This window comes from Notolepis coatsorum, assembly GCF_963971535.1.
Source record: "Notolepis coatsorum genome assembly, chromosome: 12".
NCBI classification, from domain to species: Eukaryota; Metazoa; Chordata; class Actinopteri; order Aulopiformes; family Paralepididae; genus Notolepis; species Notolepis coatsorum.
Window position 1 is genome coordinate 40,380,917 of NC_140176.1, and position 72,089 is coordinate 40,453,005.

At 45.2% G+C, this 72,089-nt stretch overlaps 2 protein-coding genes across 2 annotated transcripts; both read left to right on the forward strand.

Moving 5' to 3' along the window:
* Nucleotides 1–34,654: 34,654 nt before the first annotated feature.
* Nucleotides 34,655–36,309, forward strand: LOC311237688 (pleiotropic regulator 1-like; the record flags this gene model as incomplete). The annotated part of the gene is made up of 1 exon (XM_084325658.1): nucleotides 34,655–36,309. Exon 1 carries the CDS (start codon nucleotides 34,756–34,758, stop codon nucleotides 36,307–36,309), a length of 1,554 nt encoding a protein of 517 aa, XP_084181784.1. The 5' UTR covers nucleotides 34,655–34,755.
* Nucleotides 36,310–40,220: 3,911 nt separating this feature from the next.
* LOC311238208 (pleiotropic regulator 1-like) lies at nucleotides 40,221–41,824 on the forward strand (the record flags this gene model as incomplete). The annotated part of the gene is made up of 1 exon (XM_084326233.1): nucleotides 40,221–41,824. Exon 1 carries the CDS (start codon nucleotides 40,271–40,273, stop codon nucleotides 41,822–41,824), a length of 1,554 nt encoding a protein of 517 aa, XP_084182359.1. The 5' UTR covers nucleotides 40,221–40,270.
* Nucleotides 41,825–72,089: the final 30,265 nt, after the last annotated feature.

Below are 72,089 nucleotides of genomic sequence, written 5' to 3' on the forward strand. Positions count from 1 at the left end.
GACATCAGGCGAGTGCAGAACCTATTAGCTAGGTGTGTGTATTCATTCAAGCTGTATGGGACCTACACATGGGTGTTCCCTCTCTTACGTTACAGGGGAGTGCCATCGGAGGAGCATTGGATTGGCTGACTAGCGCTAGGGGCGGTGCCTTGGAACCCCGCAAACTCAAATAAAAAGGTGAGGACTGTTGACAGGTGACAGCGAGAGTCGGAAGACGAAAACAAGGACGCCGACCTGTGGGATTGATGGTACATGCGACTCTCTTTCTGCTTGCTTTCTGTGGAATTATCTGTTTACAGACTGTTGTGATCACCGAGTTGTGGAACGAGCAGAACCTCAAGCCATTGGGATACATTGGGGAATCATTTTTGGTAGTTCAACCAGTGGCGGCTGGCCGATAGTGGGCGCTAGAGCGCCGCCCTCCCTGGTTAAAAGAGAGAAGAAGAAGATTTTACTTTTTTTTTTTTTTTTTAGCCCCCGAAATAAAATAAACATGTTTAAAATGAATAATATTTACTCATTTTAAGTATGTTTGTGTTTCCAATGCACAATATACCGTTAATATATCAAATATAAATAATTGTTTTCATTAACAGGAAGTGACTCTCTGATAGAGAATAATACCGCCTTTATACTTTCCGTAGCCGCATTTCTCTTGGGCTAGATGCAATAGCGCTTACAGTGGGCGTGCACTGGTTTCATCGCTGTATCCTCGCAGCCAATCAAATAGGTCAACGCACGTAACGCACTGTGCGTTGAAATATGATGTAATATGATGGAAGCCGGACGCGTTTTCAAGCGATCTATATCATCTAAACAAGCAGCGTCTATACTTTCCGTAGCCGCATTTCTCGAAGAAGCTCTAGCCGCATTTCTCGGAGACGCTCTCTGATTGGCCGACGCCAGTTTCTACACTGGTTAGGTAGTTACTCTTCAAAGTTGGTTAAGGTTAGAGTTTGTCTTAGAGCGTGACGGCAAGTTCTTTCGACGGTTAAGCTTAGGCACTCTTTCAAAGTTGGTTAAGGTTAGAGTTTGTCTTAGAGCAGGGCGATAGAACACCAGGTAGTTTGCACTGCAGGCTGTTCGATGCTGTTGTGTTGTGGTGCCTAACAAGAAGCTGTTTGGATGCAGTCTACTCTGGACAGTGGATATTTCAGACAGTGTTGGATCTAACTAAATAGATTTATATGGACACTTTTATGGAAAGTTCAAGCCTGGAGTCTGGACAACAAAGCTTCTCGAACTAGGGTAGGCTATACTCTGTCTTAGCTGGTTCGACAACAAACAACAACACGCTATAATGGCTAGCTGGATGCTGTCTGGACAGTGGATATATACATCAACAGTCTGGACAGTGGACATATACATCAACAGTCTGGACAGTGGACATATACATCAACAGCCTGGACAGTGGACATATACATCAACAGCCTGGACATATCAAGCCCTCCTGGACTAAACTAAACTAAACAAAGTGAGTTGCGGTCTCTCTCGCTCTCTCTCTCTCTCTCGCTCTCTCTCTCGCTTTCTCTCTCTCTCTCTCTCTCTCTCTCTCTCTCTCTCTCGCTCGCTCGCTCTCTCTCTCTCTCTCTCTCTCTCTCTCTCTCTCTCTCGCTCTCTCTCGCTCTCTCTATGCTGTGTTATTGTTGAACTAACTCATTAATTTCGTCGCGGGTGGATCATAATCAACCAGACAATGAATGGTAACTTGTTTAAAATGACAAGATATACATATGTGTTCATTAATTGTATTGATCAGAGAGAGAGTGGAGTTTCTTTTGGATTTAAAATAAGTGGATTATGGCTTGTTCAATATCGTCTATGTTTGAATGAATGAATGAATGAATGAATGAATGAATGAATGAATGAATGAATGAATGAATGAATGAATGAATGAAAGCTTTATTTAACAGATTGCAGAATGGGTACAATTAGGCCTGCCGCGATAAGCAATAAATCGATTAATTGCCGCGATAATTAAAATTAATGCAATGATTTTGACGGGCGCGATTAATTGCTATTTGCGCGTTTGTTTTAATGAGGCGGAACCAGTGCCCCTTGTCAGTCACTGTCCGTGTTGGGAGGCGGGCCGCTGGCTTTACTACAGAGCACAGCACAGGAGCTCCGTGGGGCAACGCCACATAGCTTAACTACATTTCTCAATAGTGTTGCTCCTTTTAACCAAGTAGCGTTATTTATAGTGTAACGTTAGCTATTTTTAGACCCAAGTAGTTACTCGCTACTGCCCGGAGAAACTGGACTGCTAAATAAAGATGAAAGATCGAGTGTTGATTCTCATTCAATGCTAACAACATTAGCTAAATAGCTAACAAACGAAATACAATGTATAGCATAGCTACAACACAGAATAACATTAATACAATTACATGCATCATTGTTTACAATGAACGGGTGGGGTCAAAGGACTGGACATGGGGACAAGTTAAACATGAATTCATTTATTATAACGTAGTAGGTAGTTTCGAGTCGTGCTGCAGTGCCTACGCACCACAGCTATTCTATTATATACTGCTTTGACGCTTCCTCCTCATCGTTGATTGCCTGTAGTAGCTGCATCTAACGTTAGTAGCTAACGTTAAAACTAACCTAAAGTTAGTTGTTCACCAACAATCTCAATATTTGTTTTATCATTAGCTCAAAAACACAGAACCGGACGAGACAAGTTGTCGGCTCATAGGTTCTGCTAGGATAATCACAACAATACTTCCGGTCCGGTCGGTGGGCTTCAAAATAAAAGTCTAAAACACCGGAAAAGACGGAGCGGTGGGCTTCAAAATAAAAGTTTTGGGAAATACATTTCTCAAAAAAAAATTCTCTAACCGGTCGCAATAATATCGCTTATCGCGATATTTTCAGGGGCAATTAATCGCCCAGCAAAATGTGTTATCGTGGCAGGCCTCGTACAATACAGTACGGCTCAATACATACAATTGTTAAGGGGATGCAGACCAGAGAAAGACGTTTGTCTTGTTTACATCAGGGTCCCCCATTTTCGATTCATATCGATAGTTTAATAGCTAGCCTTGGCTCGTTTAACAATATGCAAAATCTGTGTACAGCCCTGTACTCATACTGAAGTTATTCTTGGTATATACTACACATACTAGGTCTGATTGTGTAACGAATCGATTCCACGTCGCGCTGTGTGTGAGTGAGAGAGAGAGAGAGAAAGAGAGAGAAGGAGAGATGGAGGGGGATACTAATTAATTCCGCCCCCCCCCCTGAAGAATTCACCAGCCGCCACTGAGTTCAACTGAACATTTGGAAAGTAGACCTGCGTGTTTGCACCTCCTAGCTGTAGACTGGGGTACTTTCCATTGGGGTCTAGTGCAGGGGTTCCCAAACTTTTTCAGCTTGAGACCCAAAAGAGAAATTTGGTGTTTCCCCGGGACCCAAACTTACATCATGAATTGCCATAACATACATTTATAAACTACTGAACACAACAAACCATGAATTTCAAATGTATATGAAATGTATTTATTTAATTATAAAAGTACATCACAGCAATAATCAGAGTGTAATGTTAAGTTGCTCACCACTTCATAACATATGTACATACAATTTTGTAACACTTTTAAATTAACACACATGTTCTACTCTCCTTTCTATTTCTCACCACTTTTTCCACTCTCCATTTCTTACCCCCTCCCTCCGTCCCTCAACCTTAAACCCAAACATTGAGCAACATTCTGATTAATTTGTACTGACTTATTTTAAAATTCTACTGACCTGACATCATGCTAGATATTTCATCTATGGCACAATGAAATCTAATGAGAGGTATGTGGCTGGTTGACGTTTTCAACCAGCAGATCTATTCTGGGCTTGGTTTTTGAAAGTGCTATTTTGAGTGTATGGCGACTATCCAAACATTTATGGAGTCACCGAGAGACTAAACCGGGTAAATAATTCTACCTGCCAGACGCGCCGATTGTCATGAAATCACTGCTCCAGGATACTGCGTTTAGTTACTTTATTGCGATTAAAAGCAGTTGATATAGTAACGTCATTAATAGCAAATCACAGCTTGATTTAATATTGTGTAACGTGCGGTCAACAAAGTATGACTTCCCTGTTTCCCCTGACTTTTACTCATACTACAACACCACGTGACCCCTTAGTGAATGACGTGACCATAACAACCCGTCTTGTCTATACCTGTCACCAACACTGAGGTCATGCTGAGCATTTAGTCTGTTTCTGTATTTGTTTTTCAGGTATGCTAGAGTAGAAAACCCAGATTCAACACATCTACAGCCTTTTTATTTATTTAAAACATTTATTTGATTGGCGACCCAATACAAACGGTTCCACGACCAATTTTGGGTCGCGACCCTAAGTTTGGGAAATGCTGGTCGAGTGACATCTTTTGGCATAGTCGGTAGGATTCCCCATAGTCCACAGAAAATATGGTGGATGAAAATCCTAGAGAGACTGGTTTGCTAGCAGTAAATACAGTAATGATGCCCTGGCACTTGGGGTCACATTGGGTTCCTAAGTTTAGTGGGGCAAAAAGGGACCACTAAATGGCTAGCCCAGGTTGAGGCCTTTTTATGAGCACAAGCTTTACCACCCCAACAGGGAATAGACTTTCTGTTCAGCTCCCTTGATGGCCACGCACATAGAGAGGCCATGCTCCTCCCAGCGGCTACTAAGGCTTCCCCCCAAGAAGTAAGTAAGGCATTAATCCTGAAGTATGGGGACAATCGGTCTTCCGTGACTCTTCAAGAGGAGTTTTTCAACTGTAGGCAAGCTGAGAAGGAAGGGATGGAGGAATTCACCCTGCGGCTTCGAGAGTGCCGTCACATGTGGCGAGTCAGTGACACAGATAACGCAGGAGAGCAAAACAAGAGACTGCGGGCACAGTTTGCTAAGGGCCTGCGGGAAGGCCCCATTAAATGTGAGCTCCTGCACCACCTAAGACGAACCCAGAGGCAACCTTAGAGGAAGTTTGTCAGGAGGCAAGCTCCATAGAGCAAGAGGAACAAGCTTCTACAGAAGAGGACACCCAGGGCAAGACGCAAGTCCACTGTCCCTCCAGTGGCCCGGAGTGTTTAGGAGAAGGCATTTCCTCTTTGCCAACAGGCACCCCCCCCCCAGCAGACATGCCCAGCGGCATGGCTAGGCTGCGGCGACAGGCCCCTGTCCTGGTGCCCCCAGAATCAGAGATTGTGGTCTGGGCAGATGTTACTCCAAGGTTGGGTCCCCTGGGCTGCCTGTGCTGGTGGAAGACCACACCGATGGTGGCGGGAGAGCACGGCTGGGGAGTAGCTCGGTCCCTCAGCTGAGTATGAGGAGGTACGGTGCCACTGCATATTTGTAACCCCCACCTCTCCCCTGTGCTAATCCCTCAGCGGTGCTCCCTGGCCACGGTGTCCCTGGTCCCCCTGCAGGCTGTGCATGGGGCCAACCATCTGATTCTGGGGTGGTAGAAGTGGATGTGCGCCCGGTAACTGAACCCACACCGGCTGACCATCCAGCCCTGGATCTGAAGGGGGATGGACTGACAATAGACCAAGAAGCACAACTCGCTGCCATGCTGCACCGGTGGACCCATGTATTCGCCCGCACATGAGGAGTACTTTGGGCGTACCAAGGTGGTTTAACATAATATTCCCACTGATCCGGGATAGGTACCATCCGATTCCACCCAATCTATATGCCGAGCTGAGAACACTGCTGCAGGGGATGGTTGACAGCAAGGTGGTGAGTGAAAGCTCCAGTCCATGGGCGGCCCCAGTGGTGTTAATACGCAAGAAGGATGGATCCTGGCGCTTCTGTGTAGATTACCGCTGACTCGGATAGAGGAGTCGTTGATCAGCTTGACCCAGGCTACCTGGTACAGTACCCTGGACATGGCCAGCGGGTACTGGCAAGTGGAAGTGGTACTGGAGGACCAAGAGAAGACAGCCTTTGCCACGCCACTGGGGTTGTACCAGTTTGAACGGATGCCCTTCGGCCTGTGTAACGGCCACATTCCAGTGACTAATGCAGCGCTGCCTGGGTAGTCAGGTGCATGACCACCTCCTTATTTACCTGGATGATGTGATAGTCTATTCCCCAGACTTTCAGAGCCACTTAAACCATCTTGAGAGGGTGTTCCATCTGCTCCAGGAGGACGGAATCAAACTCCAGCCGGGGAAGTGCAGGTTGTTACACCTGGAAGTGAAGTACCTGGGACATGTAGTCAGGCCAGGGGGTGGCAACTGACTCTGAGAAGACTCAGGCCGTCGGCATCTGGCCTGTGCCCACCACGGCCGAGCAGGTTAAGTAGTTCTTAGGATTTGTGGGATACTATCAGCGGTTCGTCCCTGGCTTTGACCGGATCGCAGCCCCCCTGCCCCGACTGCTCCAGGGTACTGCTGGACAACCCTCTGCACCGGTGACCTGGGTGCCATCCTGTCAGCAAGCATTTGATGAGCTGAAACAGAACCTCTTGGAGGCCCCCATCTTGGCCTTCGCTGACTACGGCCAGCCATTCAGACTCTACACGGATACCAGCTTGGAGGGGCTGAGCCAGGAGGGCCGAGAGCGGGTCATTGCATACGCCAGTCGCGGCCTTTCTCAGATGGAGCGCAGCAACCAGAATTACAGCTCCTTCAAGTTGGAGCTGCTGGCTTTGAAGTGGGCGGTGACTGAAAGATTCAAAGATTACTCTGGGGGGCCCAGTTGACTATCTTCACGGACAACAATCCGCTTGTGCACCTGGAAACAGCCAGACTGGGAGCACACAAGCAGCAACTCAACTCGCGAAATACTCCTATGTGATCAAATACCGGCCAGGGGCTGTCAATCAGAATGCAGATCTATTGTCCCGGTTGCCAGGGACTGGGAGCACGACGGTCCATGCAGTTGAAGGGCAGAGCCAGCCAGGCAGTGCAGCTGAGGAAACTGCGGCCACCGATGTGGCAGCCCCAGGGGAACTTGACTGGGTACGGAGCCAGCAGGAGGACCCAGACCTGCGCCAAGTCCATCTATGGCTGACCGAGGGGACACCACCACCCTCGGACCGCCGCGGTCAACTACCCCCAGGCATACAGGGCTTGCTTGCAGAATGGGAGTGCCTGAACCTCATTGTGGGGGGCTCATTGTGCAGAGAGTGACGGAACTCGATACACACCTGTCAGCTGACCAACTTGTTGTACCCATCAGTCGGGCCAAGGTTCTCGGGCAGCTGGCCATTCTAGTGCCGAGAAGGTGCCTTCCCTGCTGCGGTGGCATTTCTTCTGGGAGGGCATGAGCAAGGCAATACAGATCTGGACCAAGGGGTGCCCCACATGTGCAGTAAGCAAGGCAGGACTAGAGCAACAGGCGCCCCTGAGACCCATCGTGAGTAGCTACCCATTTCAGGTGGTGGGCCTGGACTACTTATCATTAGGTTGTGTAGGTCATCCTGGTGATGACCGACCTGTTCTCTCGCTACGCCCTTTCCGTACCCACCAAGGATCAGACGGCGCCCAGTACAGTCAAGGCACTGTGGACTGCACTGATCCAGCCCTTTGGGTGCCCAGAACGTTTTTTGACAGATCAAGGAGCCGCTTTTGAGTCCCGACTGATACAGCAGTTGTGCGATGTGTACGGGTGTGTGAAGAGCCGGACGACTCCATACCACCCACAGGGCAATGGGACCTGTGAGTGCTTGAATCAGACACTGCTCTCTCTGTTGAGCTCCCTCGACCCAGACACCCAACCACACTGGCACCATCAGCTTCCGTACCTGGTACAAGCCTACAATAACGCCATCCATGCTAGTTCCGGTATGACTCCTCATTTTGTTTTGTTTGGCCGCCATGCCAGGCTACCAGTGGACTTGATACATGGCGTCTCACCCCCGCAACCGAAGGCCACACTGGAGGGGTGGATTCACAGCCACCACCAGACACTGACTGAGGCCTATGAGTGTGTACAAGCAAATGGTACCAAGAGACAGATGTGGGACCGTACTCGCTATGACAAAGGAGCCTGGTCAGTGCCATTGTGTGCATGGGTGTGTGTGTGTGTGTGTGTGTGTGTGTGTGTGTGTGTGTGTGTGTGTGTGTGTGTGTGTGTGTGCTGAATGTGCCTGCTGCACCCTGAGAGGCGAGCCTACCAGGGGAGGACACGCCCAGCCTGGAGTGATGGTCCTGTGAGGATCTATAGGCTTACCTGGCAGGCAAGTGCACATCCACCATCTTTATCATTGTAATTTCCTGTAGAAGTACTATGCTACAGATGCAGCTCTCAGGTCTCTGAGCTCTGCTCTGCTAACCCTGACTAACCTTACTGTCATGCACTTGTCCTAATAAACTAACCTACACTGTAACACGCAACACTTGATGAACATTGTTACTCAGCTGATAGAGTTGTACCCTTCTTGCTGTCTTGTCGTACAGAACTTGTAAGTCGCTTTGGATAAAAGCGTCAGCTAAATGACTAAATGTAAATGTAAATGTAATCATGCACCATTAACCTGGCAGTGCTGTTAACGAGGCATGAACGATACTGCACCCTTGCAGTAGAGGTTATATTTTTAAGAGCTGGATCTGTATGCTGTCCATTCTCCCCTTGCTAGATGAGGTCCATGGATTCCCAATGAAGAAGTGGGGAGCCATCCTGCTGATATTGTGATATGCGCTGGAGCCAATGACATCAGGCGGGTGAATGACAGATTAGCTAGGTGTGTATATTCATTCAAGCTGTATGGGACCTACACATGGGAGTTCCCTCTCTTACGTTACAGGGGAGTGCCCACATGTTTGGAGGAGCATTGGATTGGCTGACTGGCGCATAGGGCCATGGAACCATGGAACCCCCGCAAACTCAAACAAAAAGGTGAAGAGTGTTGACAGGTGACAGCGAGAGTCGGAAGACGAAAACGAGGACGCCGACCTGTGGGATTACTGGTACACACGACTCTCTTGCTGCTTGCTTTCTGTGGAATTATTTGTTTACAGACTGTTGTGATCACCGAGCTGCGGAATGAGCAGAACCTCAAGCCATTGGGATACATTGTTGCAGCGCTGTTCGCCAATCATGGCTGAGTGGATACAACATATCGGAATACCACAGTCAGTGAGTGGATTGTACGAACTGTGGTATTGAAACTGTGGAGGATTGGAGCGTGGTGCATTTCACTTGTCAAACTGTCGAGATCAGTAAAAGTGTGCATTGACTAACCGTACCGCATGAACGTGGGAGCTTGGCTTGTTTTAGCCATGTTATTCCTTGCAGCCAGCAGGACACTACATTATAGTCCTCCCTTGTGGTGGTAGGTATCTTGGCCTTCGCTTGGAGTGCACTGCTTCCCTGTTTCAGACGGACCGCTTTTCAGCCTGAAGCCATGAGGTGTTGCAATAGAGGGAGCGGGGAGAAATCCTCCGGGCCCCCACCTTCGGCCTGCGTTTATATCCTTTTTCTGTATTGTCTGGGATTCAGCGCTTCCACTGCCCCAAACCTAGGTTAGGATGTGGGAGGAGCATTCTGGCCCTAGGCATAACCTCTAGTAGTAAACAGCCCCCGATACCCTACAACCCTCTTATTTTGCCGTGTGACACCCAGTGTATATTATCCATAATTATGTGCCGAGACTCGCTGAGACCAGTAATGTCGTATCACGTTCCATTTGTGTTTACATAAATGGCGAATAAAGTAATCTGAATCTGAAACACATACATGCACGGACACAGAGAAAACCCGACCCTTCCAAATAAACGCATTATGGAAAACTTCACCATTAAAAACATTCGTAATTGTGCAAAAACTGCACTGCTTGCACGGCCGTCCTCCCACGACAGAAACCTGTTATCCCGCCGCCCCTTGTATTAAAATGTATTTAAATTGGTAATGTTTAGATCCACTCTCTCCGTGCAAAAACCAAACCGGGGGAGAAAACAGAGGAGCGCTGCAAGGTTGTGGCGACACGCGTCCAGAACCCGTATCCGTACCAGCACTTTTTTCATTAAGTACATAACCCCACTCTCACCCCCACAGTTGCAGCAACTTTCAAAACCTGCAGTTAAAGCGCTGACTCTACATTACCATAACACCCCCCCCCCCCCCCCCCCCCCCACACGCTTGATCCGACTTCGCGCTGTGAATTTTTTAGCAGCGCCAAAATGCTCTCATTTTTACTGATCGCTCCAATCATATGCAAATGGAGCGGGCAGGTGGGGGAATATCTTTCAACAGTAATTGGTAGTTTTCTAATGGAGACTGCGGGTGTCACTAGGAAATATGCTTTAAGCCCTAATGAGTTTTGACGGGTCAGATCAGAAAGTGCCTGGGCACGCAGCGTGCGTTTGTGCACGTGTGTGTGTGTGTACACACGTGTATATGTCCTCCCAAGTGTGTGTGCGCGTGTGCACATACGTATTATATGTATACGCCTGTGCTATCGTGCGTCACATGTGCCGCATTTTTAAACAGCGTCAATTACCCCACATAGTGAGTTTGACTGAAACATTTTCATTGTGTAATACCCATCACGCATATAGACATCAGCATTCGTTAGGCTCACAGGCGGCGCTAGGTGATAGCCAAGGTAATCAGGAACAAAAAGGGAGGGCGACTCAAAATGAACGCTAAATGCAACTGACTCAGGCGGGTCAAATAGCGCCTCTCGTATGCTAATCACAAACACTAACGCCAACCGCCACGCACAGAGACCCATTTCAGATGGAGTTGTGGAAAATGTGAATGTTTGATAAAGAGGATTTTCCTTTTTTTCCTTTATTTAATATTTCTTTTCCTAGGAGGAGGATATTTCCTAAAACCAAAGATATGAAATATGATAGCGTGCGGTTAGTATGGTCGTATGGATACATCACAAATGGCAAACTAACACTGTGATAGGGTTATATAGACCATTCCACGCTGCACATATCTCCCAATAAATCCGGCATAGGTTTCGGCAAATCAATATTCATGACATGCGTCTGTGCAAGTCTTCATGTGTCCTTAAAGCGGAGAGGTTGAATATCCAGCGGCTGACCACGGTATAAGTTTGTTGCCGTTAAAAACTAAAACTAAAATTTATTTAGCATTGGTCATAGCGCATAGACATCCCCCAAAAAAACGCCGGCCATTAATATGCATGTGTTGCTATCCAGGCAATTCATAAGCCGACTTATCATCATGCCTGGCAATGAAACCACGGCAACAGATCGCTTTGACACCCCAAGTGGTTTTAGATTTATTGTGCATAATAAACACATGAGCGGGTTTTGAATGAAATCATCCAATGCATCTACATCTAGTTTTACTTTATCAGTAGTGTGTGCATGTATAAACGAGTGGCTGACTCAACGGCGGTACTCCGGTGGTCCCGATACATCATAAATCATATGAATTATGAATCACAGTTTGTTTGGACATACAGGGGGAGGGGAGGGGGAGGAGTGGATGGGGGGTTGGAGGAGTGAAACTGCTGTCCAGTTTATAAAAGTGTGCATGAATAAAAAATGCCCCCCCCTGGGTGGTCGTAAATACGGAGACGTGCGATGGGAACTGATTATTTTGGTCGGCAGGTTCAACCCGACGAGTGGATCCTACAGGGGGGTCTGTATCGCTGAAGTTTCCCCACTATAAGGGAATATCTTCCCCGGTACATAATTCCCATGTTATTCCTACACTTGGACAGGTAAATTCTCCCAAAGCTGTAGGAATCAGAAGGTTTTCTAATCTGTGGTTGTAGAACTGAGAGGTGGGGAACCGTGTCTCTTTCATCTACCGGGCCGATCGCGAGGGGCCTCTGAGTCCAGCTGGAAAACCCAGAAAACAAAGACGTCTATCCTTTTGTCAGTCTTCCAATCACACGCAGGCTTGTTCGTTTAAACTTGAATATCAGCGAATCCCTGTGCTCCTTTGTGGCTCTTTGGGCTGCCCTCTTTTTCCGCGGCTTCTCACTGGGTCCCCTGTTTCTGGTACCCTATAGGCTCTGTTACCCAAAGTTCTGTATGAACTTTGAACTCTCTTGCCTATACTCAACTTATACCTACCGCTTTCACTGCCCTACACTGTAATCATAGTAATCTTAACTACCTACCTCATACTAGTCTACCCATATAACTGTATGATAACATGTACAATAGTGCTGGATATACCATATACATTTGTTTATATTTACTGCATATATACCCGCATATAATCCTTCTATATACCCACTGTACACCTGCATATAACCCATATAACCATATGTATGATAGCATGTACATTAATGCTGTATAAACCGTATACATATATTTATTCGTACCGCATACAGTATATATCTGTCCGTACATACCAGCATATAATCCTTTTTGTCTGTACACAACTCGACGTATTGAACCCAATATGCAGATAATGAGAGATGGCAGACAGGTCTTGTTAAAACCCAGCACAGGTATATTTATATACATTCGTAAATTATTATTAAATCATTTATAACTATATTTGTATAACATTTACAAATTAGTTCTACATTATTTTAACTCATTATCAACATTGTTTGTACTTGATTTGTTCATCATTAAATAATGTTGTTTAAAAAATTACTATACACTCTACATTTCAAATCAATATAAATGTAGTTTACGGGATATATATACCTAATACTTGCAATCCAATACAATACATACATATGCTCTTGCTCGCTCTCCCCCCCCCCAGACCCCCACTTGGATAATCCATCCATTTTCATTCGTTTCTAACCAGGAACTACAATTCATATGCTAGCTTTTATTCTCTCCACCACTTCTAACCAAATTGCAATGTTAGTTTCACTGATACCTACAATTCTTGCTGTAGATATCTCTAGATAAATCACATCGAGATAGGTAAGAATCCATACCTTCCGGCAAATATTTTCCGGTTGAATCCATCGTGAAGCTATCAGCTTTTTAGCAGCTGTAAGACCGGATAAAATATGAATTATACTTTTTTTTCTACTTTTTTCCCCCCATAGTCGACTAATAGACTAATAGACTAATAGTCGACTATCGGCTAATTTCGGCCAATCAAAGTCGACTATCCAAATCCTTAGTCGGGGACAGCCCTAATATATATATATATATATATATATATATATATATATATATATATATATATATATATATGTCTGAATATACCCGCATATAATCCTTCTATATACCCACTGTACACCTGCATATAACCCATATAACCGTATGATAGCATGTACATTAATGCTGTATAAACCGTATACATATATTTATTCGTACCGCATACAGTATATATCTGTCCGTACATACCAGCATATAATCCTTTTTGTCTGTACACAACTCGACGTATTGAACCCAATATGCAGATAATGAGAGATGGCAGACAGGTCTTGTTAAAACCCAGCACAGGTATATTTATATACATTCGTAAATTATTATTAAATCATTTATAACTATATTTGTATAACATTTACAAATTAGTTCTACATTATTTTAACTCATTATCAACATTGTTTGTACTTGATTTGTTCATCATTAAATAATGTTGTTTAAAAAATTACTATACACTCCATTTATTTGTTCATGTTCAACAAATGATTTGTAAAACATTCTTAAAAGATCTATAAATCATTTGCAGATGTTATTGTGTGCCCTAATCTAAAGTGAAAACTATTCATCATTAACAAATGTCTAATACAGTTAATTATTTGTTGACTTTTTCATCACCTGTTACAAATGTTGTAGACAGCTTTTGGATACACCCTTGTAAATCTATTCCATAATTTCCGACCTACAACTCTTATATTTTGTGTAGACGTACTTGATGTGGTTGGATCTTTCCTATGTGAACGCAGTTGCTGGCTGGCTAATGTGCGCTCGGGCCGACGTGTATGCTACATGAGGGTAATAATTATTTGTATTTTCAGGATGTATCCGCGCCTATACAGCCTGAAAATACAAATAATTATTACCCTCATGTAGCATACACGTCGGCCCGAGCGCACATTAGCCCGCCAGCAAGTGTGTTATGGAATAGATTTACCAACAAAAAAGGTGTTTAGCCTGCTCATACCTTAAAAGCGTGGGGCAGCACGAATAACTTGGCTCTGCTAATGTATAACGTGTAGCTTCCATTCAAACAGACGGCAACAAACGTGAAGTCAAGTAACTTCCTCTACATACTCCATATGTTATGTGTGCACATTATATTTTATATTAATTGCATTTATCTAGTCCTAATTCTGTCACTGTTTGATGACACAAAGAAGGGTTTATCCGAAAGCTGTCTACAACATTTGTAACAGGTTTTGATTGATTGATTGAAAAGTTTATTAACAGATTGCAGAATGGGTACAGTACAGTACAGCTCAATACATACAATTGTTAAGGGGATGCAGACCAGAGAAAGACTTTCGACTTGTTTACATCAGGGTCCCCCATTTTCAATTCATCATAACATATATGACATACATGACATACAGATAGACAGTACTGCTACATCTATACATTTATGACATATCAGATTTGCAAATACAGTACTGTTTGTGATACAAAAGTGTCCAGAAAAGGAGTGTATATACATTTGGCATAGAAACTGTACATTGGAGGAGGTTGGTTGGGTGGGGTGGGGTTGGGTGGGTTGGGTGAGGGCTGTACATTGGAGGTGGGGGGGGGGGGGGGGGGGGGGGGGTTGGGAAGGGGACACACACACATTTTACACTGTACATTGGAATATTGACAAAGCCTTACTTGGTCATTTACTGTACAACTAGGTTAGGACATTTGTAGGGGCCAGTTTCGAATTGCAGTCTCACGTAGGTGTTTTTTGAGAGTGTTTTTGAAGGTGGGTAGTGATTCACATTCCTTTACAGCTTTAGGCAGGGCGTTCCACATTGATGTGGCATAATTGCGAAACGTGTTTAGTCCCTTGTTTGATCCGAATCTGGGTTTTACATGATTTGTGGAGCTCCCTCTGGTGTTGTGATCGTGGTATTCACTGACCTTTGGGAAGTATTTTGACATGTACATGGGTACCTTGGTCGCGTAGTGTATCTTGTAGACCAGGCCCATTGCAAGTTGCTGTACTCTGTCGTCTACTCTAAGCCATCCTAGGTTGTCAAAGTGGGCAGGGGTGAGGTGGGTTCTAGGAGTCAGGTCAAGTAGTAGTCTGACTAGCTTGTTTTGAGATGTTTGTAATTTGTTTTTTAGTGCCTTTGAGGTGCTTTGGTACCATGAGGTGCAAGCATAGTCGTAGTACCCTTGAATGAGTGCTCCTGCTAGAGTCTTCAGGGTATTCTTGTTTACCAGAGCGGAGATCCGGTACAAGAATCGCGTTCGTTGGTTGACTTTTTTTATTACATTGGATGCCATTTTGTCACAGGAAAGATTAGCCTCTAGGATGGAACCCAGGTAGGTAATTTCATCTTTCCTTGTGATAATATTGTCACCCACTGTAACCGAGAAGCCGTCGGTCTTGCTGAGTTTGTTATTTGAACCGAAGAGAATGGACTCTGTTTTGCCCATGTGTAATGATAGTTTGTTGTCGGCGAGCCATATGCAGATTTTGCCTAGTTCCGAGCTGAGGGCTTTTTCAACCTGTAACTTGTTCTTGTCAGAGACCAGCAGGGCTGAGTCGTCCGCAAACAGGAACAAGTTGCAGTCACAAGCTGACGACATGTCATTTGCATAAATTAGGAATAGTAGCGGTCCTAGTATGCTTCCTTGTGGAACACCACAGCTCACTGTGAGGGGGGGGGATAGTGTACCGTTTACTTCCACCATCTGTTCCCTCCCCTCCAGATGTGTTAGATCCTGATCAAACTGGCCAGTATCACGTCTTCGTCTGTTTTGGCTCTCCATCCAATTCCTCTGCGTTGTGTCATTTTAATGGTCCTGACGTCCCACGACACTGGCTGATAAGATCCTTATCTCTCCCCGTTAGTACAATCCGCAAACCATAATAATTCTCCACCTCCGTAAGAATCCGACACTTCGACAACGTGAAATACCTTACAAGGAAAAGCGTGGTTTTATTTGATAAACAGAAACCTCAGCTCAGATGTTAACAGATGTTATTGTCCTTGAAAAGTCTATTCTAATGATCTTTCGGTGTGTTCGTCTATCGTCCTTTTGTTATTCAGTCCAATAGTGTTCAGGCCTGGTCTTTACCCTAACACTCCTCGCGTTAGCCGAAGCTAATGATGATGTGGCATTCTCCCCCCCCCCCCCCCCCCCCCCCCCCCCTCTCTGTGATGAGAGGAGAGAGTGTCTTCTGTGTGATCTCAGTCCTACTCGCTTTTGGTCAGATTCTAGTCTGCCCTACACCCGGAAACACTGTTCGACTTATAGATCTTCGCCGTAGCAACGACGGCCCGCCTTCTGGTTGTCATGCGACGTGCTGTCATGACAACTGCATAACCTTTACACACATTTCACGTTTCATTAAGATGAACCCCTCTCCCTCGCTCTCGCTATCAGTTTGTTCTTACAAGGAATTCAAAACATTCTCTCGCTGGCAGTGTGCCTCACAACAATCACCCTGCTCTACTGAACCACGTCTCCTGCTTCCATGCACATTTCGATCTCACCGTTTTAGCTGTGGTCACCTCCCCCCAATCTATACATCACATACATTGAAAAAGCACCCCAAATCCTTCATTCCCCCCTTTGATTCTTAATCAACCTTCAGAATCAACAGACTACTTGGTTTTTCAATTAATTATACACAAAAATACTCATAACAATTAGGACCCCGCCGCCTGCTGTTCCATTACCCGCATCACACCCAAACCAGAAAGGATAAACAACGGTCAGGGAGGAGAGAGAGAGAGAGACAGAGAAAAACACAGATTGCAACTTTTCAGACGACACACCTAAACCCTTCGGCCCCCCTATTAGGTACACCCCACGTCCAAATCAGAGCGCTCCCTTCCCTCTTACAGTACACCTCCCATCTTGGGCCGGTCCCGTCTCCTAGGGCAAGGGCCCCTTTCAGTGACGGCTCCTTTCCTGAGCTGGTCCCCCTCCCAGGGCGGTCCCCTAGGCAAAAATGTCTCCCCTGGTCTGCTACTGCTCAGTGTCTCTGGCTGTCCTCTCCACATCTGCTCCTCCACCGCCGTCATCTCCTCTCTCTCGTCGTGGATGATCTGTGTACCAGGCTGCAGTGCCTGGCCCCTGCGGCTTCCTCCTCCTCCAGTCTGTCTCCTGGTCGTCTCCACCGCTGTCGGTGTCTCCCCCCGCTGAAAGCAGAAACACAACACCGGCAGTCGTCTGTACATTCGACTTCCCTTGTTTTGCTATTAGTCTACCACCTTCTCCACACCTATTATCTATCTTACAGGGCGGTTCCCTGTTTGTTGTCTTCCGGCGTGACACTTGCAGCTTCCGATACCCACTCCGCGCAACTCTTCATCCCAGTTTGACCCCCAGCGCGCGCCAGTTCTTCTGGTGACGTGTCTTCTGAAGACCCTGCCTATCCATTAGGTGTGAGAAGGCCCCACTGGAATTCAAACTCTCTCTTTATTCCATAATTAACCCATTCAAATAACTGCACCATCTTTCTGTGCAATTCTTATTTAATCCATTGTATAATTAAACTCTATATCTAATATTATTATTATAATAGATCCACTCTCTGTGCTGCAGTAGATTCTCTAACTTGACTCACTCCCCCACTCCGCCACTAGATGGTAGTACAGACTTATATCTAAATATTCCCCTATGGGTAATGAAACCTCCCCAGCACTACCCCCCCCCCCCTCCGCCACTAGGTGGCGACCTACTCCTCCTCTATGGTGTTTTAGTTGACGTGTCACTTCCTGGTTCTTGTCTGTTATCTCCTCGTGGCTCACGGCCATCTTGTATCATCCTCCTCGTGGCCCCTTTTGCGGCCATCTTGTCTCGCTCATAATGGCTACTCTCTCAAACAAACGGCCGCTGCCCTCCTTTTTCAAGGCCTAACAACAAAACAACTGATTCTTAGAGTCTCGTCGGCCAAACAGGTCATAATGATGTCTGCAGGTCACATGACAATAGATGATCTACTAAACATGCAAGTACTGAACAGGTCAAAAATAGACTGAATGCCAAATGGCGGTAGGTCTGAAAAATTTTGGTAGATTCTCCCAACTCACAGTCCCACGTTCCCGCCTCCTTGCGAGGAAAACAACCCTTATATTACAGACCAACAAAAATGGAATTAACCCCTTAGAACACTGCCTTCCTTCACCGGCCCGTTTGTTTTTCATTCCCCGTAGATAAAACCCATCTTGGTTTTTCAAAACACCATGGCTCTCTGCTCATATTATTGCAGCTGGCTTCTCTGTCGCTACTTATTTACGGATGCACTATCTGTTAGTTTTTATTTGGCTTAAAAGATCAAAACAACCGTGTGTGCACAGTGAACTCACATCTTTCTCCTAAGCGCTGTTTCTCCTACAGCGCTGGTCCGCCTCATGACCGCTCGACTCAACGCTCTCTCCCAGGGCTGACCGGCCTTGCTTCGATCATGATTCTCCCACACACGATGACTGTTGTCCACTGTCGCCCCATTATTGAAAAAGTCTTTATCCATTCTTATCTCTTGCAAATCCGGCTGTCATCAACAACCAACTGTTCCCGTTGTTTTTATCTCTTGCAAATCCGGCTGTCATCGGCAACAACTGTTAGATCCTGATCAAACTGGCCAGTATCACGTCTTCGTCTGTTGTGGCTCTCCATCCAATTCCTCTGCGTTGTGTCATTTTAATGGTCCTGACGTCCCACGACACTGGCTGATAAGATCCTTATCTCTCCCCGTTAGTACAATCCGCAAACTATAATAATTCTCCACCTCCGTAAGAATCCGACACTTCGACAACGTGAAATACCTTACAAGGAAAAGCGTGGTTTTATTTGATAAACAGAAACCTCAGCTCAGATGTTAACAGATGTTATTGTCCTTGAAAAGTCTATTCTAATGATCTTTCGGTGTGTTCGTCTATCGTCCTTTTGTTATTCAGTCCAATAGTGTTCAGGCCTGGTCTTTAGCCTAACCCTCCTCGCGTTAGCCGAAGCTAATGATGATGTGGCATTCATTACTTCCTGCTTCAGCAAAGCAAGCTGCTTTTACTGTCGCTCCGCTCCGCTGCTTTTCGCTATTATAATGATTTATTACAGCCCTTTCAACTTTTATTACTCTGTACGTTAACCCTCAGTTCCTATGGTACTTCTCCAGAACTGTGAATCTTCTTATCTATTCAGATTTTTTACCACAGTCGAAAGGACGAGTAGCAAGATTCTCCGTGGGAGGAATAGCGAGCCGTCTTATCAGCTACACACAAAGGACTATGTCGGAAGGCAAGGATATTTATGAAAGACGAGGAAGGTTTTCCTTGTTATTTTGAGTTTTAACGAGACGGAATACGACAGTGTGAGTAATAGCACAGCTCCAGGGCAACGGAACTGCCCCGTGTAGGGGAGAGAAACGGACATCTCCGGGGCGACGGAAGCTGCCCCGTTTAGGAGAGAGCGACGGACAGCTCTATTGTATGATATTTCATAAAGACCCCGGTTGTGAAGTGAGTGACCCACCATCACCACCACCACCACCACCACCATCACCATCACCATCACCACCACCACCATCACCACCACCATCATCACCACCATCATCATCATCATCACCACCACCACCACCAGCTAAGTACCTAGCTTAGCTTCAGCTTAGCCTAACCTGAAAAGACAGGAAATAAGGGAAGATGCCGGGACTCGGCTCTCCCACAGAATGTACTAACTGCTTGAAGATGAGTATGAGGATTGTAGAGCTGGAGGCTCGGGTTTCTACCCTGTACCAAATACAGCAGGATGAGCAACTCCTTGACTCTATTTTTGAAGCTACTACAAATATAGCCAACAATACCATGATTGAGACCTGGCCTATGCTAGTAGCTACAGAACAGCACCACCCAAAAGACGGTCCTTGGCACAACCAAGGAGCTAAACCAAAGCAGTGGACCACCGTCAAGGATAAAAGGAGAAATAAACGAACCAGGACCTCACCCCCGGTACCGCCAGGAAATAGTTTCAACCTACTCTCGGAAACACGCATATCAACACCCAAAGCAAAGAGACATAGAAGCGTGGCTAAGAACGTTAACGAAGCAAACAGCGAGCGTAACAGAGCTCACGCTAACGACGCTAATAGCAAGAATACCGGAGCTCACGCTAACACTAGCGAAGCAAACAGCTGGCATGCCGGAGCTCACGCTAATGCTAGCGAAGCTAACAGCCGGCACATCGGAACACACGCTAACGACGAGACGACGAGGAAAACAGAGCCACGAGCGACACAGCTAGCAAACACGACCCAGACCGAGCTAACGGCTAACAGCGAAGAGACTATCATGCGCCGAGGAGAACGTTGCGGTAGCCAACGCCGAAGGTACGGGACCAGCGTTAACATGCCGGCTATTGAGAAGGCTAACGAGGCTTCACCAAGGCCACAGGACTGTGGAAAGAACCGGCAGACTAGGCCTAGCCCAAAAACAAACGGCCCCAAAACTGTTGGAAAGAAAAATGCTAACCTCACACAGAAAATAGACTGCATACTGATTGGAGATTCCAGAACAAGGTATGTGGAGATGGCAAACACAGAAAATATCTGTCTAGACAATACATCTGTGAAAGAGCTGGCCGAAATACTTCCAACACTAATCAGACCGGGAATAACAAAAATTGTCATTCACTCTGGATCGTTTGACATCCTGCGAAAGAAGACTGGCACAGAGACTTTGAAAGACGATTTCACACGTTTAATGAACACACTAGACAAACATCAGTCTGTGTACATAGACACTGATGTGTCCATCAGTGGACCAATTGCATGCTTTCGCAGAGGACAAGAAGCATTCAGTCGACTCCTAAATTTTAATTCATGGTTAGGGGCTGCATGTCTTGTACACGGCCTGAAATTCATTGACAACTTCAATGTTTTCTGGAATAACCCAGAACGTTTTCAAAGAAATGGCTTCTTCCCAAATCACTTAGGTTCAAAGCTCCTAGCAGCAAACATGCGTCATGCCTTGATGGCCTCCAAGAATATTAAGCTCATACCAGCACGAGAGATAGTCATGAAGGACACAATCTCACCACGAAGTGCAGCAGCACAAGGCGTTCCCCCCCCCCCATATCACACAAGGTCATCTCGTCTGATCAAATGTCCCCGAAAGCACAGTACAGTCAGTGCAGTGCAGTATAGCACAATTGCCATGCCATCTCTCAAAACATACCAGTAATCATAACCAGCCAATGGCATGGTGAAAAATATACGCCATCAATGCGTTTACCTGCTATTAACCTCAGGGCCATCACGGTCAAGCCAAAGCAGACCTCCTCTAAAGAAGTCCAACAAATAAAATTAGCTTTCCTAAATGTCAGATCACTGAATAATAAAACATTCTTAGTAAATGATCTGATTAAAGAAAATAACTTAGATTGCATCTGCCTAGTAGAGACATGGCTAAATAATGACACAGCTACATCAATAATGATAGAAGCTTGTCCACCAGACTATAACTTTTTTCAAATACCCAGAAAAAATAAAAGGGGCGGAGGAGTTGCAGCAATCTTCTCCTCAAAACTCTTGTTTAGAATCACAGAACTAGGCGAGTTCATGTCAATGGAATATCTTGCCATTGAACTAAAAACAGAATCAACTATTATTGTCACAATATACCGCCCGCCTAGACACTCACCAATATTTATACAGGAGCTCTCTGAACTGATCTCACTATGTGTTACCGGATATGATAAGGTGATCCTAAATGGAGACTTGAACATCCATTTTAATAAGAAAACAGACTCCAAAACTATAGAACTAAAAAATCTACTGGATAGCTTTGACCTAATACAGCATATAACAAATGCAACTCACAGGCTTGGGAATACACTAGACTTAGTTATAACAACAACTGGGCTAAGCATAACAAATATCTCAATAACTGAATTACCTCTCTCCGACCATCACTGTATATTTTTTGATACTCAAATAACCCTTACTAAAACAAAAAAATAAATCATAGTTAAAAAGAGGCTCCTAAACGACAAAGCTGAATCAAAGTTCATTGATCTTATCAGACTACATGAACCACACAATCATGACTGCTCTCTAAATGAAATGGTAGAAAATCTCAATGATGCAATGTCATCTATATTAAATTCTGTCACCCCATTAAAAACGAAAAAGAAGAAAACTAGAGCCTCGCCCTGGTTAAACTATAATACGGTCAACGAAGAAAAAAGGAAATGTCGTGCAGCGGAGCGAAAATGGAGAAAAACAAAAACCACCATATGCTGTGATATATACAAAGATGCTTTAACTGCTTATAATAAAACCATCCGCTTAGCAAGGAAAGATTACTTATCTAAAATCATTACAGAAAATGCTGGAAACTCCAGAATCCTCTTTTCCACTATTAATGTACTACTCAACACTGCCCCTACACCTCCTCAGTCATCAACGGTTAAGTGTGAAGAACTTGCACTATTCTTTAACAACTAAATAACCTTGATCAGGGCCAGCATTACTCATGATGGAAATACAGCTGATTGTGGCAAACCGTGCAATGTAACCATGAGAAGTTTCACATGCATCACATTAGATGTACTCTGCAAAACTGTCTCAGAATGTAACTCCTCCACCTCAGACATTGACCCTATACCTACAGCTTTCTTCAAACGGGTATTTAATAGTGTTTCAAGCCCTGTGCTAGATATCATAAACACTTCCCTTAGGACTGGTATTTTCCCGGATGCCTTTAAAACAGCAGTTGTAAAGCCATTACTAAAAAAACCTAACTTGGATAGTAATGAAATGGCAAATTATCGTCCAATATCCAACCTACCATTCATTAGTAAAGTACTTGAAAAGATAGTTTCAGTTCAAATAAATTCCTTTCTTGAAGAAAACAACATCTTAGAAGAATTTCAGTCAGGATTCAGAAAATATCATAGCACTGAAACTGCCCTCACCAAAATAATCAGTGACCTCAGACTAAACTCTGACGAGAATAAGATCTCCATCCTTATCCTGTTAGATCTCAGTGCAGCATTTGATACAATCGATCACGATATTCTAATCGATCGTCTTGAAAACCATGTCGGTTTCTCAGAACATGTGCTGGGCTGGTTTAAAACATACATCAGAGGGAGGAAATTCTATGTTAAACTAGGAAATCACATGTCTGATATATACGACAACAACTATGGAGTTGCACAAAGGAGTTGCTTAGGTCCTTTACTCTTCTCCCTTTACATGTTACCGCTGGGTGATATCATCAGAGAACATAATGTAGATTTCCATAGCTATGCGGATGATACACAACTGTACATATCTGCTGAACCAAATGATACAGCGATTAGCTCCATTACAGACTGCTTACTGGCAATAAATAAATGGATGAGTAAGAACTTCCTGAAACTAAACGAGAACAAAACTGAAATTCTAATTATCGGCTCCAAAACTAAAAAAGAAACATTAATAAAGAACCTGGGGTGTTATGGTTTGTAACCGACCCCAAACGCAACGGCACAGAGAGAGTTGTTTCAGAGTTAGCCAAAAACAAGGGCGTGTTTATTCACAGAGTCACAAGATTGAATTAGGTGGAAAACAGAACAAACAGGGAATCTGGCATGTGAAGAATGTTTGCGGCTCTGCAGATTCTCCCAGACGGTGATGGTGAGGAATTTGCTTGTGACGTCTGAGCCGCTCTGCAGATCCCCCCAGCATACACTCCAGGTGGAAACGGAGGGGGAGAGAGAAATCCCAGTTAGCTCAGCGCACAACAGAAACAACGCAACGCGTAAAGCGGGCAGATAAACGAGGCGTAGCTTCGTACGGGGAATCAGGTTCTCAAACAGGGATACTTCACGAGAGTCCTGGGGAGCAACAGACAGCGACGGGAAAGAAAGGCAGATGCAGGGAATATTCAAAACGATCCAACATCGATATTAGGGGGAACAGAGTATATAAAGCCCTCTGGGGCGCTGATTAGAACACACATCAGGTGCGTGATGGTAATTGATACTTGACTTAGAAGTGTGCGTTCGGCCACGGACCAATCATCACAGAATCCTCACAGAACCTTAAAGGAACGGAGCGTGGCGGGGAATGCAATTACTCAACAAAGTACCTTAAAGGAACGGAGCGTGTGGCCGGGAACGGACCAATCATCACAGTACTTTAAGAAGCCTGTGGTGGGGAAAGAACCAATCCTCACAGTACTCCCCCCTCCACGGGAGCCACCCGGCGACCAGTGATGCCGGTAACGCGTTACTAAGTAACGCGTTATTGTAATCTGATTACTTTCCCCCGAAAATAGTAATCTAACGCGTTAATCTTTAAAAGCCAGTAATCTGATTGCAGTTACTTGTCCAAGTGGCTGTGCATTACTATTTCGTTACTATCTCATCATAAATTCATAATGCATGCGGAATGCAGTATTTTATTTCGTTTTCGACAGTCAAAAATACATTTTTGAGCTGTTTTTCTTATTTGGGAGTGACGTGGTGTGGCAGTGAAAGGGTTACACAAGAATGTGTCCTCGCGGCGTGACTGGACTCTCTGTCTGTGAGTGACTCTGCTTTGGCCCAATCACATTCCCCATCCACAGTCTGCGAATCAGAGGCAGAGTAGGGCGGGTCTTCACAGCACGTCATGTGACATATGCGCCAATCGTCTGACAGCAGGGCTCCGTTGCATTCGTCTGAGAATTCCACCCGGCCAAAACGCTTGTCTAAACGAAGTGAAACCGCAAGAAGACTAGAGAGACATTTATAAAAACAATTTAATAGTTACAGTTGATATAATTGAATAGTTCAGCCTGCATTTGTTAGATGTGAATGGATACACTGGTTTTGTAAAACCACTGGCTGGCTGCTCTAATGCTCTCCCACAGTTCTTCAGGTGGGAGAACACGAGTGACAGAGAGAGGGGAGAGAGACACACACACACACACACACACACACAAGCACAAGCACACGCACACACGCGCACACACGTACACACAGAGAGGGAGAGAAGGGATTATATTATAATAATAATAATAATAATAATAATAATAATTATTATTATTATTATTATTATTATTATTATTATTATTATTATTATTATTATTATTATTATTATTATTATATTAGAGATGTAGGCTGTCTGGGTGGGGTTGGAGAGAAAGAGGCATGGGGTGAGAGAGAGAGAGAGAGAGGGGTGAGAGAGAGAGAGAGAGAGAGAGAGAGAAAAGCTCTTATTTGCCAGATTTACAGTTAATTTACATGTTAAAGAGAGACTGCTTGTATGTTTATAGAGAGACATTTATAAAAACAATTTAATAGTTACAGTTGATATAATTGAATAGTTCAGCCTGCATTTGTTAGATGTGAATGGATACACTGGTTTTGTAAAACCACTGGCTGGCTGCTCTAATGCTGTGAGCATCATAGACTGTTGCTTTACCATACTTGATGGTACAGAAGCTGAAGCACTAGTTTAACAATTTACGTTATGTGCAGAGAAACAAGTTAAAAACAATTTATGCACTTTCAATAAAGCGTTTAAAAAAAACTGTTGGGGGAACGACGACTTCGTAACCTAGTTACTTTCAAAGTAACTAAGTTACTCTGATAATCAAGTAATCAGTAAAGTAACTTGGATTACTTTTTAAAGGAGTAATCAGTAATCAGTAATCGGATTACTTTTACAAGTAATCTGTGGCATCACTGCCGGCGACCCACTCGGCCCCGGCCTGCCCGGACGGGACCGAAGGAAGCCGGCGATCAGGGGCACTGGAGAGGGGGACAAAGACAGAGGACCGGCGAGGGAGGCCGGAGACAGGGACTGGGGCCCGACAGCGGAGGCCGGGCACGGGGACAGAGGACCGGCGAGGGAGGCCGGAGACGGGGACTGGGACCCGACAGCGGAGGCCGGGCACGAGAACAGAGGACCGGCGAGGGAGGCCGGAGACGGGGACTGGGGCCCGACAGTGGAGGCCGGGCACGGGGACAGAGGACCGGCGAGGGAGGCCGGAGACGGGGACTGGGACCCGGTGAGGGGGCTGGACGGCACCTGAAGACACTGGGCACGACAGGAGGAGCTCCACCCCTTGATGGTACCGGAGGACCAGGCGATGTGGGGCTCGTGCAGCGTGAGCCAGGGCCTGCCCAGGACCACAGGGACAAGAGGAGAGCTGGTGACGAAAAACTGGAGTCTCTCAACGTGGTTACCAGCAACGGTGAGAAGGACTGGACAGGTGCGTTGAGTGACATCAGCCAGGCGGCGATGATCCAGCGCGAAGACCTCCAAGGGCCTCTCGAGGTCCTCAAGTGGAATGTTGGCCCGGGTGGCAAACCCAACGTCCATGAAACTCCCATCAGCACCAGAGTCCATGAGTGCACCCACCGTCGCCCGCTGGTCCGCCCAGGCTAGGGTGACGTCCGCCAGACGGTTAGGTGGTGCATGGGTGGGGGAACAGGAAAAACGTCTCACCAGGATCTCCCGGGGTCCTGGCGAGCCTGGTCTTCTTGGCCGGGTAGGGCAATTGGAGACACGGTGTCCATCCCGGCCACAGTAGAGGCAACGGCCGGACCTGAGCCTGGACTCCCGTTCGGCCGGGCTAAGGCGGTTGCGTCCCAGCTGCATGGGTTCCTCCTCAGTCACGGCTCGGGAGGGAACAAACCCACCAGTCACGGAGGGGGCAGGACGGTCAGCACTGTAGAGGCGGCCGCCAGGAAAGGGAGCCCCTGAGCGGAGGTCGATGGCACAGTCGTAAGGCCGGTGAGGCGGAAAGACCTGAGCCCTGGACTCACTGAAAACCTCCTCGAGGTCGTGGTACTCGGGGGGTACGTCTGGGGTACTGAAAACCTCCTCGAGGTCGTGGTCCTCGGGGGGTACGTCTGGAGTACTAAAAACCTCCTCGAGGTCGTGGTCCTCGGGGGGTACGTCTGGGGTACTGAAGACCTCCTCGAGGTCGTGGTACTCGGGGGGTACGTCTGGGGGTCCCAGTCGTGCTCGCTCACGCCTTCTCTCCCGGAGGCGTCCGTCGATGCGGATAGCGAGGCTGATCAGGCCCTCGAGAGAATCGGGCTCCTCTTGGGTCGCGAGCTGGTCCCTTACTGCGTCGTTGAGCCCCCTCAGGAAGGTGAGACGAAGCGCTTGTTCGTTCCAACCGCTCTCCGTTGCGGCCAGTCTGAACTCCAGCGCGTAGTCTCTGACACTGCCACTGTCCTGCCGGAAGGTGCCCAACCGAGCTCCTGGGTCCTGGCCACGGGCTGGGTGGTGAAAAACCCTGCGGAGCTCAGCCACGAAGTCTGGGTAGTAGAAACAGAAGTCTGCCCCCATTGCCCAGGAGGCAGTGACCCACTGGGATGCCCGGCCAGAGAGCAAGTTAGTCATGTAAGCCACTCGGGCTCCCCTTGAAGTGAAACGACTGGGTTGATGACGAAAAAACCAACTCACACTGTATGATGAATGTGGCACAATCCTCGAAATTACCGTCGAACAACCGTGGTTCGGAGAGACGGGGCTCCCGAGGTGCGGGATCGGGAGGCGCGGGACCTGCCAGGGCTGCGGGTGATGCTCCGGCCGAGGCTCCTGAAGGAAGTGGGGTTACAAGCAAGGTGTTAACGGTTTCACTCAGTGCTTGTAAGTGGAGGAGAATACTAGACTGCTGGCTAGCCAGAGCCCCCAGGGACCCCTGAATAAGCAGGACCTGCTCTCGGAGTTCCTGTACAGCAGCCGCAGCCGCATCTAGCTGTAGGCTGTGTTCCTTGGTTGACTCTATCTGGACTGCCAATGCTGTGCTGACTCTCTCTGTGTCGGCTGGGGTCGTCATGGTTGGATCGTAATGTTATGGTTTGTAACCGACCCCAAACGCAACGGCACAGAGAGAGTTGTTTCAGAGTTAGCCAAAAACAAGGGCGTGTTTATTCACAGAGTCACAAGATTGAATTAGGTGGAAAACAGAACAAACGGGGAATCTGGCATGTGAAGAATGTTTGCGGCTCTGCAGATTCTCCCAGACGGTGATGGTGAGGAATTTGCTTGTGACGTCTGAGCCGCTCTGCAGATCCCCCCAGCATACACTCCAGGTGGAAACGGAGGGGGAGAGAGAAATCCCAGTTAGCTCAGCGCACAACAGAAACAGAGAGGTGACTGATCCAAACAATTATCCAAGTGACTTGATCTTCGGTGTGATACACACAGTTAGCAGAGTCCAGAGAAAAAACAATACGGTAATCCAAGGTGTAAATCCAACAACAAAAAATAGGTGAGAACAGTATAACAAAAACGGGATCTCTTCGGTGTTTCACAAACACACAAAAAACGAGTGATCCAAAAAGAACTGTTTCCAAAAACTCACCAGAGCGCAACGCGTAAAGCGAGCAGATAAACGAGGCGTAGCTTCGTACAGGGAATCAGGTTCTCCAACAGGGATACTTCACGAGAGTCCTGGGGAGCAACAGACAGCGACGGGAAAGAAAGGCAGATGCAGGGAATATTCAAAACGATCCAACATCGATATTAGGGGGAACAGAGTATATAAAGCCCTCTGGGGCGCTGATTAGAACACACATCAGGTGCGTGATGGTAATTGATACTTGACTTAGAAGTGTGCGTTCGGCCACGGACCAATCATCACAGAATCCTCACAGAACCTTAAAGGAACGGAGCGTGGCGGGGAATGCAATTACTCAACAAAGTACCTTAAAGGAACGGAGCGTGTGGCCGGGAACGGACCAATCATCACAGTACTTTAAGAAGCCTGTGGTGGGGAAAGAACCAATCCTCACATGGGGGGACTAACCCCTTGGATCAAATCTGAGGTCACTAGTCTTGGGGTTATCATAGATTCAGAACTGAACTTCAATTCTCATATTAGCAAAGTGACGAAAACATCGTTCTTCCATCTCAGAAATATAGCAAAAGTACGACCATTTATTAATCAGAACGATGCTGAGAAGCTAATTCATGCATTCATATCTAGCCGGTTAGACTACTGTAATGCACTTTTCACAGGTCTCCCTAAGAAAACCACAGAGAGGCTTCAGCTAATCCAAAACTCTGCAGCCCGACTACTAACTAGAACCAAAAGGAGAGAGCACATTAGTCCAGTCTTAGCTGCTTTACACTGGCTTCCTGTAACATTTAGAATTGACTTTAAGGTCCTTCTCCTTACATACAAAGCTCTAAATGGACAGGGACCTAGCTACATCGCCAACACTCTAATAAATTACACACCAGCAAGAACACTGCGATCATCAGCTGCTGGACTACTAGAGGCTCCCAGAAGCAGTCAAAAGAGGATCGGTAATGCAGCCTTTATCAACTATGCCCCAAAACTATGGAACAAACTACCCCAAAACATCAGGGAAGCCAACTCGCTAGACATCTTTAAAAGACAGCTTAAAACCTATCTCTTTGCTCAGGCATTTCACTGATAGATATCTGCTACCACCTAGTGGCAAGAGGAAACATCAGGGATATCCTGACACAACTTGTATTTACCTGCACTATTCTTACCCTGCCTACTCTTATACACTGCCTATCAAATTCATGTGTCGGTTATTGCACTTTTTACTTCTTACTGATGACTATTTTTAAACTGAATCATTTTAAACAATTTTTATTATTTGCTAGATCCAAATGTGAAACACTGTGATTATTTGTATTACTGAATAGAGAGCCTATTAGGATGCTAGATCCTAATGTGAAACACTGTGATTTGCCATATCTTGCTATGCTCGCTCATGCCTGTATTTTTTATGTCCGTTCTATTTTATAATTTTTTGACTATTTTTAAACTGAATCATTTTAAACTATTTTTACTATTTGTGTTACTGAAAACTGTACGCGGAGAGCCTATTGGGATGCTAGATCCTAATGTGAAACACTGTGATTCTACCTGTCTATCTTTTTATGCTCGCTTATGCCTGTATTTTTTACTGTTGTGAAGCACTTTGAACTGCAACCTCTGTATGAAAAGTGCTATACAAATAAAGTTATTATTATTCCCCCCCCCCCCCCTCCTCTCTGTGATGAGAGGAGAGAGTGTCTTCTGAGTGATCTCAGTCCTACTCGCTCTTGGTCAGATTCTAGTCTGCCCTACACCCGGAAACACCGTTCGACTTATAGATCTTCGCCGTAGCAACGGCGGCCCGCCTTCTGGTTGTCATGCGACGTGCTGTCATGACAACTGCATAACCTTTACACACATTTCACGTTTCATTAAGATGAACCCCTCTCCCTCTCCCTCGCTATCAGTTTGTTCTTACAAGGAATTCAAAACATTCTCTCGCTGGCAGTGTGCCTCACAACAATCACCCTGCTCTACTGAACCACCGTCTCCTGCTTCCATGCACATTTCGATCTCACCGTTTTAGCTGTGGTCACCTCCCCCCAATCTATACATCACATACATTGAAAAAGCACCCCAAATCCTTCACAGGTGATGAGAAATTCAACAAATAATTAACTGTATTAGACATTTGTTAATGGTGAATAGTTTTCACTTTAGATTAGGGGACACAATAGCATCTTAACAAATAATTTGTTAAACATGAAAAGACAAGTCTGGTAATTGCTTTGTGTGTATTCATAAAAGTCCACAAAATAAACAAACTATTTAAAATATCCGGCACTGGACCGCAAATGACATCCCATCATAAATCAGTTTGAAAAAGCGACAGACTGTTGCTGAATGTAGTCATTTTGAGGCATTTTGAGAAGAGGACATCCAGAGCTCTCAATGAGAGAGAAATCATCTATGAGAGAGAGAGAGAGAGAGAGAAAGAGAGGGAGAGAGAGAGAGAGATAGAGAGAGAGAGAGAGAGAGAGAGAGAGAGAGAGAGAGAGAGAGAGAGAGAGAGAGAGAGAGAGAGAGAGAGAGAGAGAGAGAGAGAGAGAGAGAGAGAGAGAGAGAGTACTTGTGCTGTATGATGACAATACTTTTTCTTGTATCTAGTTTAATCTAATCTGGGTCCCCTGTTTCGCATTTGCATGTTTGACATTGTGTCATCAATAGCCCCGGGACACTATGCAGGTATCAGCCAGGTGTGTATCCTCTTACAAGCACAAACTACCAGACTGTGAAACCATAATTAACGAGGGGTAGTCTATAGGACGAGACGCCAAGAGACCACCTACCACATACACAGAATGGGAAAATTATATAATATTCAATAAAGAATTAAAAAGTCTTAATTTACATTTACATTTAGTCATTTAGCTGACGCTTTTATCCAAAAGCGACTTACAAGTTCTGTACGACAAGTCATCAGGAAGGGCACAACTCTATCAGCTGAGTAACAATGTACATCAAAGTGTTGAGTGCTACAGTGTAGATTAGTATATTAGAACAAGTGCATGGTGTGTAGTTAGAGACCATTGACCGGAGGTAGGCGGGAGCGGTCTTAATTGAACACAGAGGTGACAGACGTTCTATTCACACCCAGGAGAGGAGGCTGTGTGGAGCGCTTTTGGAAGAGAGAAAAGGTTGGCAATCCGTCCCGTATAATAAGCAAAATGATGTTTCCTTTGTGAGTCACCACCGAGCGCCATTGGTTCTGTATTACTTGAGTGAGAATACAGACAGAAGTCATGATAACATGGAACACATCGATACAAGCGCAGGCACTCTCAGACAAATCCTTTCATTCCTCCCTGTCTCTTAAAAACTGTTGCTGCCTTATGCAGGAATCGTAACTGGCATAATCAGAAATTGTTACTGGAGAGCAAAGGGTTGCAAAAAAAGAGAAAGCCATCTCTTCATTTCTGGCATCTCTGATGTGTGTGTGTGTGTGTGTGTGTGTGTGTGTGTGTGTGGGCGCCCACGTCTGTTGTAGACTGTTTTGCACAATTGCGCGCGGGGGCATTTAAAATGGTCTCGTCAAGTCAGGAGGAATATCTGTGGCTTGACAGCACGACAGATCATTTGTAGACATAAAAGTTGAATTGCAAAGTCTGTCACATGTTTTTTTATGTCTCATGGAGGAGTGTGTGACGTGAAAGAAAACACAACACTAGTAGCACTCGTCCTCCATATCAGACATCAGCTGGATCTGACGTGTCAGGAGACTTGTCTGTTAACCTCTTAACACTTTGAATGCCCATCATGACATACCTCGTGTTATCAGCCCATTAACTAATTAATTAATTGAGTGCCCACAACGAGAAATATTTTTTAATTTTTGTATTAGCAATCTGAATTCATATTTCATCAACCGAGTCTACCGTTGGTAAACCAGCCCCACCAGGCGCTCAGATGTGAAAAAAGCGCCCCCTATCGTCTCCCAGATGGTAATGCACCCTTTTGGAATGGACTCAATGAAAATGGATGAGACAAAAAAACTCCTTGTGGACCCTCAGAACAGCGTGTAATATGTCTTTACAGTACGTAGCATTGGATCAATAAAAGGATAGATTTTTGGAATGGCGATCAGGAATTGGAATAATCTTTTTGGATACCATCTGTTCTCAGGTAAGGAATCTATTTGACCAGTCTTAGGATAATCAGACCTGTTTTCACGGAGATATAAGCTTTTCCCCTATGTGTGATATGGCTGTTTGACTGTGCGAGCGATCAGGAACTAAGAGAATCGATTTCAGCTTGCGGCACCAGCGTGCATACGTACACATAATACTATCGATAATCTAGCGTTTATTTGAAAACGATTCATAAATAGGCCGAAAAATTACAACATTCTAGAATATTCCAGTTCCAGGGCGTTTATCACAGAATCTTTTTTTTCCCATTGAAAACGAGGGCTTTTCAAAATGCTATAAAACGGAAATGAACCGATAAAAAAACAATCCGCTTCGACAATGTTGACTGGAAAATGAGTCATTGATAAGCGACGGGCAGATTAGACACATAGCCATAATTTAAAACATAGATTAGGCGATATTAACGTTAACATTGAAGTGGATGGTGGGCATTCAAGCACTAAATGTGCGCCCCCTGCTGGGTACTGAAAGTTAAGGTCCATGCCGGTTTTTCAGGTTTCCTGCTCAACATGACATGCCCACAATACATTATGTAATAACTCATCAACCACAAGGGCCATATACTACATACTCTTGGTATAAAAAGAAAGGTAACACATGTGGGGTGACTACAGAACAGTATTTGTTTTGAATATTATATATATATATATATATATATATATATATATATATATATATATATATATATATATATATATATATATATATATATATATATATATACATACTGTATAATATACAGTATATATTATATTCACCTATTCAAATTTATATTCAATATTCACTCACCAAATGATACCACTCCAAGAAAGCCATACAACAAAAAATGTATTTGACTGTGTTGTATTCTGTTTGGAAGGTGTGCTCTTTGGCTGTGCTATCATTTTAATGTTATTACGCAGACACCCTGTGAGGATTCCCCTGTCCCTGGACCCCTTTTCCCTGTCTCCTCTCCTCATCAGCCCCCACCCTTGCGAGAACTTTTCCCTGTCTCCTACTCTTCACCAGCCCCCACCCTTGTGTAACCCCGGGTTCAGATTCATAATTATCAATTACATAAATAGTTCCTGTTTATCTCTGAGCTACCACTTCCTGTTTTACCATGAGGTCCCACTTCCTGTATATAGCATATGATGTCATGATAGAAGGTTCTGGAACCTTTGTGATGTCATCCTATGATGTCATATAGAACGTTCCGGAACATCTTGGTTTCCAATATATACAGCGAGCTCTCAAGGAGCCAGCTCTCTTTCTCCTCGACCACCGGACCAGCAACATCACCCAGACGGACCGGACTAACCAACCGACTGGAAGCCGCAAGTCTCCACCAGCATCCCGGAGCAGTCCAGACCACCCATCACCAAGCGGGCTCAGCTGGATAGATACCCGATGGCGAGCCAACCCCGGAGCATTTGATAAGACTAATGCCAGCCTGATGTGAATACCCATGATGCTCAACAAGTGCTCAACTATTGCTACACCACTAGTCCGGTAGGATTGAACTGAACGAGACTACAAGGACTTCCAAGGGAGGCAATCCCGTTCATCTTATGTTATTTTGATATTGTATGTTGTATTTGAATTGATTTAACTGGATATATGGATACAGATATTCCCCTATAAGAGTTAGAGGGTAAATGCTACCATTGTATGATGTTATAATAGAACATTCTAGAACATAGAACCTTCTACACCGTTTGTGGTGATGTCATAATAGACCATTCTAGATGACACATCGATTATCGCCGAATCACTTCCTGGTTTAAAGAGTTTAAAGGGCCAATTCACCTAATAAGGTATTTGCATTCCCTGATAAACTAATATAGAGTTACCGATGATAACCTCAGAGACGTCTGAACGAACCCCAATGTGTTGATCCAATCGACCTAGGCCTTGATATCGACCTAACCCTCCCGCAAGGAGAGGTTACTGACCTAATCTAAAAGGGATACTTCAAAGCATAAGTTGTACTTTACATACGTATGTATTATTACTGTTTAGCTAGCGCGCTTTTAATTAAAACACCGGTTATTGTTATAACTCTGCCTCTGGTCTACAATTCTTTTAATTGTGTATATTACTCCTTGTCGCATTCGAACCTAGAACTGTGCCCGTGGCAAACAGCTGTTACTGGTATTAACACAAGTGCTACATAAATTAGTTCGCGTTGTCAGAGTGATTTCATTCAAGCGGAAGCAAAATCACCCAAATTAATTGCAAACATTTCTGCTTTAATAGTATTATTTACAACGTTAGCTGGTCTTCGCCCAGATATTTACTATCACAATGAGTGAGGATGTGCAGAAGCACTCTGTCCACACGCTGGTGTTCAGGTCTCTCAAGAGGACCCACGACATGTTCGTATCCGACCAGGCCAAGCCCATCGCTCTGGATGATCACAGTCACAAGGTGAAGATGTCCGTGAAGCTGAAATCAGACTTTGCTGCTGTGATGCACATGCCTGTCCTAAAGGAAGGAGCGAAGGACCGACCCCCACAGATCATGCCTGCTGGTGGTGTGCTCGGTCCGCATAACTACACGGAGCCAGGAGGAGACGACCCAGAGTACCTGATCACCGGGACCCACGCTTACCCCGCTGGACCTGGGATCGCCTTGACGGCTGACTCCAAGCTACACAGGTTGCCTAGTGAGGGAGGAGTCAACGCCCTGGCCCTCACTCTGCCGCCCTCTCAAGCCAGGCTGGATGCCAGTCGCACAGCAGCCAGTGTTGGTGATATCCACAGACATGCTGTGGGAGCGGAAAGATCCCTGCCTCACTCAAACACGGTGTCACTCATGGAAGGAGGTGGTACCAAAAACACCGCCCTCGCCAGGAAAGCACCGACTATGCCCAAACCCCAGTGGCATCCCCCATGGAAGCTGTTTCGGGTCATCAGTGGTCATCTGGGCTGGGTGAGGTCCATAGCCGTGGAACCAGGAAATCAATGGTTTGTCACTGGATCTGCCGACAGAACCATCAAGATCTGGGACCTGGCCAGTGGGAAGCTGAAGCTCTCTCTGACTGGACACATCAGCACAGTGCGGGGTGTGGCTGTCAGCACCCGCAGCCCGTACCTGTTCTCCTGTGGAGAAGACAAGCAAGTCAAATGCTGGGACCTGGAGTACAACAAGGTCATCAGGCACTACCATGGACACCTCAGTGCTGTGTATGGTTTAGACCTGCATCCCACCATCGACGTGCTGGTGACCTGCAGCCGAGACGCCACAGCCAGGGTGTGGGATATCAGGACCAAAGCCAACGTACACACCCTGTCGGGCCACACCAACACCGTGGCCACAGTGAAGTGCCAGGCGGCCGAGCCACAGATCATCACAGGCAGCCACGACTCAACCATTAGGCTGTGGGATCTGATTGCTGGGAAGACCAGAGCCACTCTGACCAACCACAAGAAGTCTGTCCGCTCTGTGGTGTTGCACCCTCGACAATACACCTTTGCTTCTGGCTCTGCCGACAACATCAAACAGTGGATGTTCCCAGATGGGAACTTCATCCAAAATCTGTCTGGACACAACGCCATCATCAACACACTGGCCGTCAACTCCGACGGCGTCTTGGTGTCTGGAGCCGACAACGGAACCATCCACATGTGGGACTGGAGAACGGGTTACAACTTCCAGCGCATCCACGCCGCCGTGCAGCCCGGGTCCCTGGACAGCGAGTCCGGGATCTTCGCCTGCATGTTCGACAACTCGGAGAGCAGACTGATCACCGCAGAGGCCGACAAGACCATTAAAGTGTACAAGGAGGACGACACAGCGACGGAGGAAAGCCATCCAGTCAACTGGAAACCAGAGATCCTCAAGAGGAAAAGATTTTAGAAATGTTCTGTTTATTTTTTTTTATTTTTTATTGTTAATTATTCATATTGTCATAGAACCCATCTTACAAAAACATTTCTACCAGCCTGATGTGAATACCCATGATGCTCAACTAGTGCTCAACTATTGCTACACCACTAGTCCGGTAGGATTGAACTGAACGAGACTACAAGGACTTCCAAGGGAGGCAATCCCGTTCATCTTATGTTATTTTGATATTGTATGTTGTATTTGAATTGATTTAACTGGATATATGGATACAGATATTCCCCTATAAGAGTTAGAGGGTAAATGCTACCATTGTATGATGTTATAATAGAACCTTCTAGAACATAGAACCTTCTACACCGTTTGTGGTGATGTCATAATAGACCATTCTAGATGCCACATCGATTATCGCCGAATCACTTCCTGGTTTAAAGAGTTTAAAGGGCCAATTCACCTAATAAGGTATTTGCATTCCCTGATAAACTAATATAGAGTTACCGATGATAACCTCAGAGACGTCTGAACGAACCCCAATGTGTTGATCCAATCGACCTAGGCCTTGATATCGACCTAACCCTCCCGCAAGGAGAGGTTACTGACCTAATCTAAAAGGGATCCTTCAAAGCATAAGTTATACTTTACGTACGTATGTATTACTACTGTTTATCTAGCGCGCTTTTAATTAAAACACCGGTTATTGTTATAACTCTGCCTCTGGTCTACTATTCTTTTAATTGTGTATATTACTCCTTGTCGCATTCGGACCTAGAACTGTGCCCGTGGCAAACAGCTGTTACTGGTATTAACACAAGTGCTCTGTGGAGCGTTCGTAGTGGGCCATCTCTGGTTTCAGGTCGCACTACATAGACTGGGACATGTCCAGTGTGTTTCACTACAATATAGATATCTGCTTCCCACCGGTCTGCTAGCTTGTGCTTTCCTCTGAGGCGGACGTTCTTGACGAGAACCCTGTCCCCTTCCTGCAGGGTAGACTCAACAACTCGTTTGTCGAATCTGGCTTTGTTGCGGTCCGCCGTCTTCTGTGCATTTTCTGTAGCTACTCTGTAACTTGCTTCAAGGTGCGATCTCAAACTGCGGACGTACTGCGAGTGTGAGCCTGGCTTGTAGTTGACAGGTAAGTTGAAGGCTATGTCCACAGGCAATCTTGGCTGTCGCCCGAACATCAGTTCATACGGGGTGAATCCAGTAGTGTCGTTCTTAGTACAGTTGTAGGCGTGTACTAGGGGTTTGACGTAGTCTCGCCAATGGCTCTTCTGATTCTCCAGGGAGACTTGTCTGTTAACCTCTTAACACTTTGAATGCCCATCATGACATATCTCGTGTTATCAGCCCATTAACTAATTAATTAATTGAGTGCCCACAACGAGAAATATTTTTAAATTTTTTTATTAGCAATCTGAATTCATATTTCATCAACCGAGTCTACCGTTGGTAAACCAGCCCCACCAGGCGCTCAGATGTGAAAAAAGCGCCCCCTATCGTCTCCCAGATGGTAATGCACCCTTTTGGAATGGACTCAATGAAAATGGATGAGAAAAAAAAACTCCTTGTGGACCCTCAGAACAGCGTGTAATATGTCTTTACAGTACATAGCATTGGATCAATAAAAGGATAGATTTTTGGAATGGCGATCAGGAATTGGAATAATCTTTTTGGATACCATCTGTTCTCAGGTAAGGAATCTATTTTACCAGTCTTAGGATAATCAGACCTGTTTTCACGGAGATATAAGCTTTTCCCCTATGTGTGATATGGCTGTTTGACTGTGCGAGCGATCAGGAACTAAGAGAATCGATTTCAGCTTGCGGCACCAGCGTGCATACGTACACATAATACTATCGATAATCTAGCGTTTATTTGAAAACGATTCATAAATAGGCCGAAAAATTACAACGTTCTAGAATATTCCAGTTCCAGGGCGTTTATCACAGAATCTTTTTTTTCCCATTGAAAACGAGGGCTTTTCAAAATGCTATAAAACGGAAATGAACCGATAAAAAAACAATCCGCTTCGACAATGTTGACTGGAAAATGAGTCATTGATAAGCGACGGGCAGATTAGACACATAGCCATAATTTAAAACATAGATTAGGCGATATTAACGTTAACATTGAAGTGGATGGTGGGCATTCAAGCACTAAATGTGCGCCCCCTGCTGGGTACTGAAAGTTAAGGTCCATGCCGGTTTTTCAGGTTTCCTGCTCAACATGACATGCCCACAATACATTATGTAATAACTCATCAACCACAAGGGCCATATACTACATACTCTTGGTATAAAAAGAAAGGTAACACATGTGGGGTGACTACAGAACAGTATTTGTTTTGAATATTATATATATATATATATATATATATATATATATATATATATATATATATATATATATACTGTATAATATACAGTATATATTATATTCACCTATTCAAATTTATATTCAATATTCACTCACCAAATGATACCACTCCAAGAAAGCCATACAACAAAAAATGTATTTGACTGTGTTGTATTCTGTTTGGAAGGTGTGCTCTTTGGCTGTGCTATCATTTTAATGTTATTACGCAGACACCCTGTGAGGATTCCCCTGTCCCTGGACCCCTTTTCCCTGTCTCCTCTCCTCATCAGCCCCCACCCTTGCGAGAACTTTTCCCTGTCTCCTACTCTTCACCAGCCCCCACCCTTGTGTAACCCCGGGTTCAGATTCATAATTATCAATTACATAAATAGTTCCTGTTTATCTCTGAGCTACCACTTCCTGTTTTACCATGAGGTCCCACTTCCTGTATATAGCGTATGATGTCATGATAGAAGGTTCTGGAACCTTTGTGATGTCATCCTATGATGTCATATAGAACGTTCCGGAACATCTTGGTTTCCAATATATACAGCGAGCTCTCAAGGAGCCAGCTCTCTTTCTCCTCGACCACCGGACCAGCAACCATCACCCAGACGGACCGGACTAACCAACCGACTGGAAGCCGCAAGTCTCCACCAGCATCCCGGAGCAGTCCAGACCACCCATCACCAAGCGGGCTCAGCTGGATAGATACCCGATGGCGAGCCAACCCCGGAGCATTTGATAAGACTAATGCCAGCCTGATGTGAATACCCATGATGCTCAACAAGTGCTCAACTATTGCTACACCACTAGTCCGGTAGGATTGAACTGAACGAGACTACAAGGACTTCCAAGGGAGGCAATCCCGTTCATCTTATGTTATTTTGATATTGTATGTTGTATTTGAATTGATTTAACTGGATATATGGATACAGATATTCCCCTATAAGAGTTAGAGGGTAAATGCTACCATTGTATGATGTTATAATAGAACATTCTAGAACATAGAACCTTCTACACCGTTTGTGGTGATGTCATAATAGACCATTCTAGATGACACATCGATTATCGCCGAATCACTTCCTGGTTTAAAGAGTTTAAAGGGCCAATTCACCTAATAAGGTATTTGCATTCCCTGATAAACTAATATAGAGTTACCGATGATAACCTCAGAGACGTCTGAACGAACCCCAATGTGTTGATCCAATCGACCTAGGCCTTGATATCGACCTAACCCTCCCGCAAGGAGAGGTTACTGACCTAATCTAAAAGGGATACTTCAAAGCATAAGTTGTACTTTACGTACGTATGTATTATTACTGTTTAGCTAGCGCGCTTTTAATTAAAACACCGGTTATTGTTATAACTCTGCCTCTGGTCTACAATTCTTTTAATTGTGTATATTACTCCTTGTCGCATTCGAACCTAGAACTGTGCCCGTGGCAAACAGCTGTTACTGGTATTAACACAAGTGCTACATAAATTAGTTCGCGTTGTCTGAGTGATTTCATTCAAGCGGAAGCAAAATCACCCAAATTAATTGCAAACATTTTTGCTTTAATAGTATTATTTACAACGTTAGCTGGTCTTCGCCCAGATATTTACTATCACAATGAGTGAGGATGTGCAGAAGCACTCTGTCCACACGCTGGTGTTCAGGTCTCTCAAGAGGACCCACGACATGTTCGTATCCGACCAGGCCAAGCCCATTGCTCTGGATGATCACAGTCACAAGGTGAAGATGTCCGTGAAGCTGAAATCAGACTTTGCTGCTGTGATGCACGTGCCTGTCCTAAAGGAAGGAGCGAAGGACCGACCCCCACAGATCATGCCTGCTGGTGGTGTGCTCGGTCCGCATAGCTACACAGAGCCAGGAGGAGACGACCCAGAGTACCTGATCACCGGGACCCACGCTTACCCCGCTGGACCTGGCATCGCCTTGATGGCTGACTCCAAGCTACACAGGTTGCCTAGTGAGGGAGGAGTCAACGCCCTGGCCCTCACTCTGCCGCCCTCTCAAGCCAGGCTGGATGCCAGTCGCACAGCAGCCAGTGTTGGTGATATCCACAGACATGCTGTGGGAGCGGAAAGATCCCTGCCTCACTCAAACACGGTGTCACTCATGGAAGGAGGTGGTACCAAAAACACCGCCCTCGCCAGGAAAGCACCGACTATGCCCAAACCCCAGTGGCATCCCCCATGGAAGCTGTTTCGGGTCATCAGTGGTCATCTGGGCTGGGTGAGGTCCATAGCCGTGGAACCAGGAAATCAATGGTTTGTCACTGGATCTGCCGACAGAACCATCAAGATCTGGGACCTGGCCAGTGGGAAGCTGAAGCTCTCTCTGACTGGACACATCAGCACAGTGCGGGGTGTGGCTGTCAGCACCCGCAGCCCGTACCTGTTCTCCTGTGGAGAAGACAAGCAAGTCAAATGCTGGGACCTGGAGTACAACAAGGTCATCAGGCACTACCATGGACACCTCAGTGCTGTGTATGGTTTAGACCTGCATCCCACCATCGACGTGCTGGTGACCTGCAGCCGAGACGCCACAGCCAGGGTGTGGGATATCAGGACCAAAGCCAACGTACACACCCTGTCGGGCCACACCAACACCGTGGCCACAGTGAAGTGCCAGGCGGCCGAGCCACAGATCATCACAGGCAGCCACGACTCAACCATTAGGCTGTGGGATCTGATTGCTGGGAAGACCAGAGCCACTCTGACCAACCACAAGAAGTCTGTCCGCTCTGTGGTGTTGCACCCTCGACAATACACCTTTGCTTCTGGCTCTGCCGACAACATCAAACAGTGGATGTTCCCAGATGGGAACTTCATCCAAAATCTGTCTGGACACAACGCCATCATCAACACACTGGCCGTCAACTCCGACGGCGTCTTGGTGTCTGGAGCCGACAACGGAACCATCCACATGTGGGACTGGAAAACGGGTTACAACTTCCAGCGCATCCACGCCGCCGTGCAGCCCGGGTCCCTGGACAGCGAGTCCGGGATCTTCGCCTGCATGTTCGACAACTCGGAGAGCAGACTGATCACCGCAGAGGCCGACAAGACCATTAAAGTGTACAAGGAGGACGACACAGCGACGGAGGAAAGCCATCCAGTCAACTGGAAACCAGAGATCCTCAAGAGGAAAAGATTTTAGAAATGGTCTGTTTATTTTTTTTTATTTTTTATTGTTAATTATTCATATTGTCATAGAACCCATCTTACAAAAACATTTCTACCAGCCTGATGTGAATACCCATGATGCTCAACTAGTGCTCAACTATTGCTACACCACTAGTCCGGTAGGATTGAACTGAACGAGACTACAAGGACTTCCAAGGGAGGCAATCCCGTTCATCTTATGTTATTTTGATATTGTATGTTGTATTTGAATTGATTTAACTGGATATATGGATACAGATATTCCCCTATAAGAGTTAGAGGGTAAATGCTACCATTGTATGATGTTATAATAGAACCTTCTAGAACATAGAACCTTCTACACCGTTTGTGGTGATGTCATAATAGACCATTCTAGATGCCACATCGATTATCGCCGAATCACTTCCTGGTTTAAAGAGTTTAAAGGGCCAATTCACCTAATAAGGTATTTGCATTCCCTGATAAACTAATATAGAGTTACCGATGATAACCTCAGAGACGTCTGAACGAACCCCAATGTGTTGATCCAATCGACCTAGGCCTTGATATCGACCTAACCCTCCCGCAAGGAGAGGTTACTGACCTAATCTAAAAGGGATCCTTCAAAGCATAAGTTATACTTTACGTACGTATGTATTATTACTGTTTATCTAGCGCGCTTTTAATTAAAACACCGGTTATTGTTATAACTCTGCCTCTGGTCTACTATTCTTTTAATTGTGTATATTACTCCTTGTCGCATTCGGACCTAGAACTGTGCCCGTGGCAAACAGCTGTTACTGGTATTAACACAAGTGCTCTGTGGAGCGTTCGTAGTGGGCCATCTCTGGTTTCAGGTCGCACTACATAGACTGGGACATGTCCAGTGTGTTTCACTACAATATAGATATCTGCTTCCCACCGGTCTGCTAGCTTGTGCTTTCCTCTGAGGCGGACGTTCTTGACGAGAACCCTGTCCCCTTCCTGCAGGGTAGACTCAACAACTCGTTTGTCGAATCTGGCTTTGTTGCGGTCCGCCGTCTTCTGTGCATTTTCTGTAGCTACTCTGTAACTTGCTTCAAGGTGCGATCTCAAACTGCGGACGTACTGCGAGTGTGAGCCTGGCTTGTAGTTGACAGGTAAGTTTAAGTTTAAGTTTAAGTTTAAGTTTAAGTTTAAGTTTATTTGGATCCCCATTAGCCACAGCAGTGCTGGGGCTATTCTTCCTGGGGTCCATAACACATAAAATACAGTTACAGACGTATACACTCACAACATTTACATGTCATACAGACAATTAAAACAACAATAAAAACCCTTATACACTCATAACATTTACATGACATACAGACCATTAAAACAACAATAAAAACCCTTATACACTCACAACATTTACATGTCATACAGACAATTAAAACAACAGTAAAAACCCTAATCAAATTCATAATACTATATAAAAATACAAAATTATACAATATTTTAATAATATATCCCTATCAGACACATGCCTTTTCATCCATATATACCTATCTCTTTATCAGACACATACATTTTAATTTACGTACACACTATCTATTAGGGAATGTCAATTTCTTTGGTTGAAAATGTTGTTTTACCACGATTTTGAAACGGCATTTACTATTCTCCTGCTTAACATGTCTGGGAAGAGAGTTCCATTCCAAGTTGAAGGCTATGTCCACAGGCAATCTTGGCTGTCGCCCGAACATCAGTTCATACGGGGTGAATCCAGTAGTGTCGTTCTTAGTACAGTTGTAGGCGTGTACTAGGGGTTTGACGTAGTCTCGCCAATGGCTCTTCTTCTGATTCTCCAGGGTGCCCAGCATATTAAGCAGGGTCCTGTTGAAGCGTTCTACTGGGTTTCCCCTTGGATGGTACGGGGTAGTTCGTATCTTTTTGATGCCGGCCAGCTCACACAGCTCTCTAATTGTGCGGGATTGGAAATCCGCACCTTGGTCGCTGTGGAGCTTCTCCGGGATACCATAGTGGACAATGAAGTTGTCCCACAGGCATTTAGCGACTGTCCGCGCTTTTTGATTGGCGGTAGGGATCGCTACTGCGTATTTCGTGAAGTGGTCCGTAATGACCAAGATGTCCTTTGTGTTACTGGAGTCTGGTTCCAGGCTGAGAAAGTCCATGCACAGCAACTCTAGTGGTCGTGTGGCCGTGATGTTCACCAACGGGGCAGCTCTCTCTTGTGGAACCTTACGCCGTACACATCGGTTGCAGGTCCTGATCTTTGTCTCTACTTCAGCTGACATTTTGGGCCAATAGAATCGCTTCCGGACGAGGTCTAGGGTTCGGTCCACGCCCATGTGGCCCATGTCATCGTGAAGGCTTTTTAAGACCATAGGTCTCAGGTCTTCCGGCAGCACCAGTTGATGGTGGGTCTGTGCGCCTTCTTGCCTCTTCCTGTACAGGACCCCGTCCAATACTTCTAACCGATTCCACTCTCTTAGTAGAAGGTAAAGTTCGGGGATTTCCTTTCTGAGTGTCGGTGGAGGAGGTTTCTCCCCTGCCTCCACTAGCTGTAGTACTTGACTGATACAGGTGTCGGCTCTTTGCTTTTCTCTCATTTCGGCAGGAGTTATCAGCGGAACGATGGGTAGGCCACCCAGCTGATCTTCTCCTTGGAAGCTGTCTGGGATTGCACTTGGGTGGAGGGCAAGTGATCCCACCGATGCACGGCTCGATGGTGTCTCTGTAGAGCCGTTGTCGATCACTTCGCGAACTAAGTGTCTGTCGCAGATGGCTATAATGATGTCTTCACTCATGTTTGTGTGCTCTGGTTCCGGGAGGTGTCTTTTCGCAAACTGTTGTATTCTTTCCATCTCTTTTATCGATTTTGCGTCATCCGCTGGTCTGCTGTGTGGTCGCCGGGACAGCCCATCAGCGTCTTGATTCTGGTTCCCAGCTCTGTATTGCAGCTGGAAGTCGAAGGTAGATAGATCGGATAACCATCTGTAGCTTGCGGCATCAAGCTTAGCCGTGGTAAGGACATACGTCAGTGGGTTACTATCAGTGACAGCAAGAAATGGTCGTCCGTAGAGGTAATCCTGGAACTTCTCAGTTACCGACCATTTTAAGGCAAGGAACTCCAATTTATGGGCAGGATATCTGGTTTCACATTTTTACAATCCGCGGCTTGCATACGCAATGACACGCTTCTTTCCTTGCTGCTCCTGGTAAAGGGCGGCGCCGAGACCTAGTGCGCTTGCATCTGTGTGCAATATGTACGGATTTTCGGGGTCGGCGAAACCGAGAACAGGGGTAGTTGTCAGCTTTTCTATGATAGCGTCGAAAGCTGTCTGGCAAGCGGGGGTCCATCTGTCATGGAAGGGAGCTTTAGGGTCGTAATACTTCTCGGTGGTCACTGTAGCTTTTCCATGCTTCTTCATTGGAGGGTATCCGGCAGTAAGTGCGTTGAGGGGTTTCACTATCTTGGAATAGTCTTTGACGAATTTACGATAGTACCCGCAGAATCCTAGAAATGCTCTCAGTTCTTTCAGCTTGGTTGGCTTTGGCCAGGTGGTGAGTGCGGTTGTCTTTTCTGGGTCCGTTTCGACTCCTTTCTCAGACACTATGTGGCCTAGATACCTTACGGAGGTCTGGAAGAATTTGCACTTTTCGGGTGATAGTTTTAGCCCATACTCTTTCAGCTTGCTCAGGACTCGCATGAGTCGCGCCTCGTGTTCCTCTAGCGTTGAAGAGAAAACGATCAGATCGTCCAGGATGACATGGGCCACATGGGCGTGGACCGAACCCTAGTCCTCCCAGCTTGCCAGACAGCTTTCGACGCTGTCATAGAAAAGCTGACAACTACCCCTGTTCTCGGTTTCGCCGACCCCGCCAAGCCGTACATATTGCACACAGATGCAAGCGCACTAGGTCTCGGCGCCGCCCTTTACCAGGAGCAGCAAGGACAGAAGCGTGTCATCGCGTATGCAAGCCGCGGATTGTCAAAATGTGAAACCAGATATCCTGCCCATAAATTGGAGTTCCTTGCCTTAAAATGGTCGGTAACTGAGAAGTTCCAGGATTACCTCTACGGACGACCATTTCTTGCTGTCACTGATAGTAACCCACTGACGTATGTCCTTACCACGGCTAAGCTTGATGCCGCAAGCTACAGATGGTTATCCGATCTATCTACCTTCGACTTCCAGCTGCAATACAGAGCTGGGAACCAGAATCAAGACGCTGATGGGCTGTCCCGGCGACCACACAGCAGTCCAGAGGATGACGCAAAATCGATAAAAGAGATGGAAAGAATACAACAGTTTGCGAAAAGACACCTCCCGGAACCAGAGCACACAAACCTGAGTGAAGACATCATTATAGCCATCTGCGACAGACACTTAGTTCGCGAAGTGATCGACAACGGCTCTACAGAGACACCATCGAGCCGTGCATCGGTGGGATCACTTGCCCTCCACCCAAGTGCAATCCCAGACAGCTTCCAAGGAGAGGATCAGCTGGGTGGCCTACCCGTCGTTCCGCTGATAACTCCTGCCGAAATGAGAGAAAAGCAAAGAGCCGACACCTGTATCAGTCAAGTACTACAGCTAGTGGAGGCAGGGGAGAAACCTCCTCCACCGACACTCAGAAAGGAAATCCCAGAACTTTACCTTCTACTAAGAGAGTGGAATCGGTTAGAAGTAGTGGACGGGGTCCTGTACAGGAAGAGGCAAGAAGGCGCACAGACCCACCATCAACTGGTGCTGCCGGAAGACCTGAGACATATGGTCTTAAAAAGCCTTCACGATGACATGGGCCACATGGGCGTGGACCGAACCCTAGACCTCGTCCGGAAGCGATTCTATTGGCCCAAAATGTCAGCTGAAGTAGAGACAAAGATCAGGACCTGCAACCGATGTGTATGGCGTAAGGTTCCACAAGAGAGAGCTGCCCCGTTGGTGAACATCACGGCCACACGACCACTAGAGTTGCTGTGCATGGACTTTCTCAGCCTGGAACCAGACTCCAGTAACACAAAGGACATCTTGGTCATTACGGACCACTTCACGAAATACGCAGTAGCGATCCCTACCGCCAATCAAAAAGCGCGGACAGTCGCTAAATGCCTGTGGGACAACTTCATTGTCCACTATGGTATCCCGGAGAAGCTCCACAGCGACCAAGGTGCGGATTTCCAATCCCGCACAATTAGAGAGCTGTGTGAGCTGGCCGGCATCAAAAAGATACAAACTACCCCGTACCATCCAAGGGGAAACCCAGTAGAACGCTTCAACCGGACCCTGCTTAATATGCTGGGCACCCTGGAGAATCAGAAGAAGAGCCATTGGCGAGACTACGTCAAACCCCTAGTACACGCCTACAACTGTACTAAGAACGACACTACTGGATTCACCCCGTATGAACTGATGTTCGGGCGACAGCCAAGATTGCCGGTGGACATAGCCTTCAACTTACCTGTCAACTACAAGCCAGGCTCACACTCGCAGTACGTCCGCAGTTTGAGATCGCACCTTGAAGCAAGTTACAGAGTAGCTACAGAAAATGCACAGAAGACGGCGGATCGCAACAAAGCCAGCTTCGACAAACGAGTTGTTGAGTCTACCCTGCAGGAAGGGGACAGGGTTCTCGTCAAGAACATCCGCCTCAGAGGAAAGCACAAGCTAGCAGACCGGTGGGAAGCAGATATCTATATTGTAGTGAAACACACTGGACATGTCCCAGTCTATGTAGTGCGACCTGAAACCAGAGATGGCCCACTACGAACGCTCCACAGAGACCTACTGCTACCTTGCGGCTTCCTTCCTACTACCCCTGTGGAAGATGGACCTCCTGTAAAGGTCAAAGCTAAGCGACCAAGAACTCGACAGAGCCAAAGAGAAGAAAGCTTGAATGAATCGGAGGGAGAGGACCCAGATGATGACTATCTTGATCTCCCTTATCACTATGACCAGGGAGGTCTAGTGGTGGAAACACGACTCTTTCCAGTGTCCACTGTCGAGCAAGACCCCTCAGACGGAGTCATTATTCCGGAGGGAGCTCCAGATACAGCGGATCGGGAAAATCCCTTACCTGACATGGATCCGGAAGAGGACAACCTACCCGACAAGACCTTACCAGTTATGAGTTCAGAGGAGAACAATACTAACATGAATGAACTGGAGACCGAACCCGATGGACCGGGGAATGTCCACAACGATGTGGAAAGAGAAACCGAAAGAGAGGTCATAGATGAACAGCCAAGAAGGTCGACAAGACATAGGGAACCTCCAAAAACCCTGACTTATCACCGACTAGGAAACCCACTAGTGACGATATTCAATATTACAGAGTCTAAGCTCAGTAATGACAGACTCGTTAGGTGACTCTGACTCCCCAAAACCCCATAGGATTGTGATAATGTAGTCCTGGGATAATATGCACAGGGACGTGCATTAGGATAGAAGGGGAGAATGTAACCCCGGGTTCAGATTCATAACTAGCATAGGAACATAAATAGTTAATGTTAGTAGGTAAGAACTTTCTAGACAGTAAAACATTCTAGGCCCAGAATCATCAGTGGTGTGTGCGTCTCCTGCTGTCCTCTCCTATAATCCACGATCAGCTCCTTGGTTTTACCAATGTTCAGGAGCAGGCTGTTGTCCTGGCACCAGCGTTCCAGTTAGTAGTGGTGACAGCACTCGCCTGCGACTGCAATGACTGTTGTTTCAACCCCTGGTTTGTAACGTTTGGGGTTTTGCTCTCCTCTGGGAGCAAAAGCCCTAGTGTTGTCTTATGGTAATTGCCTGTCTGTCTGTCCTGATTGCATTAATTCGTACCTGGTGTGTATAGTAAGTTGGCTTTACATTTACATTTACGTTCTTCCTGGTTACTATTCGGATCGTCAGTCGATCACTGAACCTTCCTGTGCGTACACCGTTGTGAGTAAAGCTTATCTCTCCTGCCATGGAGAATAAGTTAGTTTGCCATGTATATTGATTGCTGTGTCGTTGCCTTACCAAGTGTATCTCTTTATTGTGTGCTTATGTAGCGCTTTCGTCCAACGTGTTTCTTTTCGTTACGTGTTTTGGAGACATCGTTTTCTCCCGTTTGCTTTTCCCATTTACCGTGTTTTTGAAGTTGTAATTATTTGCTCCGATGTGTTTTGGAGACAGTGTATCTCCCCTTTTGTTTATACGCCTTTGTCTGCGTGTTTCCTTTTGCCGACTCTAAATAAAAGAGTATCCTTTTGTTTGAAAATCAACACCTGCCTCGTCCAGATTCAGATTCAGATTCAGACAACTTTATTGATCCCGCGTGGGGCAATACATATTTGTAGCTTCACACGTAACAAGTAACAAAAACAACAAACAGCAAAAGAAAACATCTCAATGACAGCACGGCAAAAACAACATTCCATGTAATACACAATCCAGTAAAAGTAAAAGTAAAAACAGACAACTAAGTGTAAAAGGCTACTTAAAATGACTACTGTCTGTGTTTAAAAGTCTGATAGCCGAGGGGACAACAGAAGAAGAAGAAGAGGGTGGGGTTTGAGATAGGTCATTTCCTTGCAATACTAAAGGCCAACGCAAGTGGTGTACTGTATGCATCACATTCTTTTTTCTATTCATCAGTGATTTGTCCAAGTCATATTAATATTGTGAATTCTGTTTAAGGCTGGACTTTGGCTTTAATCTTTCTAGGAAACTACTAGTGACTACAATAAGCAATCCAATTTATATGATTACGTAGATTATTACAACAGATCCAAGGCAGATGATTAAATGTAGCCTATACCTCGTTCAAAATTACTTATTGAAGAGTGTATGGAAAGTGTGATATGTGACGGTCAGGGAGAAGATAAGAAAACCAAATCAAATGGTCTGAAGAGCTGAAGATTAATTTAGCCAATTCAACCACGATGACATTTATTTACATTCTGGACTCTCCATAACTCTGGGCTTAACAACTTCACCATGAAACTATGGATATTAATCTTCATATGGCTCTCATTGTAAGTGAATAGTGAGCACTGTGTAAATAATCTTCAGTAGATACAAATGCAGAGCCACTGATGTGCTTCACCTCATGCCCGGAGCAATCAAGGCTCTCTCTGCAACCAGAGAGTTAAAAAGAATCTATTTAGCCGTACTTTGCTAAACAAACCGCCATGATGTCAATTTATGCCATGTGAAAAAGTAGGGCAGCGTAATCCTTTAGCACAATCTGGGAGATCTGAAAGAGTACGTGATTAATTCTTCAGTATTAATCATGTAATTCTTTCATATAAAACAAAGCTTAAGCCTTATTTGCTAAGATATTTGACCTTGCCAGAGAGTTAAGACATTACGGCTTGGATTTAAAATGCATCTAAAGATTAAAACGTGATGGTTGACTATTACCGAGGATTATAAACCCAAGGAAAATTGCTTTTTCATTTCGAAACAAAACTGATTTCAGAAAGGAACTGAAGGGTCAGGTTGTGACAACTTGAACTCCGAATACTGCAAATATTTTCCAACGGAGAGGACGATCTGATGGAAGAAGTGTTATTTATCTGTTTTCTTTTTTCACCCCCCCCCCCCCCCCCCCTCCTGTGTTTTTCCAACCGAGCATAGAAATTAAAGTAATACCCTTGTAAGAGAAACGCGATTTGTTCTAAATTCATGCCTCGCCGCTTAAGGCTACAGGCGGCACCTCAGACGCACGCGCCGTCTTTGATCTCCTCTCATTCACGGGGGGAGGGGGAGAAATCCTTTATGACTATCAAATATGTCTCCCCAGTGAAACTTGTTTACCGATGTTGCGGTGTGTTTATCTGTGAATGGGCAAAGGACTCTCGAGACACCGTGCACCTCCTCTACCCCGACAACAACAACAACTTGCGTTTCTTTCCTTTCACGCTCTTTACAGAGAGCGAGGGTGGGGAGGGGAGGGGGAGGGGGTAAAGTGAAAGTACAAGGTCGTTTTCAAAGACATCAGGCTTTCATAATTCATGCATGCTTGCCGGAGTTGGAAGCTGTAAACTTGAACCTAGAGGCCCCCTCAGCCCCAGACGCTTTTGCTGCTTTCGTTTTGAATCGATTTGAATAGCGGTCACATCTCCGACTACTCAAGTTGTTATCTTCAAGGTAAGTATCCCTATTTTCAATCTGTTTTTTTTTCACGACAATACGCCAAACAAACTATAAAAGAAGACTTTTTATTTCCTTTACATACACAACTTCCCTCAGCCAAAGGAACATTGTGCCTTTTGTGTGGGTTATGCAACAGTCAATACCGATGTTGCTCCTGAACACCCACACAGTCAATACTGTTCTGTACAACCCACAAACACACACACACACACACACACACACACACACACACACACACACACATAAACACACACACACACAGACACACCTCTCCCCACGTCTGATCAGTCCACCATTACATCTACACACACACACAATCAATTTTGTCAATAGCATCCTCACCAAAACACTCATAGAAATGGCTGATAGTTGCCTGCTTTTCTCGAACTAAAAAGTAGACATCTCATAATAATGTACCTCTCATTTACAATCGTATTAATCGTATTAATCCTAATGCAGTCCTCCTTCCAATTTGCTGCTCCCAGCAGTTGGAACGAGATGCAAAAGACTTTGAAAATGGACAAATTGATCCCCCTCACTTACTGTGAAGGGCTCTTATCGCAGGGTTCTTTACACACATCTGCAGCCTGTCACCCAGCCTTTTAACTGTATGAATGTAACATGTGTCTGTTCTGCTTCATGTATTATGTATGTCTGGGAGTGTTGCATTCATTTATTTAATTAATTAAAAAAAAATTGGACTTCATGGTGTTTTTGTTTTGTTCTTGATTTATTGTGATGTTTCTTCTTGACTTGTTTAAGAAGACGTGTACGGCCCATGGGGACATTAACCTCTTAACAGGCGCCCCCAAAATTGGTCATTTTAGTTTTTCGTTTTTGAGGACTGCATACTTTTTTGGCAAACCAAAATACTATACTTTATACTTATAGCACATGCATGAGCCTGGTCTCTTTTGAAGTTTGAGTTTCTGATACAATAAAGAAAATTCACTTTTAGTGCTAATGAAATGCTAATGAAAGTGTTGTCGGGCCTTACAAATACATTTAATTTGATTTGATTTATTACATCATTTTATTTGGTGTTTGTTTGATGTGTGTTTTAATTATTTCCCTTACCTCTGTCATGTCTGTCTCTTTTCTATTTCATACATTTGTCTTGTCCCCCTTCCCTGTTACCCTTCGAGAGGTCCTTTTGTCCTCTCGCCAGGCCATCATTGCAAATGAGAATGTGTTCTTAATTGACCTGCCTGGTTAAATAAAGGTTAAATAAAAATATTTTTATTAAATAAACAATTTAAATCAAGCTCTAGTTTCTGTGTGTGTCCTTGCAAGTGAACCACCCTCAGAAGGAGGCTGTTATTTCTAAAAGATTGCTTTCTTTTACTCCGGTTTGTGATCCTTAATTGAAAACGTAAATATACTGAACGGACACTAGGCGGGGCCCGAAACCTGACCATCACAAAGCGCTGGCGGACGAGAATGTGAGGGTTTGGCATCTGAACATCTACGTCTGACACACAAAAATGGAAGGCAAATAAGATTAGTAGGCGGAAGACCCTGATGCACTCAGGGATATTACCTAAGTCTCCCTTCCAATCAGATTGCACAGATAGGAGGGGGAAAAAAACATCTATGAAGAGAGTCGACATGAAATTAAAATCCGGCCAATGCAATTAGTGAAAGCTTATTCATCTGGCTTTGAGTACCCTTTCAAAAGGATAAATAAATAAAAAAGGAGGAATAGACGGTAACCGGGGATAACTTTTGATTTGAAGATGCATTTCAATTTGATTCCCCTTTGATTGGAGAGAGAGATTTGGCCGGGTTGTTTTGTACGAGTAAACATGAGCAATAGTAGTTGGGCCCTGAGAGTGGCCAGGCACTGCCCGGCCACTCTCAGGGGCGGGCACTGTCACAGGTGGGTGGCGCTTGTTCTTGCTTATCATTTGGAATCGGAGCTTAGAAAGTCAGCGGAATACGAGGGACGTGGAATTGGGCCCCCGGTGCTCGGCTGATGAGTTTGGTAATGAGGGATAAACCGTGATGTACAGTGACATCGTTATAGGGGACCGAACATTATATACATCCCTTAGGAGTCACCGCTGTAAACAGCAGGATTAGAGATTACGTTTGCGGTCGGTAACAGGGCTGTACAGTAAAATACTGTAACATGGTCAGTGTTGGGCCCTCAAAACATGTACATTCCATTACAATAATGGACTTATTTTCATTATTACAGGTGCATCTCAATAAAATAGAATATTGAGGACATATATTGGTTGCCTCCATGCCACGCCACATTGATTCATGCAAAAGGAGCCCCAGCCAAGTATTGAGTGCATACTTTTCAGTAGGCCGACATTTCTGTAATATATATATTAGGGCTGTCAGTTTATCGCGTTAATTAGATTAATTAATTACACAGCAAATTATCGCGTTATGAAAATTAACTCAAAATTAATTACAAAAAATAAATCTAAAATGTTTATCATTCATTCCATAAGAATGTAGAATACACATTTACAGACTTTTTTTTTTATATATGGTCCATTTGCATGTTCTTGGTATCTGATTCTAGGGACATCTATGAATCTCAGGGAATGTATTCAGTGTCAGAAATACTGTGGGCTAGATCCACAAAGAATGGATTGCACGGTGCAAGTTGCACCCTTACTTACAATTCATTATGAATTGAAAATGGGGGACCCTGATGTAAACAAGACGAAAGTCTTTCTCTGGTCTGCATCCCCTTAACAATTGTGTGTATTGAGCCGTACTGTATTGTACCCATTCTGCAATCTGTTAATAACATTTTCATTCAATCAATCAATCTGCGCGGTGATTGATTGAATGAAGATTTTATTTTGAGTCAATTGTAATGAACCAAATGAGAATATCAATACATTTTCTTTTATCTTTGACTGTGAATAACACAATGCTCAAATTGACCAGACCTGAAAAATCTAAGCAAATTAATAGATGGAAGATGTGCCCGACGGGGTCGCTACCGGGTTTAAATGACATTATGATCATATATCCATATTTTTCAGAGTGATGCAAAAAAGTTAGCGATTTTAAAATCAAACGTTTTCAAGTATTAACATCACTAACATGTCACAAAAGCATGTAGAATGTATATTATCATCAATACGTTAGTTTAGCAATAGGTTAAAAGTGTCATTATATCGTTTTAAGTTTTCGATTTACTGAAGTCTACCAGCGACCATTTTGAAAATTTGAACCATGGGAATTGTAGTTTGTGGAGGGGATGCATAGCTGCCGATCAGCATTGGAATTTTTTCAAACTTCACTTCCTGGCAGGTTCAGTGGGGGTTCAAAGTTCAGCGTTCTGAATGAATAATATCAATAACTGTTATTATTCGGGATAATAAGCCACAAAAGGTAACTTTTTTGACAAATATTGAAACGCAGTTAGTTTCTCCTCCCTATTGTTAGCATGTAGCAACAATTAGATCTGAAATTTGTTTCAAAATGGTTGCACTGTGGTGAAAATAAAAAAGTACAGTACATTACAGTAGATATCATTATCTGTTCTTATGCACGCCTGGTTATACTAAATCCAAATTGAACTCGGGCATTTGAAAGATAATATATGTATATATATATAAATGTGCGAATTGGCTATAATAAGGTAATGTATAAGCATCTATTCTATATTCTATAATAATATTTCAAATTGCATTGGTCCGGATGGGAGAATTCAGTACTGTATCTACAGAACCTTCGGTTTTATCATCTTCCCTTTATTAATTCCCTTAGATTTTTTGTACACATGATCTCAAAGGGTACTGAACGAGGTCAGTGGCAGTTTTTTAAGTTTGGTCATTATTATCATGGTGTTATTCACTGTCAAAGATAACAATTTACGAAACGCTGACTCCAGGCTAGGGTCCTCTGCTCGGCTTAAACGGCGGTCGGAGGATCTTGGTCTGACGCCCATGATGGTTAATCTAGTCCTGGTGATCCCAGGATTCTCGAGCGGATGCTTCTCTGTCCCGTGCAGGCCCCATCTTTCATATACAAATGAAAGTATACCCTAACGAGGAAATGTGGGCATAGGATCTTCTTTATCGGGAGTTCCATGCTCAAAGCCGGCTGCAGCACGAATGGGAACTGTGCTGGCCCCGCTGATGTCTGGATCACCGTTGAAAACTGTGTTCTGACGTTCTTTTTCTTTTTCCTCTTAGGGGAGGGACTTGGACAAGCGGCCTGTCTGAAGTGTGGCTTGTTATGTCATTGTATACAGTTCAGGTGATAGCTGCTTAGCTGGCGTGCTAGTTGTGGACTACTGTGTTAGCCAGTCAGCTGTTAGCTGCGGCGCTAGCCCGCTGTGTAGACACTTGCGGTCCCACGATTGAGCGTACATGACCAGAAATGACCTGGCCAATCAGAGACGCGGAAACAAACATTTGTTGTCAAAAGTATTCAGGCGGCCGGGGGTTGTATTTATTTTTTTGTTATTTCTCCCCATTCACCCATTGTTTTGGGCCACCCCTGGCTGGCAGCTAACAACCCTCGCATTAACTGGTCGACGGGTGAACTTTCATTGGATAGGGGTGTTGAGCCGGTATCCACTGATGGTTCACCCACTCTGTTTTCTTCTCCTCCCTTGTCTTTCTCCAGGATGGCCGTTGGCGTTGCTGAGTCTACAGTACTTCCTAATTCCGATTTGACAAGGGTCCCCGAAATGTACTGGGATCTGGCAGAGGTCTTTAGTAAGACGCGTGCCAAAGCACTGCCGCTCCATAGACCCTACGACTGTACCATAGACCTTCTACCTGGTACCACTCCACGCCGCGGTCGCATGTTTTCTCTCTCTCGCCCTGAGACGCTGTCTATGAACACCTATATTCAGGAAGCACTGGCTGCAGGGCACATACGTCCGTCTACCTCCCCTGCAGGCGCTGTTTTTATTTTTTTAGATAAAAAGGATGGTAGCCAGCATCCTTGCATTGATTATAGGGGATTAAACAACGTTTCCATCAAAAACCGCTACCCTCTACCTCTCATGGACACCGCCTTTGAGTGCTTACAGGGGGGGGCACAGGTCTTCTCTAAACTTGATTTACGTAATGCATACAATCTGGTCAGGATTAGGGAGTGGGACAAGTGGAAAACTGCGTTTAACACGCCCAACGGGCATTATGAGTATTTAGTCATGACCTTTGGTTTAGCTAATGCTCTGGCAGTTTTCCAAGCCCTGGTTAACGACGTGCTGCGGGATTTAATTGAGGGGTCAGTGTTTGTGTACTTAGATGACATCCAAATTTTTTCTCGCAATATGGTGCAGCACCAACTGCATGTTCGTGAGGTGCTACAGCGTCTCCTCAAGCATCACCTATTTGTTAAGGCAGAGAAGTGTGTTTCACACTGACACCGTTTCCTTCCTGGGGTTTGTGTTGACAAAGGGTGATCTTCGCATGGATCCAGCCAAGGTGAGTGCAGTCTTGGACTGGCCACGGCGTTCGTCGCTCAAGGAATTACAAGGGTTTTTGGGCTTTGCACATTTTTACAGGCGTTTTATTCGCAATTTCAGCGCCTTAGTCACTCCTCTGACAGCTCTCACTAAGGCCTCTCTCCCTGGCTTTGAATGGTCACCTCAGGCAGAGTCAGCCTTCTGCGACCTTAAACGTCGGTTTATGTCCGCCCCTGTACTGATCCGCCACGATTCAGAGGCTCCGTTTATAGTGGAGGTGGGTGCCTCTGACATCGCGGTGGGGGGGTGATCTCTCAGAGATGCTTAAAGGACGGGAAAGTGCATCCTTGCGCTTTTTCCCCCCGCCGGCTGTCTCCGGCCGAGCGTAACTACGACGTGGGTAATCGGGAGTTGTTGGCAATCAAATTGGCACTGGAGGAATGGAGACATTGGTTGGAGGGTGCGGCACACCCTTTCATTGTTTGGACTGATCATAAGAACTTGGCTTACATCCAGGGGGCTAAACGCCTTGACGCTCTGTCTCGTCAGTTTGATTCTCTGGACCGGGAGGAGAAGCCCCACCCTATTATTCCACAGGCCCTTATTTTGGCTCCCATGTCATGGGGCATAGATAGGGTGGTAAGATTGGCTCTGGCACGGGAGCCCGATCCCGGTGGGGGTCCTCCGGGGCGGAGGTATGTGCCCAAGGCTGCATGCTCGCGACTGCTGCAGTGGGCACATACCTCACTCACCGGCCACCCTGGGGCCGCCAGGACCCTGGAGTTTATCCGTAGGAGGTTCAGGTGGCCTACAGAGGAGGGGGATACACGTTCCTTTGTGGCGGCCTGTCCGGTGTGCACGCGTAGTAAGACCTCTCGCCGTGCACCGGCGGGTCTCCTCCGGCCGCTTCCTATTCCCAAACATCCCTGGTCGCACATATCCCTGGATTTTATTTCTGGCCTTCCCCCGTCAGATGGGTTCACTACCATTTTGGTGGTAGTGGACCGCTTCTCCAAGGTGGCTCACTTCATTCCCCTTCCCAAACTTCCCTCGGCTCGAGAGACTACTGACCTGGTGGTGCAGCACATCTTTCGGGTCCACGGGTTGCCAGTGGATATTGTGTCTGACCGGGGCCCTCAGTTTGCCCCTAGGTTCTGGAAGTCATTTGCCTCCAGCCTCAGCACCGTCGTCTGGGTTCCATCCGCAGTCGAACGGGCAGACAGAGCGCGTCAACCAGAATCTGGAGGGTGTCCTGAGATGTTACGTTGCCGAGTGTCCGGCGACGTGGAGTAGGAGGTTGGCCTGGGCTGAGTATGCACATAATACAAGTCAAGTCAGTCAAGTCAAGAGTTTTATTTGTCACGGCATACAAGTATACAATGAAATGCGGGGGGTCTTGCCCGCAACGATTGTGCATAGTACAATAATAATAATATAATAAGAATCCAATAGAACGACATTGTGCAATAAGAACGACATTGTGCAATAATACAAGTAATCAAAGTAGGGCATATCGGTATATGTACATGAGTTTTTACAGAGCATGGTAGGACATGCTAGGTCCTGTGATAGTGCAATACACTGTTAGCTACGGATGAGGCACTGGGTCTTTATGTACACTGCTATACAATGCTATATTATACAATCTCAGGTTATACTATACTATTTTTTTTTTTTTTAACTTTGACCAGTCACCTGGTTCTTTTAGCGTTTATCGCTTTTTCTTCTCATTCATACTTGGTCAAGTTCGACCGACAGAAGCAGGCTGAAAGGGTTCAGATGGGGGGGTAGACACTCTGGGAAAGGCACGGCTGCCGTCCGGGATTCGAACGCGCTCAGCCCCAGATCCGCGCGAGCGCGGTTGTCCACGGCGCTGAAATAGCACTCGCGGTACGTGGTGAGCTACTGGAGCTCCCCTACTATACTATTCTTAAAGTGACCTTTCCTTTTGTAAAGTGACCATAAGTGTGAGCGTGTGCAGCATGAGTGTGTGTGTGCTTATGTTAAAGTGGCTGCTAGTGTGTGAGCGTGTACAATGTGTGTATTGTGTGTGTGCTCATGTGTGCTTGTGTGTGGATAGTTCAGTGTTCAAGGCTCTGATGGCCTGGGGGAAGAAGCTGAGCCGAAGTCTCTCTGTCCTAGTTGCTGGTGTTCGCAGGCGTTTGCCTGACCGCAGCAGCTTGAACAGGCTGTTGTTGGGGTGGTGAGGGTCTTTCATTATTCTGCAGGCTCTGGATTTGCACCTCTTGTTATATAAGACCTGCAGGGGTGGTAGTGCAATACCCGTGGTACACTCGGCTGAGCGTACCACTCTCTGTAGGGCCTTCTTGTCCTGTGCCGTGCTGTTTCCATACCAGGCAGTTATGTTTCCAGTCAAGATGCTCTCTATAGCTCCGGAGTAGAAGGACTGGAGTATCTTCCCAGATACTCTGAACTTCCTTAACTGTCTCAGGTGGTAGAGGCGCTGCTTCGCCTTTTTTACGACTGAGTCTATGTGTGTTGTCCATGTCAGATCCTCTGAGATGTGGACCCCCAGGTACTTGAAGCTGCTCATCCTCTCCACGGTAGCCCTGTTTATCCTCAGTGGTGTGTGTGTCCCCTGCTGTCTTCTCCTAAAATCCACGATCAGCCGATCATGTTCAGGAGCAGGCTGTTGTCCTGGCACCAGCGTTCCAGTACCTCAACCTCGTGATATTGGCGATGGATCGAGCAATAGACTGTTACTGTACCACCCATGTACAGTAGCTGTCAAAGCTCCATCACAAATTCAGTTATGTGAATAGAAAGGATCTCCACTCGGGGGCGGTCAGGTGGCGTAACAGAGATTGCGTTCGTCACCAACCCCGGAGCGGCTGGATCCAGCTCACAGCTCCGGGGTTGTCACCAGCTTGGCTGGCCGTTAACACTAATACAATTGGCAGTATTAGAGGGTGGGAAAAGCTGGCGGGGTGGGTCCGGGTCGTTGTAAACAGCGACTCCTACAGTTCGGTCGGGGCGCCTGCTAAGCGCGGATAGGATCTAAGTGGGATAGTGTGATCCTTCCACACGCTACGCCCTCTCAGTGAGAATCCGCGCTGCCAGGTGAAAAGAAGCGGTTGATTGGCTGGACGTGTGTCGGAGGAAGCACGTGGTAGCCTCCACTCTCCCAGACTGACTGTGGGGGGTAAGTGCGCAGCGACCAGGAAGGGGATTGGGAATTGGCATAACGACTAACATTGGGATGGGAGAAATCGGAGGAAAAAAGAGATAAAGAGAAAAAGATTAAAAAAAAATAAAAATAAAGGATCTCCACTCAGTCAATGTTGCGATGCACATTTGGCTGATACATGTCGTTGCTGGTGGTGCGTAGAGACATTCTAAATTCTGTGCGTAGGAACAAAAATAGAACACTTTCTACGCATTATTGATAAATGAGGGCCCTGGTCTTATGTAATATTCTATATATTTTCTCAGATACCTAATTTAGGGTTTTCATTGGCTGTAACTGTAAGCCATAATCATCAACCTTTAACCTGTTAAGCCCTAGCCCTATTTTCTGAAAATCAGCCTAAAAATACATACCTATGTAAATGGTAGATTGCTCCACTTCTACAAGGGCAATTTGCATGTTATTGGTATCTAGGGACATCTATGGATCTCATGGAATGTATTCCCAGTGTCAGAAATATTGTGTACAGTAAATTGTGATGAAACAAAGGAGAATATAAGTTCACTGAGCTCGTTCAGCACCTTCTTGAGATCATATGTACAAATCTAAGCAAATGAATAAAGGCAAGATGATTAAACATAATGTTTTTTAGATACAGTACTGAATTCTGCCATCCAGACACATTCAATTTGAAATATTATTATAGAATATAGAATAGGCCTACCAGGCCTATAAATGACCTTATTATAGCCAACTTGCACATCTATGGATCGGGCCAAATCTCCTCTTTCAAATGGCAGAGTTCAATTTGGATTTAGTATCACCAGGCGTGCATCGAGAATGAAGAATGAAATCTACTGTATGTACAGTTCAATTCTTAGAATGGATATGGCTCCACCATTTTTGATTGTATTTTCAACACAGATGGTTGCTAAATGTTCACAGAAGGTAGACACACTAACTGCGATCCAATCTATGCCAATAATGTTCAGTTTTGTGATAGAGAATCCAGAGAAATAAGATAAATAAAAGAAATTCATACAGAAGTCATTTGCTTGCAGAAAGCTGGAATCGGCTGGGAAATGTAGTTTTTCTAAATGTCAACGCTCATTGAGAGCTCTGGATGCCCTCTCCTCATATGAATACAACTGGCGATGCACCTCTAATTCAAAATGGTGGATATTCGCTAAATTATTAACACTTTAAGCTATTGGTAAACAAACATATTGCTGAAAATATACGCTATGACTGCTGTTGCATGGTTAGGGTCTTTACTCTTGGATACATTTGGGGGGGGGGGAATGTTAATATCATACAGTCTGGAGAGATTGATTTATGACGTGATGTCATTTGCGGTCCACTGATGGACTGCTTGGGCTAAATAGGTTAAAGAAATACAGGCTTGGAATATTTCACTCTGTGTGTAATGAATCTATATAATATATTATTTTCACTTTTTGAATTGAAATAATGAAATAAATTAACTTTTCCTCGATATTCTAATTTAGTGAGATGCACTTGTAAGTGTTGCGTGGCTTCAGCTTTTAGAAATACATATTTTATTTTATGTAGAAATATAATTTTCATGTTCAAATTGACTTTTTCAAATTGGGCAACTTCTGTTGATTGATTTGCACAGCCTTCACTATATGAAACATATACACTCTCAGCAGAGCACATATCTATCAACTCTCTCACAACCAGGCAAAAGCCACCCATTTATTATCTAGCAGCCTAAAGGTTAGGCGGGTCTTAAGTGGAATACTATGCTTGGAATGAACCTTTACAACTTTAAGGTCATTGACACCTCCCATAAGTCCCTATGGTGGCTTATTTCAATGGACAATGATGGAAATGAATTAATAAATGTGTTTAGACAATCAGGGTTAGCCTGCCAGCTCTAGAAGAGATCTATGGTGCCAGGCTGCTTTCCCGTACCTCTGGCATTATCAACGACCCCTCTGGTCACCCAGCCGCAGGCCTCTTTGTCCCCCTCCCGTCGGGCAGACACTAGTGCTCTATCACATGCTCTACCTCTCGGTTTACTAAGAATTTCTTCGCCAGTTCTGTGCGCAGCCTGAATAACTCCAAAGGCTAGATTTGTATATTATCCTATTTTTTTATTTGGTGTGTTATTGGTCAGGTTGTGGAAGTGCTGTTTCTGTGTGTCTGTGCATCACGCACTTTGATTATATGCACTTTTACTGCAAATTGTGCCTCCCTCTATGCATTATGCACTTTACTATGATATGCACTTTAGGGGATGTTGATCAACCTTAGCATTTGTCCTCTTATACTGTCTGTGTTTTTTATTTCTGTACTGTTTCTACTCTGCTCCTGTATTGGATTAGTTGTAGACACACAGTGTTGCTCTGTACCTGTATTCCAATGTGGATTCGTCCACACATAAAATATCTGACCCTGACTCTGATATCAATCTCGTACCAGTACCGGACCGCTCGGGCTTAAAAGGGTCTGTAGCTGCGTTTACAGGGACCATGATGTTCCACTAATAATAGGAATAATAACCATATCAGAATAAAAATACCTCATGTAACCACCTCAGTCAAAAGAGACTGGCACTCAGGTTGAGAGGGGTGGTGTAAACCTTTGATAATCTGTTCAATAGGAAAATATTAGCGCCTAATAGTCATGTGAACGCTTGATCTGATCGTTTCTCTCTGGTTGGAATGCATTTCTGTGCATGTTTGTTCCATGTGGGGGGAAGATCAAACCTTTTTGATGAGTTTCAGAGAGAAATTCCAAGACAAAACTTTTCAATGGCTGTCTTTACTGGAAGCTTAGCGTTAGCTAAAAGGATCATCAATCCAACTTCACGTTATCCAAATGAAGCCGTACATTTTATTTTTTTTTTTTTTTTTTTTAAGTTGCTGGTCCCTGGCTGGTGTGGCTTTACATTACATCTGGGGATGAGCCAGGTTGAAAGCTGCTGATACCTGACTCACATAGCTTTACATTACGGGCGTGGATGAGCAGGTTGAAAGGTTTGAAACAACAAGTTATTCAAATGTTGAAATGATGCACAGAACTATCAACACATGTTCTGCTCACAGTGTTTCAGTGTCTGTGCTTCATTCTTAGTAAGCAGCAGAATAGGTGGTACAGTAAGTGCAAGTAATATTCTGATTACATACTTTGGGCCATCAGAACACGGTACAGCTTATTCAGCGTCCATGTAAACACTTTGAAATGTCCAATCTGAAGGATTTTTATCTTTTTGAGGAAATATTGTCTGTGTAACCACCGCTTATGATTCCTGCTACACTCAGTACACTCTTCAATCATCACCCCACTCAACCTATTGCGTGATTCCATTCTCGAGTTACAAGACCAAACATCCGGCGAGCGTCATTTGACAGACCGATCGGACGAGTGACCCCGTCCGGTTGTGAATGGTCCTGAACTGACCAGTCACCGCTGATGGCGAAAATCATTGACCACCGTTGTAGCCAAGGAGCGTCTGCTCCGAAAGCGATCCCAGACGGGCGCTGAGAGTGGGGGAAGGTGACACAAGAATGCGTTAATAACAACACAGAAGGTGAATAAAAATGTAGTTAAAAAGTGACACAACTTGTGTTTTATTATCTCCACCAGGCGTCTTTCTGTCCTCAACTAATCTTGCAAAGGTCAGGACCGAGTTGGGTGAAATCATGTGCTGACAGCAAGCCAGGGACCCGGATTCTGGAATATTTTTCCAATCGGTCAACAAGTATTTTAATTAATTTCCATTATTGTATATTGACATACATATTCAGTAGTTACACCTTTCAACCGACAATGGGCAATGGGCTCTGTTTACAACATGCCATAGTGAATCTGTCGTTGATATACCTATGCATAATATGGCTAGGGCTTAATAGGTTAATCCAAGGAAAATTACTCACAAGGTGTACAAGCCGAAAGCACCAGAATGGTATTTCTTTCTTAATTCCATTTTTGATGTTTTTTGTGTAGCTCAAGAACACCATCAAATTCTGACTCACTTCAGATGTGTGGGGTTGAATTTGAAAGATGGGGGGGGGTATAAAGAAACAGCGCCTGGCCTCTGTAGCGGGTCGCACCCAGGGGAGCACTCGACATGACACGCACACAGCAACTCGTGTTGACCTTGGGGCTCCAGGCGAGAGGCCTTCAAGGTGTATGCAAACGCGAGGCAGGCACCTCAAAAAGAAGGGCTCGCTTTTGAAGTGCAGCATGTCAATGTGTGTGTGTAAGTCTCTGTGCCTGTGTGTAATCCGTGTTGTGTGTGTGTGTGTGTGTGTGTGTGTGTGTGTGTGTGTGTGTGTGTGTGTGTGTGTGTGTGTGTGTGTGTGTGTGTGTGTGTGTGTGTGTGTGTGTGTGTGTGTGTGTGTGTGTGTGTGTGTGTGCACTTTCAAAAGCTACCAAGGATACCCATAGGCCTGAATTATATCAGGCTCTTTGATATGGGTATCTTGGAGTGTTTATAATTACAAACAAACCAGATCATGATTAAAACATTCCTAGGCAGCGAAGAGGGGGCCTGGGAGAACTGATCTGTGTTTGTGTGTATTTGCATGCACATGTCTGTGTGTGTGTGTATATGTGTTTGTATTTGTGCATGTGCACACATTTTTATGTGACAGTCAACATGCACCCGCGTGTGTGATTGTGTGTGTGATTGTGTATGTGTTTGACAGCAGAACGGTGAAAGTATGTAATTATCATTATGTCAGCTATAGAGGTGTACACCTGATGCTGACATCATCAACAGTTGCCGGCATGAAGGCGAGCAAATATGACATGTGATCACCATGTCACACCTGGGGCGAAGACAACGACGAGGCCCTCGAGTCTCTCCACATACACACATGCATGTGCGTGTGCGTGTGTGTGTGTGTGTGTGTGTGAGTGTGTGTTTATATGTTTGTGTGTGTGTGTGTTTTCACAGACATGTTTCAAAGGAAGCACTAATGCTGGGAAATGAAGCGTGAGATCAATAACCGTATGTTTTTAATTGGATGTCGACTGATTTGGTTTTTCAAAAATCGTGGACATGGCACCCCTCTGTCACGGCGGCATATGTCACACGCCGGGCCAAATCTAAGCTATAGGCTTGGAGAAAGAGTGAGAGTGATAGAGAGAGTGAGAGAGAGAGAGAGAGAGAGAGAGAGAGAGAGAGAGAGAGAGAGAGAGAGAGAGAGAGAGAGAGAGGGAGGGAGAAATAATTAGAGACAGACAGATTTACAGTGAGATTAAATTGACTGAAAATCAGACAGGTAGACATACAGGTAGACAGACAGACAGACAGACAGACAGACATACAGACAGACAGACAGACAGACAGACAGACAGACATACAGACAGACAGACAGACAGACAGACAGACAGACAGACATACAGACAGACAGACAGACAGACAGACAGACAGAGCGAGAAATAAAGAGAAAGACAGACAGCCAGCCAGATAGAGAGAGAGAGAGAGAGAGAGAGAGAGAGAGAGAGAGAGAGAGAGAGAGAGAGAGAGAGAGAGAGAGAGAGAGACATACAGTGGTAAGAAGGAGGGAGACAGATAGAGAGGGGGATTGGGACTTCACTTCAAAGTGTTGGGATGGCATGATTGCTCCAGTCATTTAAGCCATGTTGAGGGGAGAGGAAGAACCTCAGGGGGTCGTCCCATCATCATATGCCTCGCTTGCCGCTGTGATTTGGTGATTTTGTCCAGAAGCCATGTTTTTTTATTTATTTTTTTAGGAGGGAGTGAGAGGAGCAGGAGGGAATTTTGGGAGGTAGGGCAGAAAGGATGGAGGGATGGAGGGATAGAGGGAGGCAGGGAGAGAAGAGAAGAGAAGAGAAGAGAAGAGAAGAGAAGAGAAGAGAAGAGAAGAGAAGAGAAGAGAAGAGAAGAGAAGAGAAGAGAAGAGAAGAGAAGAGAAGAGAAGAGAAGAGAAGAGAAGAGAAGAGAGAAGCAAAGATGGCTGGATGGGAAGGGGGGACAGAGGGGAGGAGGGGAGGAGGAGGACTGCTCGAGCGTCCGGGACCGCTGTCAAACGGTCGAGGTGTTACCATGGCGACAGTAATGAGGGGTCTCAGGACACCCTGGGGGTATCGTGAAGGAGGGGCCTGGTTGGGAGGCGGTGGAGAGTGATGGTTGAGGAGGGTGCAGGGGGGAGAGTGATGGTTGAGGAGGGTGCAGGGGGGCTTCAGAAATTGAAAGAGGGAGAGGCGGAAAATATGTGAGGCCTGAGGCCTTTTTTTTTTCTCCGAGCAGACAAACCGACTATGTTGACACACATTATGCTACAGCGCCGTTATGGAAATGTGTTGTTAACATTCATGCTTCACACGCTCCTGTGTAAATTGTACAGCGACAGCATCACCCCCGTCTCAGTCCGGGGCTCGTCTGTGACGGGGCTACACGAGACTAATGGAACACTGTTGAATCAAAGCAGAAAATGTTCTGGGCTTGGTCTGAAAAAACAACAACAACGACATAAGATCTTCAGCACACTGGTCGGATTAAAAGCGCATGAAAGGGATAGTTTACATCCATTTCAAAGTCTTTAGCCGCTGAGCGTAGAAACAACTCTGGGTTGTCCCGCTGGCACGTACCCTACATGGGGCACGTACTCTGTCCATGTAGAGTTGTAACAGACGTTTTCCAGTCTCTATGTCCTATCTGATGAAAGCAGACGTGTCACTAAAATAACTTTAGAAACATACAATTGTAGAGAATAAGGTTATTGATAGGTTTCATGGGTTTTATGGTTGAACTCCTGACTCAAAAGGTTGAATCACATATTATGGAACATACTGTATTATGCGTAATCAGTGGGTTTGAATCCAACTCCTGTGTCATATGTTTCTTATCTTATGTGAATCCATTATCTGAAATAATGAAAAAAAGAAAAAAAGAAAAAAAAATATCTAACCCCAACTAACCTTACTGTCATGCACTTGTCCTAATAAACTAACCTACACTGTAACACGCAACACTTTGATGAACATTGTTACTCAGCTGATAGAGTTGTACCCTTCCTGATGACTTGTCGTACAGAACTTAAGTCGCTTTGGATAAAAGCGTCAGCTAAATGACTAAATGTAAATGTAAATGTTATGTCACTCTCCTCTGCCTAAGAAAACAGGAGTTGCTTTAAAATACAAGGTAAGACAAGACAAGACAAGAGACAAAAGACATAAGATAAGATACGATATGATACGATACGATACGATATGATACGATATGATATGATACGATACGATAAGATATGTTACGATACAATACGATACGATAACATAAGATAAGATATGATATTATTACTGGAGAAAAACAAATCATATTAAAATTATTGGAAGTTGACTGTTGCTACAAATACAACAAAGAAGCTGTACTGTATGTCACCTGCACACCCCTCAAGATAAGGGAAATGAAATGCTAAAATGAAGGTGGAAACTTTAAATACTTTGACTCACAGGATGTTGACAGCGTGTATACGGACTATGTCAGTTGCAAGTCTCCTCTCTTTTCGCTCGTCTTTTATATTTTATTTTATAAAAAGAAATTATTTTTTAATCCCTGTCCATAGGAACAAAAACAACAAGAAGTCTTGGAGCCCAGCAAGCTATGCTCTCATGATGGAACACTCCCCCCGACACTATTTTGCAAGGTGAATCTTGGGATAATGCTAACGGTTGTGATGGATTTGAGGAATACAAACAACAACCCAGAACAAGTCTGCCGGACCTCTCAGCGAGGAGAGAGATAGGTCTGGCGTGACGTGGCCTGCTGTGACAGCAGCCTCAGGACCTGGTAGACTTCCCACAGTGATGTCACTACTGACAGGGAGAATGACACAGAAGATGAGATCTACTCTTTCTGACATACGACCAATTAATGCTAATTACTCCCTGCATATTTAGCCTGTAGACTCGGGATCGCTGGTGACACACACACACACACACACACACACACACACACACACACACACACACACACACACACACACACACACACACACACACACACACACACACACACACACACACACACACACACACACACACATGCACAGTCAGTTGACCACATCAAAATGCATGATCTCAATTAGCATGATACATCTTTATAAACAGGTTATCTATGCACGGCAATTAGGTCGAAAGCTGTACAACAGGCCTAGAGCCTTGTTTCTTACATGACGAGTTGGGAGCACATGAATGCAACACATGCTCGCTGCTGGTAGGTCATCTCATGGAAAAAGAGCGAGGCAGACAAATGAGTCTGGATGCCAGAATGGTGGAAATGCATTTGTCATTTTGGCTATGTTCAGACTGCCAGACCAAAATCAGTTATTTTGGAATATCCAGGTTGTAGCCAGATAGATTTAAAAAAAAGTCTGGACAGGGAAAAACCACATGAAATTGGACCAGATTTGGAGGTAGTTTGAAATGTGATTCAAATTAGATTTCTACAGATGCATCTCAGTCCGGACGCTCAAACGGCCATTCAAACGGGATTTTAAAATAAAGCGTATTTTGCCCCACTCCCAAACACGACACTCAGCAACAACATCAAATCCATAATCACAGGAGTGCTTTTAAGGACTCTATCGCAGAGTTCTTTACACACACCTGCAACTGTCACCCAGCCTTTTAACTGTAATTTGTCTGTTCTGCTTCATGTATATTTAGTTTACATTACCTTGTAATTGTATTTGGTTGTTTGTTTGATGTGTGTTTTAATAATTTCCCTTACATCTGTGATGTATGTATCGTCTGTCTCTTTTCTATTTTATTTTATAAAAAGAAATGTGTCCCCTTTCCCTGTTACCCTTCGAGAGGCCCTTTTGTCTTCTCGCCAGGCGGTCTTTCTAAATAACAATTGGTTCTTAATTGACCTGCCTCGTCTAAAAAAGAATTAAAGCTCTAGTTTCTGTGTCCTTGCTCCCCAGCAGGTGAACCACCCTCAGAAGGAGGCTTTAATAGATTGCTTTCTCCGTCATTGTAAATAAGAATGTGTTCTTAACTGACCTGCCTGGTTAAATAAATGTTAAATAAAATAAATAAAGTAAAGTCTTGTTTGGAAAGACTGCATCTGACCCGGACACACACACACACAACACCAATACGAAAGAGAGGATATCGATGACGTCGCGGCCTCGTTGTTTATACAACTCACTGGTAGGTCAAACTGTTGCCACACCAATGACTGGAGGGAAGCAGGAGTCTTTCTCCAGCTCTGCTTTTCTACACCATATTCGCCTGCTGCGACCCCTTGTGCCAGGAGAGGTAATGCAGGTGACCGGTCAGTCCAGGGGACGGAGAGAGAGAGAGAGAGAGAGAGAGAGACCAGCAGAATCTCACAAACACCTGATTGTGATTTCGAAGGTCAAAAAAATCAAACGCTAGTTTTTGATTGATTTTGGATTCAGAAATCGGAATTGTGACCCCCCCTGATCTTTGCTTTGAGTAAAGATATTCACCCCGACGCTCCCTGAGAACCCCTCAAAGAGCTGATAATACGACCCGACCAGCTCGCATTCACTGCAGCCGGTGAGCCAATAATCCTCTTCCTTGAACCTGGGCTGATCTCTCCGTGTGGTTTTAGTAAAAGTCTAAACAGATCCATAAGCCTCTCCACAGCCCCAGATCCCTCATCGCTCATCGATACCCTAATCAATACGCGGACATGTGGGTATTGACCAGGGTAATGATGATCGCTACACAACCACACACACACACACACATGCACAAATAAAGGCATGCAGGAGCGCACACACACACAAACGCACAGGCGTGCATGCACGCAACCTCACACACTTGCATAAACACACTCACACGCACACACACACACACACACACACACACACTAAATTGAGCTCAAAAGGGAATCTGAGACCTTGGAAATGCTCAGTGTGTGTGTGTGTGTGTGTGTCATAACACATAACAGATCTCTGCTTGTCAATAGTTATTATAGACTTTCTAAGGCACCATCTTGTTTGTTCTGTGGTGACCCACGGAGAGCAGTGAGTGACATCCATTGACTGACTGGCCGCCTGCAGGCCGACTTAAGACAGCCAGATGGTTGCTAGCCTTGGAAGAAACCAACTCCTTATCTAAACTCCCATTTCATCCTGGTTTCAAACATAACGTGTAGTAGTAATTAATCAAATCAAATCAAATGTATTTGTAAAGCCCGAAATCACAAGGTAATGACCCCATGGCCATGGGCCGGACAAGTCAAGAAGAAACATCACAATAAATCAAGAACAAAAACCCATCATGAAATCCAAAATAAATGTAAAATAAATAAAGGCAACACTCCCAGACATACCGCAGCAAAGGCAAGGAAAAACTCACAAAAAACCTAGCAATAGGAAAAAAGCACCACAGGCGATGTGAAGGAGAGAAACCTTAGAAGGGCCGTTCAAGGGGGGATCCCCCTACTTGGATGTCGGTGATAATAGTGTTGCTATGGATAATCGATGGGTGGAGAATAAAACGGGCGAATAGTTGGTATGTATGTACAAATACGTGTAATAAAACACAAACATGTACATGCAATAGCAACTGGGGTACATTAGAAAATGTTTGAAAGATTTAAATAGAATAGAGCTAAGAACAACAACAAAAAAAGAAAAGCATAGGGAAACAAGCGCCAGTATGACAATAGGACAAAGCCTAAATGTCAAGGCTCGGAGCTCAAGTCATATTCCGTTTGCACATGTGTATGTATTCCTCTCTGATCCATTTGATCCACAAACAAACAAACAAACAATCAAACATCCACCACCTTGGCCATCACCACGAGACATCCACTCACAGAGAGATAGGGAGACAGGGAGATGAGGACAGGTGTTAGACAGTTTGCGTGTTTGTGAGGGGCGGACATAGGAACAATAGATACATGTAGTAAGCATATATGTGAATAGAAAGAAGTACTTATCCATTCAAACAAGGCAAGAGTCAGAGTGAGTCAGGGAACGCTAAGGAATACAAGTGAGTTTTGAGCTTGGATTTAAAGGACTCGATGGAGGGGGCACATTTTATGGATGTGGGGATGCTGTTCCAGAGGTCAGGGGCTCCGACAGAAAAAGTACCCCCCCATTCCTAAACTTGAAGTTGGACTTATCGGTGGTTAGGAGACCCTTATCAGCAGATCTGAGGGCCCTGACATTGGTATAGGGGGTGAGGAGGTCTGCTAGGCAAAAGGGGGCCTTACCATTAAGTGCTTTGTAGACGAATACAAGAACTTTGAAATATATCCTATAGCATACTGGGAGCCAATGAAGGGAGGCAAGAACAGGGGTGATATGAGCTCTCTTCCGAGTACCTGTGAGCAATCTAGCAGCGGCGTTGTGGGGTAGCTTTAGGCGGGCCATGGTCGACTTATTAAGCCCCAGGTACAGGGAGTTACAGTAATCAAGTTATGATGATATAAAGGTGTGAATGACTCTCTCAAGGTCTGGGGGGGGGGGGGGGGGGGGGAGAATGGCCTTGATCCTAGCTATGGTCCGAAGCTGAAAAAAAAACCTTCACCACAGAGTTCACCTGCCTATGAAAGTAAAATTCGGGGTTGAAGAACATGCCCAAGTTTTTAACAAAGGGCTGAACTAGGACAGACAGGTTACCCAGGCTGCTGGCGATAACACTGGTTTGGTTGGGCGGCCGAAAGGGAAGATTTCACATTGTTGAGTTGTAAGAAATGTTGCGCCATCCAGCATTTGATGACATCTAGACAGGATCGGAGGCTGTCAAGACTGGACTTGTTATTGAGTTTCATGGGGAGATAGACCTGAGTGTCGTCGGCATAACAATGGAAAGAGATGTTGTGTTTCTGAATCACTAAACCAAGGGGCAGCATATACAGAGAAAATAGAATAGGGCCAAGGATGGAGCCTTGTGGGACCCCGCAGGAGAGAGAGGCAGAGGGGGAGGAGCAATTGCTGATGTTGACAGAGGTAGGAGGTGAACCAAGATATACCTGTGCCACTGACACCAACTGCCTGGCAGTGACGATCGATAAGGATGTTATGGTCTATCATATCGAAAGCTGCACTAAGGTCTACTCTAGGGGCATAAGGACAGCACAGTCACGGTTGTCAGTGGTGAGAAGCAGGTCATTGGTGACCTTGAGCAGGGCAGATTCTGTGCTGTGGTTTGCTCTAAAACCTGAATGAAATGTATCCAATAAATTATGTTATTCAAGTGCAGGTAGGGAGACAGCTTGTAAAGGACCTTTGACAGAAATGGGAGCTTGGAGATATAGTTATTTAGCTGGGTGAAGTCTAGGTTGGGTTTTTTCAGAAGGGGCTGGACCACTGTATGTCAAAAAGCAGGTTGGAATGGTACCAGTGAATAGGGAGGTGTTAATGATAGAGAGGATGCTGGTACCAGTTGTGTGAAATACTTCTTTCAGAAGAGCAGAGGGAACTATGTCAATGGGGCAGGTGGTCGGTTTCATAGCTGAGACTATATCTGTGAGAGCAGAGAGGATGATAGGTTGAAAACAGGCCAGGTTGGATGAACAGAGCGGTGAAACATCTAAGCTACATGTAGGTGGTGTGATATTACTTCTGATGTCCACAGGTAGGGAGTGAGTTAGGCAAAAGCTCTGTGACCAGCAGATACATTTTTTACCCTAGGA